This window comes from Dipodomys merriami, unplaced genomic scaffold, assembly GCF_024711535.1.
Source record: "Dipodomys merriami isolate MVZ:Mamm:240054 unplaced genomic scaffold, mDipMer1.0.p SCAF_25, whole genome shotgun sequence".
NCBI lineage: Eukaryota > Metazoa > Chordata > Mammalia > Rodentia > Heteromyidae > Dipodomys > Dipodomys merriami.
The window spans coordinates 24,943,031-25,015,119 of record NW_027203937.1 but is presented as its reverse complement, the minus strand read 5'-3'; the positions used below and the strand labels follow the sequence as shown (position 1 = coordinate 25,015,119).

The window sequence follows — 72,089 nt, the reverse complement described above, 5'->3', positions numbered from 1 at the left end:
AGCCAGGTATCCAACAGCAAAGTAGCTGTGAGACTTTTCAGCATCCAGCACATAGACTCATCTCAGTTCCTCTGGGTTCCCTGTTGGCCCTCTTTGTAACCAGTCAGAAAATAGGGAAAGAGGTTCAGCTGCATAAATATTTGAATGCAGGTCTTAATCTGTTCCCCAAGCTAAACACCCCACTCTTCAGCTCATCTTCAGTGACTATGCCTCCCCTCCCACCTTGATTTTTCTCCATTTCATAAACCCTTGACTGATCTTGTTTCATGAGCCCATCCTGGAGATCATACTACATAAGAAACAGTCAAAGGTACTAGAGGTGTTCCACCTAGAGAAACCTGGGAGGATGTATTAGCCTACCTGGGTGACATAACTAAGTACCATAACTTATGTTGCTTAAAACAACCTAAGTTTATCCTCTCACAGTTCTAGGGGCCAGGCATCTGGTCAAGCTGTTCACAGAGCTGTGCTTCCTGAAAGTCTCTAGGAGGAAGATATTATTTCTTTGTTTGAGGAGACCACAGTATCCCTTAGCTTGTGGCAGTATCATTCTAAAATCTGGCTCCATCTTCACATGGTTTCTCCCTCTGTATGTCTCCTTATAAAGACAACAGGAACATTTCACTAAGGATCCTCCCTGTACCAGTAGGATTTCATTTTAACTAAGTATATCTTATAAAGATCTATTTTCAAAGGCCAGAACCTAACCTACTGGGAATTAAGACTTCAATGTATCTTTTTGGACAACACAACTCAAAGGAGAAGAAAATAATCTTTACGTTTTCAAAGAGCTGATCTATATGGCTCGAAGAACAGTGCTAAGAATAAGGGTTTCAGAGGTACACATTACCAGCACTTATAGAGGAGAATGGTTTTTTTTTTTTTAATAATGCAAGCTGTCTCCCCTAGGATTCCAACCCAGAAGCTACTCGGGAAGCAAGCTGACCCACAGCAGGAGAGTAAGAAGATATTGTTGCCTAGGAAAAGAATAGGATGCATGGCCTTATCACACTCTCAGCTGACATGATTCTCTAGTTCTCTGGCATGAGGGACCCATTTTTTTAAAAATTTTTTATTGTAAAGCTGATGTATACAGGGATTATAGTTACATAAGTCAGGTAATGAGTACATTTCTTTTTGAACCGTGTTACTTCCCTCATTTTCTCTGTTTTTTCCCTTCCAGTTCCTCTCCCCCACAAGTTGTATAGTTCATTTGCAACAAAGCATCTAGTGAGTATTACTGCTGCATTTGTTTAGCCTTTATCCTATCATTTCTGTGCTCTGTTAGCCTCCCCAAATCAGATAAACTTACATACAAAACAAAAGGTACAGAAATCAAAAACAGAGACAAAAGTGGGTAGGGGAGTAAAATAACAAAAAGCCTCTTGTTTCCATTTCTTGGAGTTCATTTTGATAAACATCATTTTATACAATCACATGCACATAACAATTGAGCTTTTGTGATCTTCTGCTCCTTTGTTCTTACTGTGTGAATATCTACAGCCATGTTTAATTTATCATGTCCAAGTATAATTTTTTTGTCATTTACCATCTATTATGTTCACTTGTAGATTTATAGATACATTCCAATTGCTACAATGAGGGAAACCATACAACTTATGTTTCTTTGGGCCTGGCTTACTTAGCTTAATATAATTTTTTCCAAGTGTTTCTATTTTCTTATGAATGGGTAATAGCATTCTTTCTTATGAAAGCATAAAATCCCAATTTTTATATATGACATATTTTCTTGATCCATTCGTCCACTGAGGGGCATTTGGGTTGGTTCCATATTTTGGTTATGGTAAACAATGCTGCAACGACCATGGTTGTGCTGGTAGCCTTAGTATGGCCTGATTCATAGTCAATCATGTAAATGCCCCAGAGTAGAATTGCTGGGTCATAGGAAAGCTCTATGTTTAGTTTTGAGGAACCTCCATACTGCTTTCCAGAGTGGTTGAACAAGTTTACAATCCCACCAACAGTGTAATAGTGTTGAGGGAGCCATTTTTAACCAAGCAGAGATTTAGGCAGCTATTTTCAAGAGCCAATATAAGAAGATGAGCTCCACGATAATGCTGGCTGCTGTGAGAAATGGAGCGTGAATTGCAGGTCCAAGAAATGAATATAAATTCGGAAGCTATTTTAATTTTTAATTAGGAAAAAAGAGCCCATCCCAGCCAGAAAGAATAGGGGAAGAATGTACTTTGCACAGTACTACAGAAGTATTTGTTGGCACTGCCAAGACAAATGGTGTAGTCTTGTTGCTTCTGCCATCCTCACAATTGGGGTAGGAAAGATTTCTATAGAGGCTGCTCCTACTGCCTGCCCCCCTAGATAATAGAGGTCATCGTTTATGGGCACACACTGTTCTGCTCCAGATGCAGTCTCATTGGTATGCACACATGGAAACCCAGCTGCCAGCCCCATGCACTCATCAGATTTGGATATTTAGTAATAATGCATCTACTCTTTCAATCCCTCCCAACTTTCTCAACAGTTTTACACTCAAATAGAGCAGGTAGGAAATAGAAAGAGATCAAGAAAAGAAAACTGGCATTTGTTAGGGTACTTGATTCATTGAATTATTTAGGTCCTGAATTCCATATTGGATGGATAGTACCTGTGCATGTGTATGAACACGCTAGCACATTATGATCTAGAAGATCCAAGAGGGAGAGGGGAGAGGTGCAAGGTGCTCCCAATGGAAAGAGTGGGGACCAAAGGTGCAAAGGAGTCAAGGTTCAGAAGCAGCTTTATGCAGTCAAGAGTCAGGCAGCTTCTCTAAAAAGGGATCAGGGAGGAAAGTTCCTACCTCAGCACATATATCTAAGCTAAACAGTATCCCAGAGTCAGCTCAGAGCAGAGACAGGAGTCACATGAGACCAAAGCTTGAGAAAGGAAGAAAACTGAAGTGCTTCCTTCAACTTTCAAAGATAGAGACGTCAAAGGACCTGAGAGAATGGAAAGCCCTATTGGTCCCCAAAGTCTGATGGATTCAGTTGTGTACTTATGCATCTTCAGGATCCTCAGGATCTGAAGATTTAGCAACTTCAGGAGATAACCACAGCACAGAACTGCCATTTTTTTTATTGTGAAAATACTGTACAGAGGGGTTACAATTACATAGGCAAGATAATGAGTACATTTCTTATCAAGCATTGTAGCCTCCTCCTTTGTTTCCCCTTCCCATCCTTTCCCATCCTCCCCCCGCCCCCCACCCAAACCTCCCCGCCTCCCATCCACCCCCCCCCCCCCGCACCAAAGTTGTAAAGTTCGTTTTCGACATAACAACTTGTACATCTCATTGTTGCAATGGGTCCACCTGTATCCCTATTTAAACGATTTGTTTTTACCCTTCCCCTCCATAAATTATACCGACATCAAATACAGTGAAAGCAGGGGTTATACTGTGGGGGAAGGACATACATAGCAACAAAGAAATAATCTTATAAATGTGTTAGAAACAATCGCATGAAAGAAAAAGAACATTTGAATACATATCTTTGGGTTCATTTCCCTAACATCACCTTATTTGACATTTTCTGCTTGACTCAGACATAATACTAGATATTGCAAATAAGGGAAACTATGGGACCTATGTTTCTTTGGGTCTGGCTTATTTCACTTAATATAATTTTTTCCAAGCCTTTCCATTTCCTAACAAATGGGGCAATGTCATTCTTTCTGAAGGAGGCATAGAATTCCATTGTGTATATATACCACATTTTCTTGATCCATTCATCTATTGAGGGGCATCTGGGTTGGTTCCATATCTTAGCTATAGTAAATAATGCTGCAATAAACATAGTCATGCTGGTAGCTTTAGTAGCTAGCAAGATTAATAGAAAGCGCACGGATTGGGAGAAGATCTTCACTAGCCATACAATGGACAAGGGTCTCATATCTAAAATATACCTGGAACTCAAAAAATTAAATCCCCCAACAACAAATCTTCAAAGAAACAACTGCCCAATAAATAAGTGGGCTAAAGACTTAAAGAGAAACTTCTCTGAAGAGGAAAGAAGGATGGCCAAGAGACACATGAAGAAATGCTCAACTTCCCTAGCCATAAAAGAATGCAAATCAAAACAACATTGAAATACCACCTCACTCCAGTTAGAATGGCTAAAATCAATTAATAACAACAGATGCTGGAGGGGATGTGGACAGAAGGGAACCTTACTGCATTGTTGGTGGGAGTGTAAACTTGTTCAACCACTTTGGAAAGCAGTATGGAGGTTCCTCAAAAAACTCCACATAGAGCTCCCCTATGACCCAGCAATCCCACTTTTGGGCATTTACCCAAATGTTTACAAACAAGAACTGCCATTTTTGCTTCTTTTACCCTTATTGTTTTGCTTGACCTATCCTAAAATTTCAATAAAAGTATCCCCTTTAAGACTCTAGACTAGTAGATGTCAGCCACTAGAATTAAAATGGATCATTGGAGAGCTTGTTCATGAAGCAGAAAGAGCCAAATGCAGTGGGTTAAGCATAAAGCAAGCACCTAGGTGGATGGAGGACCATCTTTGAGGAATGTTACTTTAGGTTACTTGTGACTTTGCCAGAAGAGAAGACACATCTTTTGCAAAGCATAAAGTATCCTTTATGGCTCTGGTGCCAATCCAAAACATGCTACCCCCCAGCTGTTCCAATCACAGACATCTTAGAGATACTTGGTTGTGCCTAAAATCTCACCATAGCTTCAATCTTCAACAGGGTAAAGGAATGTTTAAATCTGTTATTGACTAACACCTGAGCATGAATTACACCACAATCAAACAAATTCTTTCCCATGAAAAGAAAGACACAATAAAAACTAATTTTTTCAATGTGTCCATGGGTGTCTGACACTAAAATTGGTACTACTACTAGGATCATGGACCAATATTTCATTGATACATACAGATGGTATTTTCTGCTTTATGAATGAGAAAGTGAAATTCAGAGGTATGAAGTAAATTGTCCAAAGATACTCATGTGACAATAGTAGCCTCTACGTATAAACTGTAGTCTATCTGCCTCTAAAAGCCATCCTTTCCCTGCCAGACTATTTGAAGGAAGAAGATCTTACTAAGGAGAGTAGGCTTAGGTATGCTTCAAATACAGTGGAAAATGGTGTCCAGAACAGGACATAAGCCTGGAGAGAGAAGATCATAGCATTTAACATAAGGCGACTCTTTATGTCAATGGCAACTTGTACTTTTGATCTGATCCCAACAATCTGAATGAGCATTGTAATTTATCTAGAAATAAAGACAAGAAACATCTATTTTGCTTTTGCATTTTAGTCAGGAGAGAAGGATCTGTAGGTAAAGAGTTGGTCCCATTTCTGGGTGATTCCAAGAACTTGGTATTTCTGGCCATCATCTCTCAGCTAGGCATGAATGGAAGTGAGGAATACACAGCAAATAAGCAAGGGGTCTCTAACAAAATGTAGTTGAGGTAAGGGAGAGGCACACATGAACCATCTTCCAACAGTGATGAGGACTGTTGGCAGAGTACAGTGGGAACCTTGACTTCATGAGCTCATTCTTGGAGTATCTGGAAACAAGATATAGTCTCTCCTGGAAACAATAGCACCTGAGGTTGAACATCATTGCTGCTGAATTCCCTGCCATCTCCTTGCCTACCATCTTACTCAAACTGAGCCCAATCTGCCAATATCAATTACTACTTCTACCTTCACTGATAGTGTCAGAAGCACCAAGATTCTTCAGCATTCAACAGCTCCTGGACAAGCTCTTTATACTTTCCCTTTCCCTCACATCCAGTCACTTAACAGATTCTACCAGTGGCTTCTGTATAATGTCTCCTCACCTCTTTTGTTGGTCCAAGGCCAGGGCCCAATCTGCATGTCCCTTAACTATAGCAACTCCACATTCAAGGCCATCTAGAACCTACCCTCATCCTACTTCATAAGGTAAATTCCTGTTGTCTTATTATTGGGTCCCTTCAAAGTGGCCTACTTTAAGCCAGCCTCCATTGCTTTACTCATGCCATGCCTTCATACAAATTTCCTTCACACACACACACACACACACACACACACACACACACCCCTAGGCATTCAACATGAATGAGTGCATAATCTGTTCTAGGTTCTCTTCTACAGACTGATGATCATGACAAAGTCCTGCTCTGGAAATTCACATTCTCCTGAAATAAAGTAAGCAAAGGGGAAAAAAACAGCATAGCACAGTATGAGTATTTTAGACAGCAATCAGAAAAGACTTCTCAGAGAGTGGGCATTGGATCAGAGACATGAATGAACTAAAAGTTATATAAAACTTAGGGGAAGAACTTCAAAGTCCTCCTTGTCAAAATCAACATAAGCTCTATATAAATCCCAGCACACTTCTGAATTCCTGGAATTACTGCCTATGAAATACACACATCCCTGACACAGAGAAGTTTAAATTGCTTTTTGACATTCATACATTACCAAGTGATAAGTTCTTTGAGGAGACAAGGCTGACACTACTTCATAAAATTCACAGGTGCCATGTTGCATATAAAGATCACCAGGGAAGGCAAAGGAAGGAAGAAGATATTTCACTACACTTCCAAACTGAGAGAGTGAAAGAAGAACTTTCTCCCTGTGGCTTGAGGAAGACTTCTCAGAGCTGCCTCCACTCTATAGAGCTAATTGGAGGTATTCCTAGCTAGAAGTGAGGAAGGTAACAAGGCCATTACAAATAGGATTTGAATCCTATATTTGGAAGGCCAAAAAATGCCACTAAAAGCTCTAAGATGGAAGAACATTCATCAACAAACCGTACAATGGGACTACAATTACATGGGCAAGGTAATGAGTACATTTCTTATCAAGCATTGCTGCCTCCTTTGTTTCCCCTTACCATCCCTTCTCATCTCCCCTCCCGCCCCCCACAACTCCTCTTCCCCCCACCATGCCAAAGTTGCAAAGTTCGTTTTTCGACATATGTCTTGTACATCTCATTGTTGCAATGGGTCCACCTGTATCCTTATTTAAACAATTTTTTCCCTTCCCCTCCACTCTCTTAAAATCATTGCACTGATATTACAGAGAAAATTCTCTTCCAAAAATGCTTTTGAGGGAAAATTATGAAAGGAGTGACATTGATCAATATGCATTGTACTCATAAACTGACGTGCTAAGTCAAAACCTCTTTGTACAACTACTTAAAGATATTAAAAATCTTTTTTAAAAAAAGACACATTTAACCACAAGGTGATTCTCAGATAAATCGGTAAAAGATGTTCTCACAAAGAGAATCAATTATCAGTGTGGATAAGGATCAATTAAAAGGGTACTAAAATGCATCTAGACTTTATCTAATCAACTCTTGTATTCAGTATTACTATTTAAAACTGTAAAAGTAAAGATTGATTTGATGCATTAGATTCTTCAATAGAGTTACATTTTTGCTAATCATCCAGCATCCATTAGCTGAGCATCATACATACAGAACTGTGCATACACTATGGGGTCCAGAGGTGACTGAACAGATATGGCCCTTATCCTCAAAAAACTTGAGGTCTAGCAGAGAAGACAGCTGGTAAATTAGTATCAAGCAATGATTTGTGTTTATAGAGCAGAAAGGAGCAGACTATGTCAGGTTCAGAGAAAAGCTCCCTGAGGAAGTGGCTATTTGAGACAAAGGTTGGCTAATTGTTAGTAATAGAAGATGCTATAGTTTGAACCTGGGTTGTCATCAAAAGGTCTGTGTGTTAAAGACTTGGCACTCAGAGTAATGCTTTTGGTAGGAAGTAGGGTTTAGTGGGAAGTCCTTAGGTCATAGGGATTATGTCCCTGAAGGGGATGTGGGATTCTGGCCTTTTCCTCAATATTTTCCTGGCCATGTGATAGATGAGTTTGCTCTGTCACATGTTCACACCATGTTGTGCTGTCTCACCACAGACCCAAAACAATAAGGACAATTAATCTTGGACTGGAATTTCTAAAGCCATGAGCCAAAAAAACAAAAAAAAAACCCTTTTATTCTTTCAGTTAATGATCTCATGTATTTCATTACAGTGACAGAAAGCCATTCACAAATGGTAATTTAAACAATATTCCAGGCAGAGAAATCTTTGTTAATGAGAAAGATCAAAGTTCTGGAAAGATTAGTAAGTTCCTCAGTGCTAGAATGGGAGGCCCAGGACAAAGATAGGAAGGCAACAAGAGGCACCCACAAAACAGGACTGTGGTGATATTCAGAATTCTGCTGTATCCTGAGAGCTACAGAAAGCATTTCACATTTACATCCCAAGGACGCCTGCTAACTTCTTAGAAAAAGAAGAAATAAAAATATGAGGTGAGAAATGAATCACTTTTTAAGAAGGGAGTCAGTTTTAATTAAAAGGAAACAGAAGGAAATCAGTTGCACAGAGACATACTCTTGCTTATTCTGGCATTATACTGTAAATTGGTTTTCTGGGCTGATAAGAGAAACTGGAGGATAAAGATTATTTACAGCCCAGGTACTTAAAGAATCTATTTGCTTACAAGTCTAATTGAGACAGATCCTCAGGAAAATTAAACTAGATTATGCTGCACTTAAGTGACAAATTTCTCAGCTGCCATTCTACAGAAAGAAATAAGGACTGCCTTCCTGTGGAGTTGTTTGACAGGCCTGGCTTTCTCCATCAGAAAGGTAAACTTTTAACGCTTGTATATAAACACGAAGCATTGTGACACATGTTTTAGATAATCATGGTAGGCCATGAAACATAACGAGTGTTGGAAGCTATAATCACCAGTCATTTGTAATTATCAGTAATTTCAGAGATATAACTAAACATAAAGTCAATTTTTTTTCTTTTTTCTTTTCTTGCCTAAGCCCTTAATAAGATAAAAAACCTAGTTGTTCTATGTTTATTGCAGCATTATGGTAAACATAGCTAAGATATGGAACCAACCCAGATGCCCCTCAGTAGATGAATGGATCAAGAAAATGTGGTATCTATACACAATGGAATTCTATTCCTCCATCAGAAAGAATGACATTGCCCCATTTGTTAGGAAATGAAAAGACTTGGAAAAAATTATATTAAGTGAAGTAAGCCAGGCCCAAAGAAACATAGGTCCCATGGCTTCCCTTATTTGCAATAACTAGTATATGTCTGAGTCAAGCAGAAAAGGTCAGATAAGTTGACGTTAGAGAAATGAACTCTAAGATATGTATTCAAATGTTTTTTATTCTTTCATGCAATTGTTTCTAACGTATTTATAAGGTACCACGTGAATTTTTGTTACTTTGTATGTCCCTCCCCACGTATAACTCCTGTTTTCACTGTATTTGATATTAGTATAACTTCAGGAGGGGAAGGGAACAATGAGATGCAAGATGCTAGGTTTAAAAACAAACTTTACAATTTAGGCGGGACGGGGCAGAGGGGAAGAAGGGGGAATATTGGGGGATATTGCTGAAGAGGTGGGAGAGAAGGGATGGTAGGGGATAAACAAAGGAGGAGGCAACAATGCTTGATAAGAAATGTACTCATGGGACTGGGAAGGTGACTCAGAGGTAGAGCGCTTGCCTTGCATGCCTGAGGCCCTGAGTTTGATTCCTCAGCACCACATAAGAAAAAAGAAAAAAGCCGGAAGTGGCGATGTGGCTCAAGTGGCAGAGCGCTAGCCTTGAGCTGAAGAGCTTGAGGGACAGCGCCCAAGCCCAGAGTTCAGGCCTCACAACCAGACCCCTCCCCAAAAAAAGAAATGTACTCATTACCTTGCTCATGTAACTGTAATCCCTTTGTACAGTATTTTCGCAATAAAAAAACTTAATTTAAAAAAAAACCCTAGTTGTGGATTCCGTGGGATGAGAGGAGTGATATATTAGCTGTCAATCTTTCTTTGAAGCTGTTAGCATGAAAATAGCAGTCTTATTAATGCTTCCTTCACTCCCAGTTACTCTACCTTGAGCTGGCCCAGCTACTTCTCTCCAGACTAGTCTACCCCAGCCTCCTCGTACCTTTGCTTGTGTTATTCTCACTGCTGGAATTCCCTGCTCAACAATGGTTCCCTGCCTGGTGTTTCAGACCACAAGCTTAAGAAGACTCTGCCATTTAGTGACAAAGATATCAGATGGCATATTCATAAACTCCCTAAAAGTTGCAACTTTAAATCCAAGTTACCACCATGTTCTGGTTCCCTTCTTTACATGGGGCCCCAGGAAGGAGCATGCAGACTAAGAGTATGTGGTTAAATAGCATGCCCCATAAATCAAAATGACCCTCACTGACCCTCTCTTAATAAAGCATGTGCTTTCAGCTGCCCCTTGGCTGAAGTGAAAAAGCCAATCTTCCCCTTCTGAGTCTCTCCCTGCCTGCATCATGGCTACATGCTGTCAGTAGTGCAAGTTTTAGCCACATTGGTGGCCAGTGGGAAGTTGTTCGATTCCTGTGGAAAATTTGATTCACTCCTATTTACCTTGGCATCTACTAATATCAGGCTAAGTGCAACAGACAGTTTGCAAATGAGAAAGTTCTAGATTTCTCTTAGTCAATCTGATCATAAAATGCACATAGAATTTAGGATACTATTAAGAATGATAAGTGGCAATGAAAAGGTGGCATGATGAATCTTGACTTGCTAGAAGGTAGAAGTCCAGGAGTGAACAAATGCTGCCTAGGATGTTGTTGAAAGACAAAGATAAAGTGAGTGATCTCCAGGCTACCACTCTGTATTGTCAACTCAGACGTTGTTTCTAATGCTAAAGCCATAAACAATGACTCAGAATTGCATCATAGGGCTCTTGTGTTTAATCTACTGGGACAACCACATCAGCTCTTTCAAAACCAAGATCTCCCAACTTCATTGCTTCAGAAGTCTATACCAGTTGCATTAGCTCAGAATTCGTCCTACAGACACATTCCCCCCAAATTCCACCCATTAGATTTCGCTGCCTTTGTCATTCCAAACCACCACTGTGTGGGGCAGCTGCTCCTCTCAGTCTGTCCTAATTAGCAACATGGCATTCATTAACAGCTGCTGTGCATTCAAATGTTCTCCTCCGCATAGAGCAAGACCTACAAACTTCCCAAAATACATCTTCCTGTTGAAGTGGCGCCTGCCATGGCAGCAGATGTTTGCTGATGATGTTTCTGACAGTGTGCTCTGCTAGTATCCAAGATTCTTACTTCTCCCAGAGGCGGTCAGGAAGAAGCACATGAGAGGCAATAGTACTCTTATACAGACTCCAGGTGCTCAGCTGAGACCTGGCCCTTGGAAGGTACTCTGTCAATGTCAGCTTTCAACAGAGTTGGTACTTAGCTAATGCCCAGCAAGGCGTATAGTGTAGTTATCCAAATGCAGAGTCTCTCCCATACTGGATGACAAATAGCTAATGTGTAGACCCCTGTCAACTCAATATCATAATGTTGGGGTGATGGCCTTTTCCTTGAGATTCCCAGAACCTTCTCACAGGTCAGCATCCATTCTGGTTGGCCAGTGTCAGAGATATCAGTCATTAAATTCAATATGATGCCTATCAGGATAATGAGTTGTCATTATTATTCTTTAGACTGGCACTGGCACAGACGTAATATCCAGAAACTCCACCCCCTCACACACATGCATTCTCTACTTCTCTGACTTCTCCTTCTCCTGCCTGTCCTTTGAAAGTTGAACTCTTTAATGCTTCACAAAACCTTGAACATCATCCATGGCCATGACTTCAGCTGCATCGTATGAGGGCTTGGAGACCTAGTGATGCAGGTCTGAACCTTTTCCTGCTGAGTTCTAGGTTAGCATGAGCCACAGGAGACATTTCTCATAAGCTTTGGGAGGCAGAACCAGAGCAGGGATCATTTCTGTCCTCAGCAGGGCAGCAGGTACTGTTCCTTCATATCCATTGGCACGCCTCACCCATAGGAGGCTGCAGCTAGGAGGCCAGCTCATCCAACTCCTGTAATCTTTTGCTATTCAGAGCCTCTCACAGAGCCAGGTGCACATCAGCAACTTCTTCACAATGACCTCATAGGTCCCAGCTCCTCCTTGAAGGCTCTCTTTTGCTTGCCCTTGTCTCTCTTTCCCTACTGCCTGCTCTGCAGGCACAAAAGTAAATCTGATCTCCATCTCACACTGTAAAATGTTAAATTCTTATGATAAAGCTAGGTATAGACTTATACAGGTAGGCAGGTAGGTAAGTAGGTAGATGACTGTGTTATAGTTTGGATCTCAAATAGCTCCCAAGTTGTCCTTTGTGTGTTCAAGGCTAGGAATTGGAGGTATTGGGAGGTAGTAGAGGCTTAAAGAGATCTGGGGATTTAACTCAGTGATGAAGTGCTTACCTAACATGCTCTGGCTTTTAGTCCTTATCACCGCCAAAAACAAAAAAGAGAAAATAGAAGACAGCCTAGTGGGAGGTCTTAGGTCCTTGGAGGTATGTTCCTAAAGTGGATTGGGGATCTCACTCTCCTCCTCTTCTCCTTTTTTACTATACAGCTTTGTCCCACCACTCCTATCATGATGTCTGCCAAAGGTCAAAGCAAGAGTCAACTGATCATGGGCTGAAATCTCTACAAATGTGAGCCAAAAATAACTTATTTACCTTTGTAAGTTGATGTTTGTTCCAACAACAGAAGGTAAGTAACAGAAAGATAGAGGATGAAGAAGATAGACAAATGATAGATGATGGATGGATAAATGATAGATATACAGTTACAGAAATAGAGATCATTAGATAGATGAGACAAAAGTAAATAGCTAAGCTGACAGAACTCCCAATGGTTCTACTTCTGATTACCTCTGATACAAACATCTACCTAATCCCCTAAGCCATAAGTCTAACAGCATCTCAACTTCTCTCTCTTCACTCCCAATATCCAAGCATTCATCCAAGCCATTCTGCCTTCCAACCTGCTTTATTCTCCAAATACTTGGATGGTGTTAATTTTTTTTAACTTATGCTAGAATCTGACCATCAAACCCATTTGTTTTATAAATAGCAACTGGGATATGTCATGATAGAAGAAGGAGAAGGGCTATTTGGGTGGTTGCCTCGAGGGCTCACCAAAGACTGAGTAATCCTAGGTGCAGGTTGGCCTTCCTTTACATCTCTCACGTCTGTGTGAACATGGGACAAGCAGACGTGATCTTCCAGAAGGACATGGCTTCAGGGAGGATGTCCACATGTGCAGATCAGTGTCATTCAGCTGCACATTTGCTGTCACAATGATGAACACTGTACTCGCTAGCATCTCAGCAATGGCTTAATTATTAAGAACACCTTTTACCAAAAGAGGCCTGTATTTATTTATCACAGAGGCCACAGGAGTTGCTAGGCAAATCCATAGTACAAACAGGAATGATGTTAGACTAGTCAAGAGCAAGGAGCTTAAGTACTGGCCTTTGCATTGACATAATAAATGTGCTCGTTACATATTTTTCTACCTTTTAATAATATTCTGACAAGGATTTCTAACACATCCTCCCTCTGTGGTTTTAGCATTTTTTTCCCTGTGGGTGCTTGATGATAATGAAACTACACTTCCTCACCAATGTTATGTTTTCCCAGCCTATCATTCATCCCACATTAACTCACAAAACATTTATTAAGTGTCTGTGGTTTCCTAGGGCTGGGAATATGATGGCTTGTTAGAATCAGATTTGTATTTGTGGAGTTTTCATTCTAATGGAGGAAAGGGTAACATGAAGTAATTCAATTAAATAACAATTCCTTTCAGTGATAAGTACACCAAAATATGCAGCGCGCGCGCGCACACACACACACACACACACACACACACACACACACACACACACACCTATTTGAGTAAGGAAGTAGTAAGTATGTAAGGATGGTCAGGGAAGGGCTCTTGGAGGGAATGACAACTAAGTAGAGACACAAACAATAAGGTACCAGTTTTATGACCATCTGAGCAAGAGTTTCTCAGTCAGATGTAATACCAAGGTTAATAGTCCTGAGGTTGGAAGGGTTCTGTCAAAGCTTTTATATACACTCTCTTCCTCTCCCTCTCTCTCTCCCTCTCCCTCTCCCCTCTCCCTCTCCTTCTCTCTCTCTCTCTCTGTCTTTCTCTCTCTCTCTCCCCTCTCTCTCTCTCTCTCTCTCTCTCTCTCTCTCTCTCTCTCTCTCTCTCTCTCTCTCTCTCTCTCTCTCTCTCTCTCTCACACACACACACACATACACACACACGACTACTGAACATTCGGCTTTTAGTTTCTGGAACACTCCCAGCTATTTTCTGTCCTGGGCCTTTGAACAGTATTCTATTCTTTTGTCCCAGTACTCACTTGAATGCCTTCTCACTTTTCAAGTGTCATCTCTAAACCTCAGCTCTTTAGTGATGCATTTCTTAACTTTCTAAGGTAATCTAGGTCCTCCTTTTCATTTTCTCCAATAGCCCCTGTTGTACCTTCACACCACATAACTGCTTTCATATGTGCTTGTTTAACACAAAGAAAACACTCAGAATAATTGCTGAAAAGACACCTCATTGAATGGATTGAAACAATTATCTATAAAGCATCCAAATGAGGGAAGCTCAGAACTAGAAGAAGGTAGGATAGAGTACAAAGGAAAGACAGTCCCTGAGAACAACAAGGATTCAAGAAAGAATAGAAGGAGGAAGGGAAAGCTGCTATAAGAAGCCAAGTGGAAAGACAGCGGACAGTCCAGGCAGGATGATACAAAAACCATAGGGCTGGAAGGTGTAGCTCAGAGGTAGAGCACTTGCCTAAAAGATGCAAGATCCCAGGTTCCACCCCCAAATAATAATAACAAGAACAATAATAATAAAGAAAAAAACAACAGTTACACTGAAGACCATACTCCAGGAAAAATTTCAGGGCTTTTCAGAAGGACAAAGCCAGGCATGAACTGTGATGTAAGGCCTGCCTGGGTCACCTACCCCAGAGCTCTCCTCATCCTGGACACTTAATGGCCCTAGTACTCACTTGAAGCTTCATTTATACATCTGACCCTGTATGGAGGAGCTCGGCCTTTCTACCTGATCAGAGCAACCCCAGTCCCTTTGTTATTCTTGGTGGAAGAGAGGCCAAGCCATGCTTCCTGTAGAGCACTCCCATGACCAGATCATTTGCCAGATTCCCCGATGGTACTCAGAGCACCAGATGTGGTAGAAGTCTTATGCCCTGGGACAGCTGCATTTGGAATCATGACAGCATGGCTTTCTGAAGACTTTTGAATCTAACAAACTTACCAGCTGGACAAAGGCCTGAGATGGCTAATTCCTGCCTGCTTTGACAGGAGACGTTGTGGCAGATGCTCTTGTGTTTTATTGTGTAGTGAATGGATGTGATGTGGGAGGAGAAGAAAATAGAACCTGAGAAAGGGCACAAGAGGCGTTCTGGGCTGCCCAACAGATGGGGCCATACGTAAGGAAATAACACAAGCACCAATCTTGAAACAATAAATACAAGGCAGATAAATGCATTGGAGAGGAGCTTGATGATTGACAACCACCACCACCACACACACACCCCTCCCAAAGCTTTGGAGGTTGGGAGCAGCAGATTCTATTTAAAATGCCACTGAAGAGGTGGTAGTTGCCTTGTTACCTGCCTAGGCTGGATTTTAAAAGAAGACCCAAGTATTCTGTGGGCATCTTCTATAGACACAGGGCGCCTGCATCTCTGATTGATGTCATTTTGGACAGCTTTCTCCCTCAAAGCTATTATTTTCTCAATTTTCTTTTGCCAGAAAAATAACTAAAGAGCCCTAGTTCCCCTCCTTCCCTGGGACATATTTTTAAAGTGTATTCATAAAAGTATATCTTTAAAAAATGAGTTGCTCAGCTTTCAACATGTGGATAATTGATTTGTTACAATTCACAAAAGAGCATTTGTCATTTCAAAACAACGAGGACCAACGGGTTTCCTCCTCCTGCGATAAGCAAGGAGTCACTTGACTTATTGCTGCCATTAAACTGAAGTGTTCGGCTGATTATTTGGTATTTCAGAATACCCTGTAAATCACCACCTTATTTTGGTGATTATGATTTTAAGAAGAGACACTTGATTTATAGGCAACATCAGGGTGGAGAAGAGAGCAGGAGGGAGGGGCCAGCAGAAGGCAGCAGAAGCCAGAGGCTCAATAAAGATACAATTGGAAACAGCTGTTTGATATATGGTGTCTCAACAAAATTCCAGCTTGAGAATATGCCTCCACCTGGGAGGTTGTCACTACTGTGGTGTTGACAGGTGAATGGAAACAGAGGGGAGATCTGGAGCTCTGCAGATTGTGCTGTTCCACTCCGGGTTCCACTTGTGTGTGGAAGAGAGCAGAGCCCCAAACTGAAATTCATCCTGTCGCCATGCATGAGCAAGCCATGGGACCTGGTCTGTGTTCACCAAGAAAAAAGTGAGCCAAGCGCTGGCTCCAGCTGGACACAGCTGGATTCTGAGATGCAACAGAGCAGAAAATGACTTCTTAGGTCCCAGCGAGTCCATCAATCAACCACATATATTGACAGCTAAGGAGAGGCGCACCAATGTGTCAGACACTTGGGAAGAACACAAATTATTAGATGCAATGCCTGACCTGGATAGACTTATAGATTAAAGGTGAGGCCCAAGTGGCATGCACATGGTCTCCATCAGAGTAACAAGTTCTAGAAAAGGAATCATGGAGGTGGTCATGTGTAAGTAGCACCTGATTTGTTAGGACACCTAACAAAGCTGGTGTATCTGGAATTCTTTCTTAGGGAACACAGACCACAACTCACACCATGAGAAGTCAGACTTGAATTTCAAATGCCCCTAAAGGGATGTATTGGAAGTCACCCCCTGGTGGGATGTTTAGCACTGTGCTGTTTAAATTGGACATGTGTACAGATGCTGAGGAGTACAGTGTGAGGAGGGGATCAAAAGCCTGGGCTATAGGGAAGATAATAAAGGAAAAGAGAAGCCAGGTGCCAGTGGCTCACACCTGTAATCCTAGCTACTCAGGAAGCTGAGATCTGAGGATCAGGGTTCAAAGCCAGGCTGGGAAGTAGCACTGTGGCTCAAGTGGTAGAGCACTAGCCTTGAGCTGAAGAGCTGAGGGACAGCGTCCAGGCTCAGAGTTCAAGCCCCATGACTGACAAAAAAGAAAAAGAGACATTCCCCCTGGAAAAGGGAAACAATTTATTTTGCAGTTGCCCAGAGAGGAGAGTGAAGATGATGGTGGAAAGTTCCCGAGAGGCAGATTTTAGTTCATCATAACTTAGCAATGAGAACTTTCTGGACACAGAGAAGGGAGTTCCCTGACATGGGAGGGGGTAAAGGACAGTCCAGGTGACCAACAGATAGGAGTCATTATTCAGGGAAAATAAAACTAGATGAAATTCCAGATTACTAGTGAAAGATTATGGGATTCTTTAACTTGAATTCATATACTTAAGGATGAAAGGCTGATAGGTTCATTCCAGAATGCAATCTATAGTAAAATCGGAGAATTTATAAAAAGTCATGGCTATGTTCACAGATCCATCGATGGCACTGATAGGAGAAATGGGCTTTGAAATGGATGAAAATTGTGGGTGTCCTTTCAGTACTGCACTTTCTTTCCTAAAGCTGAAGGGCAGTTACACAGAAGGATTAAGAAGTGTATTTGCATCAGGAGGTGGGTCTGAGTTCTGGCTTTGGCATTTTCTGGTTGTGTGGCCTTGGAAATGTTACTTAATCTTGCTGAGATTCATTTTTCTCCTTGGCCAAATAAAGTTACTAACAGTGCTAGTCTCACAGACATTGTGAGACTCAGTGAGATTACCCACGTAAAGAATTGGGCACACTGCACAATTATTGCCAGTGCATTTTCTTCTTTCTAGCATGCACAATTTTCTTCCTTTAATGTTTCTGAACAATATATGTTCACATTGAATGTGTTATTTCTCTCCCTCCATCAGAGACACAGAGAGAGAGAGAGAGAGAGAGAGAGAGAGAGAGAGAGAGAGAGAGAGAGAGAGAGAGAGAGAGAGAGAGAGAGAGAGAGAGAGAGAGAATATTCCTTCTAAAGGTATAGTACACCTTACAATTCTAAGGCGACAGCCCCTTAAAATCAAAGCTGTACTGTTCCCCAGGCAGCCCTTCATGGTTACCAGCCTGAATTCCTGCTGGAAGAATAAAAAGTGAATTCTGCTACACATGTTTCTTCTATGTACTGTGCAAGGATCCTGTCTAGAATTTTGTGAACAACATGAGCTGTCAGTTATGGGCCCTTCCTGCATGCCTGTTGGTACTAGACACCTGCACACAGATCCTCCTCTTGGCAGTGGGAAATTGGCATTGTTATGGCCATTGTGAAGTGTTGAAGACGCTGGCAGCTGCTGCTACAGCACGTGGCTTGCAAGTGGCACTGGCAGTGTGTGAAGCAGGGCTTCTTTGACTTCATTGTCCATGCTGTCTCCCAGGATAATGTAAGAAAGGCAGGCATTATAGGCTTCGGGTTATTGGCTCCCAGGCTGAGGCCTCATATGTGGCTTTTCCACAGTGATTTCCTGGAGAATGAGAAGAGGCATGTGAGAAAAGTAGTAGTAGAGAATCCAGCTTCCCATTCTACACAGACTTCATGTATTCCACAGGATGTCTGCGTGTGTGTGCACATGTGCACACATATACATGTGCTTATACACACACATCCCAGAGATATACATGATCACTGGCAGGCAGGCATCTGATGGCAAGGCCTAGGAATAGAGTAGTCTCACTAGGGCAAGGCTTTTGGCTGTTACAGTTGGCTCTCAGGACAATCTTCATCCCCTTAGAAAATTCCAGGCTAAAGACTGATCCACAGAGGCCTCAAAAGAAGCAGAAGGCTCAGGAAGTTTCATCGACACCATACTCATAGAGTCAGGGTATCTGAAGCATGATCACTGTGTCCATGTGTAGGCCTGATCAGGCTCTGTGTCCTGTAAGAAATGTCAAGAGGCCGCTGGGTGAGCATGCAATCAGCATACAGTAACCTAGCCTGGCTGTCTTGGGCCAGGGTAAATGCAGTGGCCTCAAGAGAATCAACCTACAGGGGAACACAGAGCTTCCCCTGTAGTCCCCTCATAGGGCTGCTGGGGATGAGAGGCTTCCCTTCTTCTGCCTGGGAGTGCTCCCCAACAACTCCCAGAGGTTACAGCCTCTCTGTCTGGTTGCCTTTCTGAGATAGCTTTGCTGAGCTTTAATTCAATCTATCTGACTTACTTTACAGCTAAGTCCTAAGAGAACACTTGAAGGACTAGAAGAAGAGGTGGGGGAAAAGCAGAAGAAGGAGGAGGAGAAGGTGGAGAAGGAGAAGGAGGAGAAGGAGGAAGGGGAGGAGGAGAAGAAGTAGGAGGAGAAAGAGAAGGAGGAGAAAAAGAAAGAGAAGGAGGAGTAAGAGGAGAAGGAGAAGGAGAAAGAGGAGAAGGAGGAGAAGGAGAAGGAGAAGGAGGAGAAGGAGAAGGAGGAGAAGGAGAAGGGACAGAGGTATTCTTTATCTCTTACCTCTTATGGTTAGAGCCCTGGCACTGTTGTTGCCAAGCCACTCTACGTACCTCACTTCCATACCCACAGAGCAGGTAAAGAGGCCTCAACAACAAGAGTCTTCCAGATGAGGAGGAGATGCTCCAAGGGTATAGGCCTAGTTCACATTGCTGGGTGAATCTGAGTGCATGGCTCCCCCATCCTACTCCACTAGAGGGAGTCTCAGTAATTTTTTAGCCCCCAGCATCTTCACTTTAGAAGACGAGAAAGTGCATGCTATGAGAACAGTTTAGAAGACAAGAAGGTGCATGCTATGAATGCATTCTCAGAACTCTCCAAGCCCAGTTCATGTCCCTTCATCCATAATGCTAGAGGGTTCTCACCCCAATCCGCTGTCTTCCCTGCTGTATACCCTAACCTCCTTCAGGGCCTGAGGTCAACTCTGAGCCCTAGCACTTCCCAAGCTCCTGTTGCTGCTCCTCACAAAGCCCATTCTGCTTCCTAGAACTCCCCCAGTAACTTCCTGTTACTGCCTGATAGCTCTCCAAGAATGAAATTGCAGCTGGTTGATGTCAAGAACAGTACCATTTACATGGCAAGTATGGATCATTTCCTGGGCATCCTGATAAATGCATTAAGTACATTAGATTCTCATTTAACCCTCCAAGTAATCTCAAAAGGTAGATGCCATCTTCATTTCACAGATGAGGAAACCAAGAACCCAAGTGGGGAACACAGGTGTCACACAGGTAACAACCCACAGAAGGACTACAACTTTTTCTGGGTCTATCTGACTTCAGGTCCCATGGCTACAGGCATCCACTAGATCTGTGCCTCAGTGAGGAAGGGAGTGGTGGGAGGATTTGTGTCTTCCATGATTTACTTGTAAGGCCTATGTAGAGAAACTAGCAGAGTTTGGTAGAAAGGAGTAATGGGCATACTATGTAGTTAGGATGATCGGAGTTTCACTGTCAGCCACCCCTTACTTCAATATAGGCTATTAAATGTGTCTAAGTTCTGTATTTATTGCTGTGTAAGAGCAGCTTTGATCTTGTTTCTGCCAAACTATCACCCCTTAAAGCCATTCCACATAGAAATTCTGGAGCCACACTAACCTACCTCCTCCATCCTCATCCCAGGTGAACCTGGACACCTATTTGGCCTGCTAGCAATATCTGTCCTCCCTGGGACCACCTATTGCATCCAGGACAACTTTTGCCAGTATTTGCCTCATATCTTGGCCAGCTGGCCTTTCCCTGGGTCCCCCCGAGCTTCCCAGCTCACAGGATTTAAGGCATTCTGCATCCAGGCTGCCTTTTGCACAACCACCCCATTGTGCATGCAATAAACTCCCTCCCTCCCATGGTTCATTGCATGACATCAAAAAGAGGAGAACTGTAATTTTTTTTAAAGTTTTGGTTTTAAGATTTACTGGCATAATTCAAAAGAAGATTATGTTAAGTATAAGGGGGGATATTTCATCAAAAGAGCAGCATTAGAATTTTCCCCATCATTTAAGCTTATGCAATGATTTAAACCAGTGCATTTCTTAAAGAAATAATAATAATATGAATGGCATTTTGGAAGCACACAAAACATGTTTATACAAAAGCCTTGGAAGCTGCTCCTGATGTCTTTGGGTGGATCTTCCTCCTCCAACAGAACCGGCAGCATAGTTTTCTGAAGAACTAGCACAGAGGGGAACTGTCCAAAAGACCTTGTCCTGGGACAATAAGTGTGCACAGAAGGGAGAGGGAGGGGCCACAATAATATGATTAGTGGATGGCAGATCTGCTTGACCAATGTATTTTGAAGACCTATGCTAGGGATTTATGATGCAGAGATTTAAAAGAAAGGCCTGGTCCCTGACCTCAGGCAGTTGCCATGCCAGTGGGGGGTGTCAGACTAGCAAGCCAGCAACTACTACATTAAAAAAAAGAATGCAGGGCACCTGAAACACCAAGGAAGCAACTCAGAGTTTCACTGACAGCCCATTGGTTAATATGGGAAAGGCAATGGATATCTGTACTTCTCTTTTCCTCATATAGAAAATGAGGATAGGCCAGGCACCAGTGGCTCATGCCTGTTATGGTAGCTACTCAGGAAGCTGAGATATGAAGAGCAAAATTTTAAAGCCAGCCTGGGCAGACAAATCTGAGAGACTCTTGTCTCTAATTAACCAGCAAAACCCAAAAGTGAAGATGTGGTTCAAGTGGTAGTTAGCCTTGAGTGAAAAAGCCAAGAAAGAATGTGAGATCCTGAGTTCAAGCCCCAGGACCAGCACAGAAAAAAAAAAAAAGAAAAAGCATATGAGGATAGTAATAAGAAGCTCAAGTATTAAAAGGGGCCTGACAGAATACTTGCTACATGCTAAAAGAAAAGGCATTCTTGTTATTACTAGAGACAAAATACCCAGCCAGTCCCCATCCACTCATTCACCAACTTCAAAGGCAGAGGAAGGCTTGATAAGCTGTGTCAAGGATGGGGGAATAGGTTCTGGAAAAATTAGGAATCCATGGAACATTCCTCAATACAATAAAGGCTGTATATGACAAACCTACAGCCAGCATTATACTTAATGGTGAAAAACTAAAGCCATTTCCTCTTAACTCAGGAACTAGACAAGGATGCCCACTCTCTCCACTTCTCTTCAATCTAGTATTAGAATGCCTAGCTACAGCAATAAGACAAAATGCAAACAAAAAGGAGATCCAAATAGGGAAAGAAGAAATAAAACTCTCCCTCTTTGCAGATGACATGATCTTATATTTAAAGATTCCCAGAGACTTCACTCCCAAATCACTCAAGCTGATTCAAAACTTTGGCAAAGTAGCAGGGTATAAAATTAACCCGCAAAAATCAATGGCTTTTCTGTATGCCAACAATGAGAAAAGTGTGGCTGAAATTAGGAAAGCAACTCCATTTGTAATAGCCCTCAAAAATAAAATACCTAGGAATTAACTTAACCAAAGAAGTGAAGGACCTCTATGATGAAAATTTTAAAAACTTGAAAAAGGAAATCAAAACAGAACTTAGAAAGTGGCAAAAACTCCCATGCTCCTGGATTGGAAAGATCAACATCATGAAAATGGCAATACTTCCCAAGGCTATCTACAAATTCAATGCGATATCTATCAATATTCCAACCTCATTCTTCATGGAAATAGAAGAGGCAATCCAAAAATTCATATGGAACAATAAAGGACGCCGAATACCAAAAACGATCCTCAACAGAAAAAACAGTGCTGGAGGAATATCAATACCAAATTTCAAACTCTACTACAAAGCCATAGTAATCAAAACAGCTTGGTACTGGCACAAGAACAGACCTCAGGACCAATGGAATAGAATTGAAAACCCAAAAATGACCCTACAGACCTATCGCCATCTAATCTTCTATAAGGGAGCTAAAAAAATAGAATGGAAGAAAGACAGCCTCTTCAGTAAATGGTGCTGGCAAAATTGGTTAACCACTTGTAGAAAACTAAAGCTAGGGGTTGGGAAGGTGGCTCAGTGGTAGAGCGCTTGCCTTGCATGCATGAGGCCCTGGGTTCGATTCCTCAGCACCACATAAGAAAAAAGAAAAAAGCCGGAAGTGGCGCTGTGGCTCAAGTGGTAGAGCGCTAGCCTTGAGCTGAAGAGCTGAGGGACAGTGCCCAGGCCAATAGTTCAGGCCGGACCAAAAAAAAAAAACAAAACAAAACTAAAGCTAGATCCTTATATATCACCCTGCACCAGAATCAACTCCAAATGGATCAAAGACCTCGGAGTCAAAGCAGACACTCTGAAAACATTACAGGATGGAATAGGAGAAACCCTAGGTCTCCTTGGCACAGGCCGAAATTTTCTTAATAGAGACTCAGAAACACAACAAATCAAAGAAAGGTTGGACACATGGGCTTGCATGAAATTGCAGAGCTTCTGCATGGCAAAGGACATAGCTAGCAAGATCAATAGAAAGCCCATGGATTGGGAGAACATCTTCACTAGCCACACAACGGACAAGGGTCTCATATCTAAAATATACCTGGAACTCAAAAAATTAAATCCCCCAACAACAAATCTTCAAAGAAACAACTGCCCAATAAATAAGTGGGCTAAAGACTTAAAGAGAAACTTCTCTGAAGAGGAAAGAAGGATGGCCAAGAGACACATGAAGAAATGCTCAACCTCCCTAGCCATAAAAGAAATGCAAATCAAAACAACATTGAGATACCACCTCACCCCAGTTAGAATGGCAAAAATCAAGAACTCTAATAACAACAGATGCTGGAGGGGATGTGGACAGAAGGGAACCTTACTGCATTGTTGGTGGGAGTGTAAACTTGTTCAACCACTTTGGAAAGCAGTATGGAAGTTCATCAAAAGACTCCACATAGCTCCCCTATGACCCAGCAATCCCACTTTTGGGCATTTACCCAAATGTTTACAAACAAGACCACACTAAAGCTACCAGCACAACTATGCTTACTGCAGCATTATTTACCATAGCTAAGATATGGAACCAACCCAGATGCCCCTCAGTAGATGAATGGATCAAGAAAATGTGATATATATACGCAATGGAATTCTATGCTCCATCAGAAAGAATGACATTGCCCCATTTGTTAGGAAATGGAAAAACTTGGAAAAAATTATATTAAGTGAAGTAAGCCAGGCCCAAAGAAACATAGGCCCCATGGTTTCCCTTATTTGCAATAACTAGTATATGTCTGAGTCAAGCCGAAAAGGTCAGATAAGTTGATGTTAGGGAAATGAACCCTAAGATATGTATTCAAATGTTTTTTTTCTTTCATGCAATTGTTTCTAACACATTTCTAAGATTATTTCTTCATTGCTTTGTATGTCCCTCCCCCAATGTATAACCCCTGCTTTCACTGTATTTGAGGTCGGTATAATTTGTGGAGGAGAAGGGAAAAACAAATCATTTAAATAGGGATACAGGTGGACCCATTGCAACAATGAGATGTACAAGTCGTTATGTCAAAAACAAACTTTACAACTTTGGTGGGGGGGAAGAGGAGGATTGGGTGGGGTTAAGGGGGAGAATGGGAAGGGATAGGAAGGGGAAACAAAGGAAGAGGCTACAATGCTTGATAAGAAATATACTCATTATCTTGCCCATGTAATTGTAACCCCTCTGTACAGTATTTTCACAATAAAAAATTATCTAAAAAAAGAGGATGGGGGAATTAGCCAACTAGAGAAGGCAAGAAGGCAGAAACATCAGATAACACATACCTATATTAAATGATATGTTAAATATATGTATTTGTATTAACTTACACATTATGTGACTGTACACATGACATTATACACAAGAGTCTACACTGAGTGCCATGTTTTATGCATATGTACACTAAATAGCATTCTGTATATATGTCTGTCCACTAAACAGCATACATTAAATGGCATTTCCACTTATACGTGCATTAAATGGCATGCTGTACACATGTAGCTCTATATTAAATGGTACGTGATCTATTGAATGTCATTGGGCTGATGGGTAATGAATGGGTAATGAATGATAAGACAAAGAGGTACAAAGATCACCCTGCAGGGGATTTAGATCATGCTAAGGAGCTTGAGTGCTTTTGTTTGTGTGTTGGAAGCTGCTGAAGGATTTTAAACCAAAGAAGCAACATAATCAGATTTTCAGCCTACGAAACAGCTTTGCAAGGGGAGAGGCTGGAAGAGGCTGGCAGCTCCAGCAGGTGGAAGGCTGATGCAATCGTCCCCTTAGGAAATGATGAGGACACAAAATCGAATCGACCAAGAGCAAAAATCAAAAGACATTTAGGATTTCTGGTTCAACATGGAGGATTGAATACATACTTTTATTTTCATCTCTGCTGCCTCCTGGAAAGCCACTAATGCACTACATTTTATTTAAATTACATGTGTTATAATTCCATAAATCATATGCTAAATTTGTATGTACATACACAGACACACATATTGATAGATACACCAACACATACACACTTACATTCACATATGTACAAAATATATTATGTACATATATGTGTGCTTGTGTTTAGATGTATAAACACACACAGATACACACACACACACACACACACACACACACACAAAGAGAAAGTATGAGGAGTAGATAGAATGTAACATTGCTTCCTCTAGGACTGACTACACATCCTTTAAAATGTCGTGCAAGCTGCACATATAATTTTAAACTTTTTACTATCTACTCTCCACTCTGATGAGATCAATATTTTTAGATTTCACGTGTAAATAAAATTAACTTTAATGGCATTGTCATTTCCATGTGCAATCGGGACTAAAATATCGATGAGCTCTTTGACACTTTCTTTGCAACATATAGTGTGCATCTATACCTGTAGCATATCTCAATGCAGTCACTAAGGTTTCAAAGGAAATACTAGATGTGTGGTTAGCTTTCATAATACCTATAGTTTAAAAAGGAGATCCACATACCCATGCTATTCTAAAATATTAAAAATGTTTCTCAATACTGAATAAAGTATAATTTTAGAGATACAAATTAATTAAAATTAAAATTGTAGGTCCTCAGTAGCACTAGCCACATCTTAAGTGCTCAATAGCAACTTGGCAGTAGAGGCTATTATATTGGACAACACAGGTACAGGATATCTGCAATAAGAATATGGATTTCCAGTTGAAACCAGGGAGTCCATGTCAACAACAAGGGAGATAAAAGGAATGTTTGTCTATATACTGAATATACATAGACAAGCCTTCCCCAAATGCTCTCCAGTGACTGCTGCTAAGCTAGACTCACACTCTCCAGGTGAGAGACTAAGATTCTTCTCCAGAAAATGTGATTAACTCAAGAGAAAGGTCCAAATCTTAAAAAAGGATCTAACTAAATAGTCCAAACTAATACATGCCAATAGATAATAATAGGTAGATAGAAAATTTTTTTCAAGGGTACAAATAAAACACACTAAGGATTTACAGAGATGGTAGAGGAAATAGAAAGGTAGTCAAAAGTGGATTCAAGCTGGCACTGGTGTCTCACGCCTGTAATCCTAGCTACTCAGGAGGCTGAGATCTGAGGATCACGGTTCAAAGCCAGCTCAGGCAGAAAAGTCTGTGAGACTCTGATCTCCAATAAACCACTAGAAAACCAGAAGTGGTGCTGTGGCTCAAGTGGTAGAGCGCTAGCCTTGAGCTGAAGAGCACAGGTACAGCACCCAGGCCCAGAATTCAAGACCAACAACCAACATCAACAACAACAAAAAAAGTGGATTCAAATCTTATCAACATGGACTGTCCCAATAGCAACTCTGAAGTCTAGAAGAAAATGGAGCAATATCTTTAATATGCTAGGGAAAAATAATTGTCAACTCAAGATTCCATATTCTTTCAAAATATCAAGTAAATCTAAATGTTTTGTTTAGCATCATCTTTTTTTCCCAAATTCTTTACTGTGATTAAGTGATGACATAATTTCCCAAATTTCACAGTATTATGGAATAGTGATGCTTAGTTAAAGTCACAAACACATTCTAACTTTCATGGGGCAAATTGACTATGTGGTCTATAACATTTATGAATTCTATGAGCTTTAACAATACAGTTATTTCTCTCATAAAAAAAGAATACTTAGAGTCTTAAAAGTTTTAAACTAAATACTTTCCAACTAGACTCCAGTGGCTCATGCTTCTCAGAAGGCTGAGATCTAAGGATCTCAGTTCAAAGTCAGCCCAAAAAGGAAATTCCATGAGACTCTTATCTCCCATTAACCACCAAAAACCAGAAGTGGGGGGTGTGGCTCAAGTGGTAGAGTATTAGCTTTGAACAAAAACACTTAAAGACAATGCCCAGGCTCTGAATTCAAGAACCAAGACTGGCACAAGTAAATAAATACTTCCCATAAAACCTTTTTCAGAAAGATAAACGAGGGAGTAGATGAAGAAAGTGAACAACATGAGATCCAGGAAACAGGAGGTCTAATATAATGAAAGCAAAAAGGGACTTCTGGGTTGCTGATAATCACTTAGTGTGGTCCTTGTACAGTAGGAAGAGGTCAGAATTGGTTAGAAGTTTTGTAATAACTTCTTAATAAGGCATTGATAAATAATCTTATATATTTGAACACAGTGAAAGCCTATTTAGAAATCTTGAGAAGAGCCGGGCGCTGGTGGCTCACGCCTGTAATCCTAGCTACTCAGGAGGCTGAGATCTGAGGATCCAGGTTCAAAGCCAGCCCGGGCAGGAGAGACCATGAGACTCCTATCTCCAATAAACCACCAGAAAACCGGAAGTGGCGCTATAGCTCAAGTGGTAGAGCGCTCGCCTTGAGCTGAAGGGCTGAGGCACAGCGCCCAGGCCCAGAGTTCAAGCCCCACGGCCAACCAAAAAAAAAAAAAAAAAAGAAATCTTGAGAAGAGTTTTGGGGTTGAATTAGTGATGAATACCAAAAAAAGGAAAAGATTTAATGTTAGATAATTATAAATTCCATTGAGAACAAAAAGTGCAAAAAGGTCAAGTAATGAATGTGCTCCAAATAAAATTTACATAATTATATAAATGTTGAAATTAGCATATGAATATCAATGAAAGAGGGTCAGTTGTGGAGGAGAGGGTATGTGCATATGAGGAAGTAAGAATTCAGTTCTCAGTCCCATTTAGAAGCCAACACAACTAAACACAACTAAAGCCAAACTATTAAGAATTAGCAGTATTGTCTGGCATGGTAGCTTAAACTTGTAATCCTATCTACTTGGAAGGCAGAGATTGGGGTATCAAGGTTCAATAATACATTAGTCTGACCAAGCTGCCATAAAAGATGACCAGAATTGGTGACTTAAACAAGAAGTTATCTTCCACAGTTCTGAAGGCTGAAAACTGCAGGGCAAGAGCAGAGTCAGTTCTGCTGAGGGCTTTTGTCCTGGCATGTATATGGTTATCTTGTCCCTTGTTAAAGCTTGGCCAAACAGAGGGGGACTATCCCAGAACCCCTGTGGCAACACAGACCAGGTGAGCTGAGTTAAGGTTTGGGTGACTGGGTCAGTCCGTGTAAAGGCAAAGAAGTCCTGGGAGGAGAGAGACAAAGGGATAGTAAAAAAAAAGGCATCTTTTAAGTCCAATACTGAGGCGACCTTCACAGGGATTGTGGAAAGCAGCATAAAATAATGGCTGGGCACAACAGGGTGTAAAGGGATAACAGCAGCATTTACAAGGCGAAGGTCCTGCACAAGGCAGAATGAGCCGTTAGGTTTGGCTATTGCTAAGATGGGGTATTTCTAGTAAGTCTTCAACAATAGGCTGCAGTTCCAGAAGACTGCAGCAAGGAAGGGGGCACTGGGGTTGTGCAGGAAAGTGTAGGGGGGCCCTCAGGAAGATGTGAATAGGAGGGTGGTGCCTAGCAATAGAGGGGTTGTGAGTATCCCACACCTTGGAGATCACCTCGGGGAGTGAAAAAGGGAAATTCCAAGGATTTACTAGGTGAGCCTACTAAAGCCATCAACAAGGAGATCGTGGGAGAGGCAGAATCAATATCATATTATGACAATTGGGAAGGGAATAGGATAATAGAGGCTCCAAATCTGGCCCAAAGGTCTTTACCCAGCAGTGGAACTGGACAGTGGGAATAACAAGGAAGGAATGACAAAAGGTCACTCCTGAAAAGACATAAATGACAGGGCCGGTGTTGGGGGGAGATTGTAAGGTTTTCCCTCCACCCTGACTATGGAGGTATCAGCTATGTAAGTCTGGCCATGGAACTCAGTGAGCACCAAATACATAGCACCTGTGTTCACCAAAAGTGAAATTATCTTACCTGCAACCATAATTGTCACCGTGGGTTTCTGTGTGGTGATGGGAGTGGTCAGGGCCAGGAGTCCTGAGCTTCCTCAGTCTTCTCCAGCAGCCTGTCCAGAGAGCCAGGAGGGGGCAATGGGGATTTAGTGGATGTCCACCATCCCTGAGAGGATGATGGACAGACCACGGCCCAGTGCCCTGAGCCATTGCACCTGAGGTATGGCTGGGATGGCTTTCCTGGCTGAGGGCAGGCTGCACCTTTATGGGCTGGCTGACCACACCAGTAGCCTAGCCTATTTAGGGGACAGATTCTCCTCCAGTGACCCCTTCGATCATATCCATAGCAGGACCCAGTTGGACCCCATCAGGAAGGGGTTGGTTGCAAAGCCTGAGGCTGGTACTTGAGCTTTTTGGCCTTTTTCTCCCTGCCATGATACGCCTTAAAGGCTGCCTCCATAGCCTCACTAGTGGGTGTCAGGGAACACCTGCCTAGGTTTTTTAGTTTATCCCAAATGTCTGGAGCAGATTGATTAATAAAATGTCTCAGCCTGGCCCAAAAGGTAGACAAGTTTTCATTTTGTAGTCATTTTGTCATCGTTGATGGCTTTGTGGCCTGCCTGTTTGAGACCCTCAAATATACAGGCTATAAAATGGTTTCACCTTTGGCAATCACCCAGGGAATTGTAGTCCCACTGAGGCTCCTGATGGGGCATTGCCTCAGTCCCAATTGGGTGATGGGGGTAGTATGGTGGGTCTCATCTGCAAAGCCAGTGGGCCTTTTCCCAAACTTCCTGTTGTTCCCCTAGTAGGAGGAAACTCAAGATTACATATACACACACACACACATATATACATATATATGTGTATATATATATATATATATATATATATATATATATATATATATATATATCACACCAGGTTACCTCATAGGATTGGAACACACGTAGCAGCTCCTTGATGTAGGTAGTGGGACTGGTGGAGAGAGACCCCAGGCACATCTCGATCTGGGATAAATCATTCAATGAAAACAGTACATGTACCATAGCTATTCTGTCTGCCCCTATCACCTCACATACAGGGAGAATGCAGGCTAAGGTAGAACTCTGAGCTGCAGCAGGACCTTGAGTCTGGGTCTGGGTAAGGAGGGTCCTCAATGTTTCTGCAAGGTATGTAACAACATCCAGGGTGTCTCTCAGTTGAGAACACTGATTCACAGTGGCCAGGCCAGGTGCACTTTTGTCCTGTGGGGGAATTAGGGAGGCCTGAGGGGGAGGGGGTTGCCAAAGAAAGAGGACTTCAGCCTCAGATGGTGCAAGAGCAGAGAGTGAGGGAACAGGTGACCAGCTGAGGGCAGCCAGAGCAATGGCAGGGGGAGGAAGTTCTGCCTTCAGCAGAAGTCCCTCCTCCTGTGGCAGAAGTCCCTCCTTCTCCAACAGAAGTCCCTCATGTTGGAAATGGTGGTGGCTCATCCATGGTATCTGGGAAAGAGTCTAGGTCTGGGTTATAAGCTGGCTAGGAGGAGTTGGGCAGGAGAATGTGAGGATTTAGGAAGTAGTTTAGTCTGAAGAAAAGAGAGAAAGCATCGACATAGCTAGCCTCCTTTAACCTGCCTGAATGCCTACAGAAGTTGGATAGATCCTGTATAATACTGGGATCCAGTGCCCCGTGAATGGGCCATGTGAACTGATTGTACAGTGAATATTCAGGCCAGAATTCAGTAAGAAGCGTATGAGCTCCTGTGGGTCAATGTCTGATTCACGTTTGAGAGTCTCTAGATTATTTAAGAGACAACCCAAAGGGGAGTCCTGAGGAATATTAGGAATATTAAATTGTGCTCTTCCCCTCCCCCCATGGTAAGTGACCTGGAACCAAAAGTTTGCTGTTGAGTGTACTCGGCAGTGCAGTTTGGTTTAAAAAAAAATAAAAAAATAAAAAAAGGAACTCACAAGTGAGAAAAGTCACCACTTTTTCCTACGGGGTCCTTCGGCCATGGGAGGCCCTTTGAAGTGAGATCCAGGTACTTGGATCCAAGTTTTCCTCTAATGGGGGCTTGGCAGCCCACCAGGCCCAAGTGGCCTTAACATGGCCGAAGCTCAGATCTCTGGTCCACTAGTCACTTGCCCAGGAGTAGGAATAAGTTGGCTGCTATTGGATAGATAGGAGGCGTTTGGTCAGCATTCTTTTGGGTCTGCTTAGGACCATGGGTTAGGTCCCAGGGCTGCTGGTTAGAGGGCCACCCCCTCCCCACCTCCTCACCGGCCTTTGTGGGGAGTGAATCCACCAGGGAACCTATCCCGGGCTTTCAGCACCACTATGAAAGGAAAAGAGACTCAAAAGACCACACAGACAAAAGTCACACAGATGAGAAAGACTCATTGCCAGCGGAACTGACAAGTCCAAGTTCTCACTAGGGCAGGAGAAAATGGCACAAACCTGCTCCTCGGAGGACCCTTTAATACAGTCAGGGGCTGGAGGTGGAAGGTGCCTCTCCTACCCCACAGGTACTGTCATAGAGGGTGGAGATTAGGTCTGTGAAGGGGCATTGGCTGACTTACAGAACCCCTCAGTACATCACCTTTATAATAACAACATATTTACATATGTTTATGTTATAGTGACATGAGTAAGGTAATGAGTACATTTCCTATCCAGCATTGTTACCCCCTCCTTTGTTTTTCCCCTGCCATCCCTTCCCTCCCCACCTCCCCAACTCCTCCCTCCTGCTCCGCCCACAGTTGTAAAGTTCATTTTCAACATAGTGTCTTGTCCATCTCATTGTTACAATGGGTCAGCCTGTATCCTTGTTTCAGCATTTTGTTATTTCCCTTCCCCTCCCCAAATTAGAAAAATGCATATTCAAAATGCAGGGCACCAGAATAAAATACAGTGAAAACAGGGGTTATACCATGGGGGAAGAACATACAAAAGAAACAAGAAAATCACATGGTACATTAAAAACAATAGCAACAAAGATAAAACGTCTTATGCCCTATCTTGGGGTTCATTTCATTTAGCATCATCTTATATGGTCATATTTACATAGATTTTGAGCTTTTCTGCTCATCTGAAAAGATTATCCTAGACATATACTAGTTATTGCAAATAAGGGAAACCATGGGCCTATGTTTCTTTTGTCTTGGCTTACTTCACTTAATATAATTTTTTCCAAGTCTTTCCATTTCCTAACAAATGGGGCAATGTCATTCTTTGTGATGGAGGCATAGAATTCCAGTGTGTGTGTGTGTGTGTGTGTGTGTGTGTGTGTGTGTGTGTGTGTGTGTACACGATTTTCTTGATCCATTCATCTACTGAGGGGCATCTGGGTTGCTTCCATATCTTAGCTACAGTGAATAATATTGTGATAAACATAGTTGTGCTGGTAGCTTTAGTATAGCCTTGTTTGTGATCATTTGGGTAAATGCCCAAAAGTGGGATTGCTGGGCATAGGGGAGCTCTATGTGGAGTCTTTTGAGGAACCTCCATACTGCTTTCCAAAGTGGTCGAACAAGTTTATACTCCCATCAACAATGCAGTAGGGTGCCCTTTTGGCTACATCTCCTCCATCATCTGTTGTTATTAGATTTCTTGATTATAGCCATTCTAACTGGAGTGAGGTAGAATCTCAATGATGTTTTGATTTGTATTTCTTTTATGGCTAGAGAGGTTGAGCATTTCTTCATGTGCCTGTTGGCCATTTTTATTTCCTCTTCCGAGAGGTTTCTTTTTAAGTCTTTAGCCCACTTATTAATCAGACGGTTGTTTCTTTGAGGATTTGTTGTTGGGGGATTTAATTTTTTGAGTTCTAAGTATATTTTCGATATGAGACCCTTGCCTGTTGTATGGCTAGTGAAGATCTTCTCCCAACCTATGGGCTTTCTATTGATCTTGCTAGCTATGTCCTTTGCCATGCAGAAGCTCTGCAATTTCATGCAATCCCATTTGTCCAACCTTTCTTTGATTTGTTGTGTTTCTGGGTCTCTATTAAGAAAATTTTGGCCTGTGCCAAGGAGCCTTAGAGTTTCTTCTATTCCTTCTTGTAATGTTTTCAGGGTGTCTGCTTTTACTTCGAGGTCTTTGACCCATTTGGAGTTGATTCTGGTGCAGGGTGATGTATAAGGATCTAGCTTTAGTTTTCTACAGGTGTTTAACCAATTTTGCCAGTACCATTTACTGAAGAGGCTTTCTATTTTTTTTTTTTTTAGCTCCCTTATCAAAGATTGGGTGGCTATAGGTCTTTGGATTCACTTCTGGGTCTTCAATTCTATTCCCTTGGTCCTCAGGTCTGGTTTTTTTTTTTGTTTGTTTGTTTGTTTGTTTGAACTCTGGGCCTGGGCGCTGTCCCTCAGCTCTTCAGCTCAAGGCTAGCGCTCTACCACTTGAGCCACAGCGCCACTTCCAGCTTTTTTCTTTTTGCTTATGTGGTGCTGAGGAATCAAACCCAGGGCCTCAGGCATGCAAGGCAAGCGCTCTACCACTGAGCCACCTTCCCAGCCTTCTCAGGTCTGTTTTTATGCCAGTACCAAGCTGTTTTGATTATTATGGCTTTGTAGTAGAGTTTGAAATTTAGTATTTTTGTATATATTGTTATTATAAAAATACTGTACAGAGGGGTTACAGTTACATAAGGTAATGAGTACATTTCCTATTGAGTGTTGTTACCTCCTCCTTGATATTCCTCCAGCACTGTTCTTTCTGCTGATTGTTTTTGCTATTTGAGATATTTTATTGTTCCATATGAATTTTTGGATTGTTTCTTGTACTTCAGCAATAAAATATTTTTAATACCACGAAGTGGAAATCATTTTGAGAGATGGTCAAGTGGCGGCACAGAATGGGCGGGGGAGTTTAAGAAAATGTAATCGATGTAGTTAGTACATTATGTAAAAATTGTACAATGGGACTTCAGTGTAAGGACAGGAAGATGAAAATAGGGGAGAATGATAGAAGAAGTGACATTAACAAAGAAGCATTATTTCATAACCTGACTAATGTAATTGTAACTGATTTTAAATCTCCTTAATAACAATAAGAGTGGTAGTAATAATAATAACCTCTGACCCGAGTGCCACTGGTACATACTGTACTCCTTGCTATTGAGGAGGTTAAGATCTAGATCACAGTTAAAACCCAACCTAGGCAGGAAAGGCCATGACAATTTTGTCTCCAATTAACCCCCCAAAGAGCTGGAAGTGAAGCTCTGGACAAAGTGGTACAGCACTAGTTTTTTTTTTTTCCCAAAAAAATTTCCTTTTCTTCTCTTGGAGAACCTCTGCTGCTGTGACCACCTTCCCCCTGAACTCTGGACTTCACATGACTACTTCAGGGACAGAAGAGGAACCACATACTAATTTCATCCATTGACCTGATTACGGTTTGACCTGATCACTAATGCTGAATTGTGATGTTTTTTGTCAGTGGTGGGGCCTGAACTCAGCCTGGGTGCTATCCCTGAGCTCAAGGCTAGCACTCTACCACTTGAGCCATCTTCCCAGCCCTTTACCAGCATTCTTTTCCAGCCATAATTGGGTGGGTGGATTGTCTCCTACTGTAAATGTTAAACTTCTCAATAAATTTGAATTGGTTGAAAAAAAAATTTCCTTTTCTTTTTATTCTCACTCTATGACCATAAACACAAACACGAACATTTGTCCCAACATTAGCTACTTAATAGTGATCCTTCTGTCGCTGTTCCTGCCTATGTCTTATCCATTTTCTATTTTTTTTGGGGGGGGGGGGGTGGTGTCCGGTCATGGGGCCTGAACTCTGGGCCTGGGCGCTGTCCCTCAGCTCTTCAGCTCAAGGCTAGCGCTCTACCACTAGAACCACAGCGCCACTTCCAGCTTTTTTCTTTTTGCTTATGTGGTGCTGAGGAATCGAACCCAGGCCCTCAGGCATGCAAGGCAAGCACTCTACCACTGAGTCACTTTCCCAGCCCCTTATCCATTTTCTTTGTAAACTTATGACCTCCTGAATGCAAGACAATCCATCAAGGCACAGATAGTGAGAGGTGGACAAAAGAAGTTTATTTACACTATTTACACCAGAAAAGGGTCCTGAGACCATCTTGTCCTGGGCTAGATACCCAGAACCAAGAGCAGCCTCAACCACCAAACCTCCAAGCCTCCAATGGGCAGCCTTGACTCCCTGACCTTTATTAGTTGGTCTGCAAACCACCCATTAGTCTGTCTGCAAACCTCCAAACCTCTGATCTCCAACCCTCCAAAGGGGAAGGCTTTCCCTTTCTTCCCTTCCTCCTTCCCTGCAGGCCTCTCCACAGGCCTGCCCTGCTCTGCATCTCTCCACAGGCTTCTCCAGAGGAGGCCCCAAATGACCTCCGGGGGAGGCCCCGAATGACCTTCAAAGGAGGCCCAAATGGCCTCTCAAGAAGCCCCGAATGACCTCCAGCCCCAAATGGCCTCTCGAGGCTTTCCCTGCTCCAGCAGGCTTTTCCCTCCTGCTGACTCTCCTTCCACTCCTCCCCTTCCTTGTGCTAACTCACTAACGTTTTTTTCTCCTAAGGGTTCTTGCCCTGATGATTTCCCTTAATGGTGTTCCAACAGCCATTCATGCTCCTCCCCCAAGCTACCCACTGTCCAATCACTTCCTGACAGATCACCATGTGGGGCTCGATGCTCCACCCCTCCAGTAGCATGCCCCGCCCCTTCAGTGGCATGCCCCACCCCTTTCAGCGGAGCCCCTCCATTGGCACGCCCCGTGGGGCGGTGACGTCAGCCTCTCAATGCCCTGCTCTGTCAGGTGGTCCTGTCCCGGGAGCAGAGGCTCGCCTCTTGATACCCCGCCCCCTCCAGCAGGCCGGGCCACGAGGCCACTGACTATTGGACCCCACGGGTTATTACAGTAGGAACCAGAGTGAATCTAACCATGACTTCCTATACATACCCATCTCTCCTACAGATGACGACCTTACTGTAGCTTCTGTTGTCTCTATCGTAGATCATTGTTCCCATTGTTTGCCTCTTCTCCTGCCAACATCTTTAGCCTCCTTTCAGACCTCGTTTTCCCCCACTCAGGGCTAGTACAACGTTTGCTGCCCAATTTTCAGTAAATGAAACTGGAGCTCTAGTTTAATTAAGTTTTAAATTAAGAATTCTATGAAATGGAACGTGATGATTTGCAAGTCAAGATACGAACCTGTCATGGTGGATGATTGGTGAAGATAATTAGGGCTCTCCACCCCAAGCCCTGCCACAGCCTCCCTGGACCCTGAGGGGCCCAGCTCCCGCCTCCCACATCCACGGCCAATGATGACCTCCAAAGTGCGCAACAATCCTTAGAGGCACGGTTAAAGTGACAAAAATTAAAATTACTTACACTATTTACACCAGAAAGGGGGCCTGCAACTACCTTGTCCTGAGCTAGATACCCAGAACCAAGAGCAGCCTCGACCACCAAACCTCCAAGCCCCCAAGGACAGCCCAACCTTTATACGTTGCTCTGCACCAGTAGGCACCTTCCACAGGCCTGCCCTGCTCTGCTCCGGCAGGCTTTCCCCGTCCTGCTGTCTCTCTCTTCGCTCCCCCATTGCTTGCAACACTCCAACTGGTCTCCTGCATAATGGTTTCCAACCACCATTCATGCCCCGCCCCCAAGCTGCGCACTGTCCAATCACTTCTTGACAGCTGACAGCTCTGGACTACTTTTGACAGCTGGCTCGACGCCCTGCCCCCTGCAGCAGTCCGGTCCATGGAGTGCTCAGGCTCAATGCCCTGCCCCCTCCAGTGGGCGGGGCCTCGCCCTCGGTAGGATCCGGCAGGGTGCCCCGCCCCCCGCGAGGACCCACCCAGTGCTTGGCAGGCTATCGCTTCCGGGGAGGCGGAGTGGGCACAGCAGAGGCCCCCTCCCCCCAGCGGCCTCCCCCCTTCCCCTCCCCTCCACTGCCCACTTCCGGCGGCTGTGACGAAGCCCGACGCGGGCTTCCTCCACACGTGCCGAGCCCCGCGCCCTGCGCCGCGTGCCACAGCCGCCATGCCCTTGACCAGACAAAGGGGCTCCAGGGGCGGCCGCCGCGCCAGGAGCAACCACGGGAAGCAGCACCCGCACACCCGGGCGCGTGGCCACCATGGAAGCCTGCGCCAGCTGGGCGGGACACTCCACCTGCTGGTCTACCTGGCCCTGGCGGCGGCCGCCATCTTCCTGGGCTGTTGGCCCTCCCTCTGCGTCCGGGAGGAGCCCCAGCGCGCTGCGGCCCGCCCCGCCAACCTCTCCCGGCAGGGCGGCCCCCCGACCCAGGTGAGGTTCGGGAAGGCCCCCTCGACTTTCCTTTCTTTAACCCACAAAGCTAAGGTTGGTGACTGGAAAGCACACTTTTCCTTTCCTGATCAGCGAGGACACGTTGGGGAAGAGAAGGCCTGACGTTTGAGGCTCATCCTCCACCTGAGGTTCCATTTCTGACTGAGACGTGGCCGCTTTCAGAGTCATGGCGGAAGCCTTCACTTTGCATGGCCACAAGCAAAAACACACCGGTTGCGTGTGGCCACTGGTGCCCAAGGGGTTGCAGATGGTAATTTCCGCTAGCGTGTCTTAGCAGGGTCGGTCTGGCCAGGCTGGGCTGGACCAGACCTGGCAAAACTTCGGCTCATCTGTATCATTTTCATTCTGACCCAGTAGAATTTTGAGTAACGAAAGCCCAAGAAGTAGTCCTTGCATTGGTTAGGGACATTTGATTTGTCTCCCATCTTGATTTTCTGACATTGCGGGCCAAGGCACATTACTATATTTTTATCAGTGCAAAACAACCAGACAAAAGACATTAAGGTGGGTGGCAGGGGCAGTCATGCTTAGATAGGGAAGAAAGAATATGGGGGTAGCTTCGTGGTTATGATGATCCAGTCCTTTGGAATCTTAGAAGGCTCCTCTGGGCATAACAGTGCCACCATTTCAGCCTCTGAGACACCCCTGCCCCACCCCCATTGCTCCCCACACACAGTCCTTTGAAAGGACAGTGTAGAGCACTAGCTTTGAAAACAAAATTCCAGAGATGGTGCTCAGGCCCTGACTTCAAGCCCCAGCACCAGCATATAAAAAATAAATTCAACTCTAAAGACATTTAAATAAGCTTGATATACATGATGAGAATAGTCAATTATACAATATGAAAAATTATAAACATTTGTATTATGCATATAACTATCACCGCTGTTGTGCATAGAGCATGGATATTCAAAAGCCAGGCTACTGCTCTATTACTGATCTACATACCGATACTATCATGATATACAGGTTGAAGTCTTTCATATCCTAGATCATGTGGGACAGAAACATAAGAAGTTCTAAAACATAGAATTGTAGATGAAATGTATGTGTGAACTTGCAGGTATATGTAAATGGAAAGAAGGAAGCTGAAGAGGGAGAAAAAGGTAAAATAACAAAAATTAATGAGATTAAGAACAGGAAGTAGCAATACGTGGAGAATGAGATTATGGGATTCAGGGGGCTTAACAACTTGTAAAGATTTCTCTATCATTTGGAATAAAACTATACTAATGAAGGTTTTTCTGCTATGATGAACACAGAACAAGTGCAGTCAGGCCAGGGTGCACTTTGGATGGCTAAGGCCCAGAGATGCACTTTAATAGTGAGTTACAAGGACCCAAAAGGAAGCTAAAACTACTTGATATTTCTCCTTAAGGTTAAAATTGGCAATTAAAGGACAGAACAGCAATTACTTGAAGGAAGGTAGAATAAATGACACAGGAAGAGCAAGGCAGATATGGGTGTGAAAATAGGATAGATGCCAAGAAACACTTCAGTGTAGGATCATGACTGAGATGGCTCTGGTCTATGATTTGCTTCCAGCATATGTACAGAAAATCACACGGGTTGACTACAATCTTCATGAAGCTCACTTGATCACAAGCTTTCAATGAGCTTTTGTCATCTCTTGAATTTCAGAACAAGTGGATTCTGTTGTTTTATTTAATTTTATTGTCAAGGTGAAGTACAAGTACACACATAAGGTAGTGAGTACATTTCTTCTCAAATATTGTTACTCCCTCCCTCACTTTTCTCCCATTTTTCCTTTGCCCCATCCCCCCCAAGTTATAAAGTTCATTTCCAACATATTATCTTGTGAGTATAACTGTTGCATTGGTTTGCCCTTTGTCCTTTCTCTCACCATTTTGATGCTGATGGGGATGTGACCACAAGGGAACCCTCCTACACTGTTGGTGGGAGTGTAAACTTATTCAACCACTTTGGAAACCAATATGGAGGTTCCTCAAAAGAGTAAAACATAGAGCTTCCCTATGACACAGCAATCCCACTTCTGGCATCTACCCAAATGACCCCAAACAAAGCCATACTAAAGCTACCAGTACAACCATGTTCACTGCAGCATTATTTACTATAGCTAAGATATGGAATCAACCCAGATGCCCCTCAGTAGATGAATGGATCACGATGTATATATACACAATGGAATTCTGTGCCTCCATCAGAAAGAATGACACTGCCCTATTGGTTAGGAAATGGAACAACATGGAAAAAAATTCACATTAAATGAAGTAAGCCAGAGTCAAAGAAACATAGACTCCATGGTTGCCTTCATTTGTAATAATTGGTATATGTCTAGGATAGGCCTAGAAGAGGATCACAATAGCTCAATAGCTATGTATATATGACCATATAAGATAATGCTCTGTGAAATGAACTCCAAGCTATGGAAACAAGAGGTTTTTCTTCATTGTTGGGTTGATTGCTTTTTGTTGTTGTTGTTGTTTGTTTTCTTTTGTCGCTGGTGGGGCTTGAACTCTGGGTCTGGGCATTGTCCCTGCGCTCTTCAGCTCAAGGCAAGTGCTCTACCACCTCAGCCACAGTGCCACTACCAGTTTTCTGGTAGTTAATTGGAGATAAGAGTCTCACAGTCTTTCCTTCCCCTGGCTGGCTTTGAACCACAATCCTCAGATCTCAGCCTCCTGAGTAGCTAGGATTATAGGCATGAACCACCAGCACCTGGCTCATTGTTATTTTTAATGTACTATGTGAAGTTATTTCTTTTCTCTTTCATTCTTTTTTTCCCTATGGTTTGTCCCCTGTTGTCACTGTATTTGATTTTGGTAACCTGTGTATTGTATATATGTTTAACTGAATTAGGGAAGGGAATCAGTCTCTGTTATTGCTCAGTCTGAGAAAGGCTCTTTCTCTCACAACAGGTCACATCTGCAAGTCTGAACAGGAAAATGGAAGAAAGGTAAGGATTTATTCCAAGAACATCCAGATATCCAGTTATGATATTTGCTCTGAGTTCATGTCCCTGTGTTTCCAGTATCAGGTGCTTTATTCCAAGGCTTATGGGAAAAGCCAGAAACAGAAGCTTCCTTCTGAAAACTAACAGCTGGTAGCTCCTACTCTGGAAATTTAAAATAATGTTAACCCAATTTTCCTGGTTTCTAGTCAAAATGTCCTTATTTACCCTTTTATTTCCATTCATGTTGCCATGAATAGAATGCTGACTCCTAATGTTCATTTCAAAGGAAATATGTATCATATGACACATGTTGTATTGATTCTCAAAATATACCACATTGTATCTCTCATGGATCCTAACATAAAAGAAACAAATGATTCAATTTGGAATAATTGAAGAGTCCTTCAGGAGGAGATTATCTGTCATGTAAGGTAGAATCCAGGGCAAAATGGAGATCGCATGGTGAATCCACTGATGGAAGAAAACAGTGAAGCAGAATTTCTGCAATAGCTTTTAGGGAGTAAGGGATGGCCCTGATGTCAGAAAGAGATGGTCACTATAGCTTTATCTGTCATAGTATAAATTTATTACCTAGCAGCTTTAAAAATGTATCTATCACCAAATCACACATTAGTTAAAGGGAGCTAGAGGATGTACAGAAAAATTCCTCCTCCTCTGTCCTTCAATGTACCAATGATGCTGTCCAATGGCTCCATTAAAACCCATACAGAAAAAGAAAGGATTTGGGGCTGGGAAGGGGGCTCAGAGGTAGAGTGCTTGCCTTACATGCATGAGGCCCTGGGTTCGATTCCTCAGCACCACATAAGCAGAAAAAGCTGAACGTGGTGTTGTGGCTCAAGGGGTAGAGCGCTAGCCTTGAGCTGAAGAGCTGAAGGACAGCACCCAGGTCCAGAGTTCAGACCCCATGACCGACCAAAAAAACAAAACAAAACCAAAAAAAAAAAGAAAGAAAGAAAGGATTCTATTGATGGAGTTCATACAAACCAAACTCTTGGGAAGCAAAAGCCAGCAGGGAAGTTTGCAAGCATTTTTTTCATGGAGTATGAGAATAGTCTTTACCTCTTTTATGTCTTCCTATTCTGTGAGATCTAAATATAATTGAAGTGTTTCTCATCTCATTTCCATCATAACTACTATTTCTGATTTGCATCTTTTCTTTTGTCACTTCTATAGAGCTTTCACCATCTTTACAAAAAGTACTTCAAAATGGGAATGTATCTGGCAAATGCAAAATGTACTTCTTCCTTAATAGAGAACAAACATGTCTGCTTACATACTGGACCATTACATAAGGACCTCAACAAAAGGATTGTATAGTCTAGAAACTCCATAGCACAGAAAACAAGGGCCCTATTGTTCCTATTCCCCAATCATGAAGGATGTTGTCAACATCATATGATGAACATGACTTTGGGCCATCTCAGCACACCAGCCTAGAGAAGAGAAAGATGTGAATAAAGTGTATACTCCTTCTGTTTATCGCATGACCTTGAAGTGCTGTATCACTACTCACCTGCCATTAAAATGAAGATGCAATGGAAAATGAAAAATCATATCAATTAAGTAACAAAAAAATCCCCTGGACAGAAAAAAAGAGTTGCTATGGGGGGGGGGGGTGGAGGGGGGAGGGGGGACTCTAGCAGACATGAAAGCCCTTGATATTCTCTCGAGTTCTAGGGTCATAGAATAACATTTGGGAAATTTTGGTGAAATAAGAAGCAAGGCAAAGAACAGAAAGAAAGCTTCACACAGGGCACAAGTAGACCAGCCAAGGGTATGGAGTCTGTTCTTGATGATGTAATCCCTGAAAAATTATCTCCTGTGCTTTAGATGGAGTTCCTTCCAGTGTAGTTGAAATATAAAAATGCATGGTCTATGCTAAATGTGAAAGAATATCAATGAAATAGACATGACTTCTTCCTTCTAGAACTTCACTTTTTGTGAGGAAAACAAATATACCAAATTTAACAGAGAGATTCCTATGGTTAAGTGCTTTGTGCAGGGTCAGTAGAACTTCACTTTTTCCAGTTCAAACCACTAAATCATGAAAGCTCATCTCTCTAAGAGAGTTCATGGTGGATTCATTCACTGAATCCACTCTTTCCACTTGAAGGTCTTTGTGTACACTTTCAGGACAGGAAAGAGGCCCTGGATTCTGCCAACTATTCCCAACAGAAGATCACCCACATATCTTTTAGTCTCTATCATGGAAGTTTTTGTATACTATATTTTCTTTCATTCAAAATTTTGACTAACATATTACTTACAGCTTGGGAATGTCTCCCATGTCATCCACCTGCAATCACTTGGAATTATTGGTCCTTATGTTCAAAGAACTGGTAAAATGGTTGTCCGGAAGCAACCTTGCTAGTTGCACTTCCATGCTTTGAGAGAAGCAGGATAAATTCCTAATATTCTTTCTATTCCAGCTCAATCTAGTCTAAGAGATAAAAAGAAGTTTTTTTAAATTTTATTTGATTTTGTTATTAAGGTGATGTTGTATAGAGGGTTTACAGTTACATAAGTAAGGTAATGAGTACATTTGTTGTCCAGCAGTGTTAACCCTCTCAATTTCTCCCACTTCCTCCTCCCCCCACCGCCGCAAGTTGTAAAGTTCATTTCTAACATAGTATCTTATGAGGATCACTGTTCCATTGGTTCACAATTTGTCCTTGTCTCACCATTTTGTTATTCTCCTTCCCTTCACCAAATCAGATAAACGTATATACAAGACACAGGGTGCTAAAAAAAAAATGACAACAGGGATAAATCAAAGCAGGGAAAATCAAAAGAGTACATTAAAAACAAATTCTTATTTTAATATAGTCATACGTACATAGCTATTGAACTATTGTGACCCTCTGCTAGGACTTACCTAGACATATACTAATTAATTATTGAAAATGAGGGAAACCATGGAGACTATTTTGAAAAGAATGATATTTTTGGGGGGGGGGTCAGGTTGTGGGGCCTGAACTCTGGGCCTGGGTGCTGTCCCTCAGCTCTTCAGCTCAAGGCTAGCGCTCTACCACTTGAGTCACAGTGCCACTTCCGGCTTTTTTCTTTTTGCTTATGTGGTGCTGAGGAATTGAACCAAGGGCCTCATGCATGCAAGGCAAGCGCTCTACCACTGAGCCACCTTCCCAGCCCCTGAAAAGAATAATTTTTAACCAACAGACTCTTGAGATTGAGTCAATGCCTGCTAACCTCTAAGTCTAATGGAAATTTCCACCCATTGTCAATTGATTCTTTTACCCCAGTTGAAATCTGCAAAAGTATCTCTCTTGACATTTCACAACCTGCATTTTCCTTATTTCCCTTCACCCACTCTTCTCATCACAGACAACACTCCATTTAAGACCTGGGCATGGATTTGAAATAGGGTTTACAGTGCACACATCAGTGCACTACTCAGTGCTCCTCTGGAAGATATTCCCATTCTTTATATAATTCTTTTAAATACTTAATAGAAATATGTAGTATCATTTAGCGACCTGTCGGTAATCAACATCAGATATTTAGGCACGAGTATACCTTGAATATACACTGAGTTTGTACAAAATAAATTAGGATGAATGAATTTTTCCATCACATTATATGGATCTGTTCTAGTGTTTTCAATCTTATTTTCATTTTATTTTCCCTTTAACTCATATAATGTGACATGGAAAAGTTGTGCATCACTCATTCATTCAGCAAATAAATTGTGAGTGTAGGGACCTCACACAAAGCTGGCATGTTGATCTTTATGTCTTTCTAAATTCCTACACATGAGAGAAAATTTTCCCTCTGGCCTAAAATAGTACTAGCACTCTGAATGAGGTGTTTGGATCATAGTATATTTCTGTGATATTTGACATCTATGTACAGGACAGAGAACTCATGTATTGCTGAAAAGTAATGGATTTGCTTCTGTACTCCAGAAAGTCCTCAACTCTTGACATATTACTTAATCTCTCAGGTATTCTATATTCTCCCTCTTTACAATAAAATAATGATTCCACATTGCATGGAAAAACTGAGAAGTAAAAATTACATAAGAGTTTCTGAAGCTTGGTTTTTGTTTTCAGGGGCACCGATGGAGTGATTCTGAGCTTGGAACCATCACCACCATCCTTGATGACAGAAGTGACAGGAAGCTATGACTATAACTACACCTATCATGGACATTGGGTCATGGAGAGTATAATTCTCAGGTGGTTGGAAGTCATCACTGATGTGATTGGACTGACAGGAAATGCAGCTGTGATTTGGCTCCTGGACTTCCAGATTCGAAGAAATGCTATCTCAGTTTACATTCTAAACCTGGCTGTGGCTGACTTCCTCTACCTCTGCTTTCATCTTATTTTTTCCCAGGACAGTTTTACCTTACATTTCCTTTCAAGCAAGAAGTATCTCTTAGAATCCTCCGATTTTGTGTTTTACTATTCGTATGCAGTAGGCCTGAGCTTCCTCAGTGTTATTAGCCTGGAGCGCTGCCTGTCTGTCCTGTGTCCCATCTTGGTACCAGTGCCACCATCCAGGACATGCATGATCCTTCATGTGTGTGCTGGTCTTGGTATTATCACTGCCATTTCCCTTTTTGCGAATTTATTACTGTTCATATACCTTGAGTTGGTATCAGTTAAGTAAACTTTCTACTGCTGGATACTTGCTCTTTTTATCCGTGATTCTCTCAGGGTCCAGCCTGGCTCTGACAGTTAAAATGTTCTGTGGCTCTCGACAGATGCCAGTGACCAGGTTGTATGTGACCGCCCAGCTCACAGTGCTGGTCTCCATCTTCTGTGGCCTGCCCTTTGGCATTATCGATTTTCTAATAAAATTGTTTCATATTAATTTGAGAGATTACCTCTGCTACTTTTTTCACCTTCTGCTTTTCCTACCGGTGTTAACAGCTGTGCAATCCCATCATTTACTTCTTTGTTGCTCCTTTAGGCGACGGCAGAGGAGATTCTCAAGCAGGTTCAGCAGAGCGCTCTGCAGGCACTCCTGAAGACATGAACGTGGAGGTAGCCGTTCTCAGGGGACACTGGAGATGTCGGGAAGCAGAGTGAATCAATGATCAACTACTTCTGCCCTGATTTTTAGAGATGGCTTTGTGAGAAAACCTGGCCATGATTATTGTCTGCTCTTGTCTCAATCTATATCCCGGAAATGTAGTCTAATTCCTTAGGATCGTTAAATGGATGCACTTTACCTGGTCTCTCCCAGATTTTGTCAGAGATAGCATTAGTATGAAAGTAGAATGTCTATACCATTCTGTATGACGAAAGTTCTTACATTACTATCTCTAAATATTTTCCCATTTAGCACTTTGTAGTTTTAATTTCACTTCACTTATACATCTTAAAAATCTTATAAATCCTGTATAATTAATTGTCTTACACATTATAAGTTTTAAAAGATTATTTCTTTTCTCTGTGTTCCTACCCAACTAATATTTTATACTGTGTTTAGGACATTGCTGCATGTAGACAGCTGAATTGTGAGAAAATGAGTCCATACATTGTATAAGACCACGTGGACTTTTAATATGATGTCTTTGAAAAACTATCTTGTCTGAAAATAAAAAGTCCAATGGATTAATAACAAGACCACTGAACATATTTGTCATTTCCATGTTAACATGATTCTGGTAATAAAAGGCATAGCCTTTAACATTGAAACAAACTGCTAAATGCCACTTTAGTTCTTTTATTGGGGGGGAGGGTAGGTCATGGGGCCTGAACTCAGCCTGGGCACTGTCCCTCAGCTCTTCAGCTCAGGGCTAGCACCCTACCACTTGAGCCACAGTGCCACTTCCAGCTTTTTCTGCTTATTTGGTGCTGAGGAATCGAACTCAGGGCCTCATGCATACAAAGTAAGCACTCTACCACTAAGCAACCTTCCCAGCCCCTACTTTAGTTCTTTTTCATTTAAGTTTTACTGTAAAGATGATGTACAGAAGGGTTACAGTTATATAAGTGAGGTAATAAGGGCATTTATTTTTGAACAATGTTATGACCTCCTTGTTTTTCTCCCACTTTTTCCCTTCTCAACTATCTGCCCCCCCCAGTAGTAAAGTTCCTTTCCAGCATAGTGTCTAGTGAGTATCACTGTTGTATTGGGTCATCTTTGTCTCACCATTTCTTTGGTTCTCCTTCCCTTCTTCAAATCAGATAAACTGATATACAAGACAAAGGGCACAGAAATAAAAAACAGTGACCAAAGAGAATAAACCAAAGGAGAAAGAAAGAAAAATGAAATAATTGCAAATAGTACAATACAAAAACACATTTCCATTTCTTTAAGTTCATTTGAACAAGCATCATGTTATATGGTCATATGTACATTGCTATTGATCCATTGTGATCCTCTCCAAAGAACATCCTGCTTTGTTCTCACTGTGTGATTGTTTTGAATATTCTTTAATCATACCCAAGTGTAATTATTTGTGTTTTCCTGTCCATCAGATTAACTTGTAGATTTATAGACATATTCTAGTTATTACAAATGAGGGAAATAATGCAGCTTGTATTTCCTGGAGCCTAGCTTACTTTGTTTAATATAATTGTTTCCAAGTCTTTGCAAGTCTTTCCCTTTCCTTACAAATGGGCAGTGTCATTCTGTCTGATGGAAACATCAAATTCCATTGTGTATCACCCCAGTTAGAATGGCCATTATCAAGGAGACTAATAATAACAGATGCAGATGGGGATGTGGTCAAAAGGAACCCTACTACACTGTTAGTGAGAATGTTTGTTCAACCCCTCTGGAAAGCATCATGGAGGTGCCTCAAAATGAACTTCACATTTGATGAGGAACATAAATTCATTAAATGTAAAATAAAGATTCCAATGGTGAAATGCCTGTGTATGATCAATAAAACTTCTGTTTTTCCACTTTAAGCCACTAAAAAACACATAATCTGATCTATCTACCAGAGTTCATGGTGGGTTTCCTCCCTGCATGCCACTCATTCCACTTGAAGGACTCCAGCCATTTTCAGGACAGGAAAGGACCCCTTGATTCAGCTAACTATTGCTAATTTTATTTCACTCACAATTTTCAGTGGCACATTGGTTCCAACTTGGAAATTTCTCCTATATTTTTTCATCATCCACTCTTAATCCACTTGGAATCATTGGTAGTTATATTCAAAGGGCATAGTAAAAGGGCAGCTCTGCTGGTTTCATTTCCATGTTTTGACAGAATCATGATTAATTACTCATACTCTTTCTATTCCAGTTCTATCTAATGTAAAGTTGAGAAAACAATTTTTAACCCATAGACCTTTGAAAAGAATGAGTCAATACCTGCTAAGAATCAATGCCTATCAATCTATGGGAACTTTTGACCCATTGTTAGCTGATCCTTTTTCTCCACTTGAATTCTACCTAAGCATTTCTCTTGATATTTTACAACGTGCACTTTTTCTACTTCACTGATTCCTCTCATCACAGAGAACACTCTATTAAAGACCTGGGAGAGGGTGTGAAACAGGTTATAATACACACTCAGAGCACTCCACTTACTGCCCCTCAAATAGATAAACTCATACTTCATATAATTCTTCTAGATGCTTAGCAAAACTATATCGTGTCCTTCGAAGACCTGTCAGTGATCACCCTCAGATGACTAGACATACAAAATACTTCTAAATATACCCTGAATTTGTGCAAAATGACTTAAGATGTATGATGTTTTTCCATCACATTTTATGGGTTTGTTCTAATGGTTTTTATTCTATTTTCATTTTATTTTCCACATCATTCATATAATGTGACATGGGAAAATTGTATCATGTACTCATTCCGTGAATAAATTGTGAGTATAGGGTCACACAAAGCTGGCCTGGTGATCTTTGTGTCTCTACACAGGAGAGAAAAATTACTGACCTAGAGTAATGCTGGAGCTACAGCAGTAGCCCTCTGAGTATGCTGTTTAGATCATACTATGTTTTTCTGATACTTAAAGGTTTTGATATAGAAAGCAGAATCCTCAGACTCTGTTGATGACTACTACTGGATTTGCTTCTATACTCCAGAAAATCCTCAACTCTTGACATATTAATCTCTGAGGTATTGTATTTTCTCCTTCTTTACAATGGAAAAAATAATTACCACACTGCAGGATAAAGATGAGAAACAGAAATTACATAAGAGTTTCTGAAGCTTGGTTTTGGCTTTCAGGGGCACCGATGGAGTGATTCTGAGCTTGGAACCAACCACACCATCCTTGATGACAGAAGTGACAGGAAGCTATGACTATAACTACACCTATCATGGACATTGGGTCATGGAGAGTACAATTCTCGGGTGGTTGGAAGTCATCAATGATTGGACTGGCAGGAAATGCAGCTGTGATTTTACTCCTAGACTTCTGGATTTGAAGAAATGCTATCTCAGTTTACATTCTAAACCTGGCTGTGGTTAACTTCCTCTACTTCTGTTTTAACTTTATTGCAGCCTTGCAGCTACTCCTCATTTTTTCCCTTCGTAGCAAGGAAATCTATGTCCTTTATGTCTTCAGCTTTGTGTTTCTCTGTTGGTACATAGCAGGCCTGAGCTTCCTCAGTGTTTTTAGCCTGGAACACTGCCTGTCTGTCCTGTGTCCTGTCTGGTACCGGTGCCACTGCCCAAGACATGCATAATCCTTCATGTATGTGTTAGAATGGATACTATCACTGCTGCTTCCCTTTTTACTACCTTGTTACTGTACACCTCTGTACGATCAGAAATGGTGTCTGTTACTTAGCCTTTCTAATGCTGGATACTTTCTATTTTCATTTGTGATTCTGTCAGGGTCCAAACTGGCTCTGACTGTAAGAATGTTCTGTAACTCTCAAAGGAAGTCACTGACCAGGTGGTATGTGACTGTCCTGCTCACGATGCTGGTCTTCATCTTCTGTGGCCTGCCCTCCGGCATCAATTATTCCTAATAGATGGGATTCTTAGTGGTGTCTATAACTTCCCCTGCTACCTTTTAAGGCATTTAATTTTACTAACCTCTGTTAACAGCTGTGCCAACACCATTATTCTTTGTTGGTTCCTTCCCACAGCAGCAGAGGCAGACCCATAAGCAGGTTCGGCAGAGGGCTCTGCAGGATGCTCCAGAAGACAATGAATGTGGAAGCAGACTTTCTCAGGGGACCCTGGAGATGTCTGGAAGCAGAGTAGAGCAATGATAACAACTTCTGCCCTCCTCTTTTGTTGTTGTTGGTGGTGGTGGTCATGGGGCTTGAACTCTGGGCCTGAGCACTCTCCCTCAGCTCTTCAGCTCAAGGCAAGTGCTCTACCACTTTAGCCACAGCACCACTTCCAGTTTTCTGGTGGTTTATTGGAGATAAGTTTCACAGACTTTCCTGCCCAGGCTGGCTTTGAACCTCAATCCTCAGATCTCAGCCTCCTGAATGGCTTCTGCCCTCCTCTTTAGATGTGGCTTTGTGAATGAATCTGGCCATAACACAATTGAGAGTTGTCTCCTCTTGGTTCAGTCCATGTTTCTGAAATAGTTCAGTAATCCCTTAGTATATTCAAGTGAATGCACTTATCTCAATTTTTCCAGCTCTTCTCAGAGATGGCATTACTATGAAAGAATATTTATATCATTCTATATAAAAAAGTTCTGACATTTCATAATATTTTCTTATTCAGAACTTTTTAGTTTTTGTTTCACATCAATAGAGAGAATTCTCCTATACACCACAAAATCCAGTTTATAATTTTCTTATCCACACTAAATTTTAAACTCTTTTAATTTTCTGCCTTCCTATGGAAATCATAATCTTATTATGTTCAAAGCATTCCTCTCTCCATTTTAAGTTTACATGTTTCCTTAGGGGGGAGGATCGGGTAGGGGGGGTGGGGAGGGGTAAATGGGAAGGGGAAACAAAGGAGGAGGCAACAATGCTTGATAAGAAATGTACTCGTTATCTTGCCCATGTAATTATAACCCATCTGTACGGTATTTTCACAAATAAATAAATAAAAATAATAAAATGAATTTTATATGCAGCATTTACTTGGGTCTTGGGTTTACTTGGGTTTTTGTTTATTTCATTTTTTGTTTTCTGAGGCTGGTACTGGGGCTTGAACCCAGGACCTTGTGCTTTTGCTGAGCTCATTGCCTTACTCTGCCACTTGGGACCTGCTTCCAGTCCTACTCTTTAGATTTTTGTTAGACATTTTAATTAAATCATATTCATCATAATTACTGGTTATAAATATAGGCATAGGTTGCTTTATTGTACTTTATATCTTCATAACTGGATCAAGAAATTGTGGAACATATATAATAGAATTTTACTTGTGGATGAAAAAGAATAATATTGTATTATTTGCAGGGAATGGATGGAACTAGAACAAATCCTGTTAACTAAGGTTGGCCAGGCTTAGAGAGAAAAATGGCATATGTTTTCTCTCATATACAGAAGCTAGATTTAGAATACACCAGGACATGATCAATTTTACAGGATTCTAGGCATTTACACACAGTGAAACCAAAAGATACTCCTAGGGGAGGGACCCAAAGGCAAAATGCCTACATGCTTCTGATCATATTTTTTTTAATTTATTGAAATGAACTCCAGGAAATTGAAACAAGAGGTTTTGTCTTTGTTGCTGTTTTTGTTTTTATTTTTTTGTTTTGTTTCTTGGCCTTATTCTTCATTTACATGTCCTTGGAAGGGTAAGTAGAGGCACAGAAATGAAGGAGCAAAGGTTAAACAAATTTATCCCTAGTCGGGCTGGGAAGGTGGCTCAGTGGTAGAATGCTTGCCTTGCATGCCTGAGGCCCTGGGTTCAATTCCTCAGTACTACATAAGCAAAAAGAAAAAAGCCAGAAGTGGTGCTGTGGCTCAAGTTGTAGAGCGCTAGCCTTGAGCTGAAGAGCTGAGGGACAGTGCCCAGGCCCAGAGTTCATGCCCACCACTGGACCCTAATATATATATATATATCCCTAGTACTCAATAGACACTATTGAAAATCAACTGTGTAACTTGTGGATGAGAACAGGAGGGAAAACCTGGAAGAGAGTGAGGAAGGCTAGGACATTGTCCAGAAGAAATGTTCTCCTTTCCTGACTTGTGTAACTACAACCTGAAAGGAAAAGAGACCCAAAAGACCACATGGATAAAAGGCACATAGAGGAGAAAGATTCATTGCCAGTGGAGCTGACAAGTCCAAGTTCTCACTAGGGAGAGGGGAAAATGGTGCCTACCGGCTCCTCAGAGGAGGAGGCTGGAGGTGGGAGGTGTCTCACCCACCCTGCAGGCGCTGCCACTGAGGGTGAAGATTGGGTCTGTGAGGGGGCATTTGCTGACTTACATTTCCCCCCTTTTTGTTTAATATATACAGTACTGGGCAGGGACTATGGGCTAAGGTCTTTTCTTCCAGAGCTACTTCCTGCAGAGAGGGGGTGAGGTGGTCAATGGGGGAGGGGCAGGTACTGTACACAAATTTGACCAAGGTCATGATGGTTATGAAGATGGTACTTGTCCAGAACGGGGTCTGCTGGTTCCTTAATGATTGGAGGAAGACCGGGTCCAATCTTTTTTATCCGTAGAGACAGGAGTCCGCTTGGCTCGGAGGTGTATGAAGGTTCATCAGGCAGATGGCATTTAACGTGGCAGAGATGAATCCAGTATGTACAGCTGTGAACCTGCACAGCTGTGGGAGTAGAGAGAATTCATGAATAGGGTCCTTCCCACTTAGCAGAAATCTTGGTTATTTTTTTTTTAATAACCGTGGCAGGTAATTGTTTGGAAATGTACACTAGCCCCCCCCCCTTGATGGAGGGCCTGGAGGACAATGTGGAGGGCTTTGGACTATATTGATCCACATATTTCCAGAGAAAAGTGTGCAGGTGCTGAAGGAGAGAGCATTAGAGAAGGTAAAGGAGATTCCGAAGCCTGAAATAGGGGAGGCAAAGGTGGGCGGCCATACATGACTTCAAAAGGACTTAATATTAAAGGCTTTTTTGGCAAGACCCTTAAGTGGAAAAGAGCCAACGGTAAAAGCTTTAGCCAATCGATGCAGTTCAAGGGACAGTTTGGTCAGAGTTTGATTATGGGATCAGTTGCTACATTCCACCTTCCCTGAGGACTGGGAGTGATAAGGAATATGGAAAGATCAAGAGATATTTAGAGATTTAGCCAATTGCTGGGTCACTGAGGAGACGATTTCCGGGCCGTTTTCCGTCTGGATGGAAGCAGGCAGGCCAAAGCCAGGAATTATTTCCTTTAAGAGATGCTGAGACACAGAGGAGTCTCTATTGTTGGTGGTGGGAAACACCTCTATCCATCCTGTGAAGATGTCTACAAGCATCAGCAGGTACTTGTATTTGTGGATGGTTGGCATATGGGTAAAATCAATTTGCCAATCCACTCCTGGGAGGTTACCTGGAGCCTGATAGGTTGGAAAGAGAGGGGGCCACACATTGGTATTTGGATTTTCCCGTTGGCATACTTTTCAGGTCTGTGACAGCTGTGCAAGAAATTGTGTATCAGCCAGGGTTAGGGGAAGGCTCTGTTTTAGGAAGCCCCTTAAACTCCCCTATCTGGGGGTGGAAAAAATGGTGGAGGTATTTAAGGACATCTTGCCTAGAGGGAAGGGCAGAATCCTCTGTTATTGGTGGTGTTCATGCCCGTTGTTTTGAGAACATCGCAGCCTGTTTGGCAGTTTCATCAGCCAGGTTGTTTCTTCTAGTTATAACTGAGTCATCTAACCTGTGGCCCCTGCAATGAATGATGCCAATGGCTGAGGGGAGAAAAGAGGCTTTTAAGAGCTCAGGAACATATGAACCATTTATTACTGAGGTCCCCTTGGTTGTTAACAGGCCTTGTTCCTTCCAAATAGCTGCATGAGACAGGACACTATAGACAGCATATTTAGAGTCTGTGTATACCATGAGGGAATGTCCTGAGGCCAGGTGGAAGGCCCGTGTTAAGGCTACTAACTGAGCTTGTAATCAGGCCCATTGGAGCCTCCTAAAGGGAGAAATGAGAGAGGACAGGGTTAAAAGGGGTTCCTCAGGTGACCTCTAGCTGCTTCATATAAGAGGCAGGTTAGGAGGGAATAGTTGGGGATTCAGGACCTGAGGTAGCCAGCTAGACCCTAAAAGGAGAGAAGCTCAGACTTAGTGAAGATGGTAAGGTAGTTAGTAATCAGGTGTTTTCTGGGGATAGTAATAGCCTTGTCCTTGAGAGTGAGTTGAACACCCAGACAAGTCACGCGCTGAATCACGTGTACCTTATTGGGTGAGACTCTGTATCTCCAGGAGGCCAGAAAGTTAAGGAGTGTTACCACATGGTTGTAACATAGTAGCTTGGTGGGACTGCAGAGGAGAATATCATCCACTTATTGGATATTGGTGGATGGTTTTAAATTTAGGTATCTTAAGTGGAATGACAGAGAAAGAGAACGAGACAGAGACTGAGAAACAAAGTTTCCTCTTCTTAGGAGCCATGATACTATTAGATTAGGTCTTCATTAATCTTAACTTTAATTACCTTCGGTAGACTGTATCTCCAGTTAGGTCAGTTTAGCAGCACTTGAATAGAGCTGTCTGGCTGATGATCGTACATACAAAATATGAACAAGGTCCTGATCAGAACTAGCAATGGTAAATACAGGCAGTAGTTAAAACTATAGATTCTCTAGATATGGAGCGAGTTAAGGGGGAAAAAAAAAAACAAAATGTTAAGCTTCCAAACATCTCTAAGACTTAAAAGTCAATGAGTTTTAGGAAGAGACAACTCCAAGAAAACTGGGGGAAGGATCCATACTTAAATGGTCCAGGGAGGTCCAAGGAGACAAGGAATGAAAATTGTGTACTTGACATGATGATGAGGAAACCTGTAGTACTGCCCAGAGCAGGCTGGGTGAAGCCGAGGAGAAAGAGCCTCACCTCAACAAATTGAGGTGTAATAGGAAATGAGTAGATGGAACATGGGTAGGCAACAGAGCCCTTTCCTGGATGCTTGGCTGTGAAGGAAAAGAAACAGACAGTACGAAGGTATAACTTATATCCTGGAGGGACTTATTATCTGTCCCTTCCATGTCCACGGGAAGTGAAGACATGGAAGGGACAGGTAATAAGTGAGAGAGAGATGCCCAGTGGACATGAGTCGGAAGGATAAGTCATGGGAGAGTAAGAGAAAAGGGTGAATAAAAGGAAAGAGTAGGAGGAAAAAAGATAATCTATAAGAAAACTCAGACTCAGTTTCTCCTACTGTACCTTCACAATTTAGATAACCTCTGACATCACATGTGTGGTCATTCCTACCCACACACCAACTAGGTAATGAACTCTTCAGCAGACATCAGCTGAGTATCTTCTGATTCATCTCTAATACTCCCTACATAGAGGGAGAACATAGACCATGACCCCAGGTTGAGGGTATGGTCCCAAAGAATTTCCCCATCCCGCTTTAAATGCTAATCACAAAGCCCCAGTTTGTTTACCAATGCTGCTGACTGGCCAGCTAAAAAATCCACATTCTCAAAATGCCCATCTTGAATTTGCTTTAATCTGGCTGAGTGGCTCACAGAACTCAGGGAAACGCTTCCTTCAGTGGCTTGTTATAAAGCATATTACTTAGGACACCAAAGGAGAGGTACAGAAGGTAGGTAGGAAAGGGCATGGCACTTTCATGCCCTCTCAAAGTGTGCAATCATCCAAGAACCTCCATGTGCCCAGCTATCAAAAACTTCTCCAAACTTTCCTTTGGTTCTTCTTTATGGGGCTTCCTTATATAGACATGATTGGCTAAACCACTGTCCATTGGTGATTAGGCTAACCTTCAGCCCTTCATACCTACCCAAGATTGGAGTATGGGCTAAAAAACTCAGTTCTCTAATCCTGTGAACAGCCCCATCCTGAGCCACCAGTCAGTTCAGTCAACTCATTAGTACACAAACAGTATTCACTTCACAATATCACATGAAGGCTGCATCAGCCCCATAGTTTAATGTCTTTCAAGTTCTCCTCAGAGGAATTAGTAAGAATACTTCAGGCATCACTTTATAGTTTTGCTCCTATCTTAGCTATCCTTTCCTGCTCCAGATTCTCTCTACTCTACTCACCTATTCTAGCCCTCTTTTTCTTTATTCTTACCATGCTTACCTCACATCTTGGACTAGCCTCATGGCATAGATTGAGCACAAAAGCTACTTGGGATGCTAGGAAGGTATTCAGATCCAAGCATACAACAACACTCAGCTGCTGGGCCTTCTGCAGGTTGTAGAGTAAGACAACTGGTGTCATAGTCAACCCATAGATGTCCTTTAAAGAGTTGCCTTTCCGATAGGAAGGTAGTAACATCACCTTCCTCAACATCTATTTAGTAGGTTGAAGAAATGAAGGAGTGAGGACAGGAAAGTCATCTCACCAAGATGCAAATCTTCCCCAGATCCTCCAAATGAAATACAAAAAAAAAACACCTAGGGCTTACAACCATGTGCAATGTATAGTTTTATTACTCATAAAGAAAGACTTGTGAATCTACTGCTTGCTTTAAATATTTTCTTTTTTACAAGAGTATCTATACACATTTGAAATGTGACTACATAATTTTAAAATACATCTGCCTGCTGTCTAAGCAATGTTTGCTAAGTATATAGATTCACAAAATTTATTTAAAAATCGTTGTTTCACAGATTATCAGGGCCAAAATCCAACTTTTGGAAAAGATCAGTCAAGACTGATCAGGGAAAATTGGCACCCTCATGAGTTCAGCCTAGTCATTGGCCAAATAGGGACTGGAAATCTTGCAAGAATCAGATGGGGAAAACCCAAGGTATGATGTGAACTACACACATCAGTGTGTTCCACCTACATCGAGGGTACTACACAGGTCTGAAGATCCAGAGGGAAACATCTAAATGAACTCGCTGCTTAGTATTTCTGTATGGCAAGAAAACAAGCCACAGTTTGATAGGTCGAATTGGGAGCCTTTATTGGACAGCTGATGACCTGCTGATGGACTCTTGTCACAAAGATCTGCAGCCCAGTGAATACATTGTACACTGTGAGAAAGCTGAGCCATGAGAGTTGGAGAGGAAAGAAAGAGAAGAAATACAATGCCAACAAACCAGATCAACTCCAATAGGGAGCTGAAGTGGAATGCCATGTTGACCCGGAGGAGTGACAGGAGACATGGAGACAGGAGACAGGAGGCATGGCATAAAATGGCACCTGGTATGGTCTGGGCCCAAGTAGGGTAAGGTCAGGGGTCAGGGTCACAGGAAGCTTAAGAGTTCACAACCCAAGACTGGCAGGTTCAGTAACCTATTATCCAAGTCCCTGCCTTTGCCTCTAGGTGTTTAGGTACACCAATTACCTGGGAGATGGGACTTCCCTGCCTCCACCATGAAGACAAGATGGCACCAGTTAAACCCAATACCCTATCATCAACTATGTGGCCAAAATGGGGCCAGCATCATAATAATTATCCATCCCAGTCAGTAACAACTCAGCAATCCAATGTGCACCAAGCTAGCCACCACATACCACATATATATAGCCACCACATACTTCCAATATACCATCTTCTGTTGTCGAATCCTTATACCAATCTCAAAGAGCAGGTTTTATTATCTGTATTTTATAGCTATGAAAACTGAGGATCAGAAAGAGGTAAACTGCTTTGCCCAAGGTCACACAGCCAAGAAATGATGAAGTGAGGATCCAATGCAGATTGTAGAACAAATTCTCTTTTTGCCACAGCACATTGCCTTTTTCTCTTCTGAAATATAGAATTGCTGTTGAGAGACAGGATGGAGGTAAGGGGTGGGTGGTAGTCAATTTTTAAGCTGGTTCCAGGCAGAAGAAACTCCTCCTAATGGCATTTCCATAATTAGAATGCATTTTTTTCTGATAGTTATAATTTAGGCAATTGCAGTGACATTCAGCAGAAACCTGGCATACAAGATGTTCATTTCTCTTAAAAGTTCACTTTTAATTGGCCCTAGTTCTTTCCAAGCCTGGAAGAAGTACAGAATGTGTACTTCTGATGTTTCCAATGTTGATATCTTGTGACACAAGTACTCAGTTCCTGAAGTTTATTCTAAATTTTCTGATAAGAAGGAAGAGGGACTAGGTAGAAAATGAAGACAGAAAGAGAAGGAGGGGCCCTGTCACAAAAGAGGGTGCTTCTACAGAGTGTACAATTCCCAAAAGAACTCTGAAATTGTTAGTGTATTCTGTGTGCCATACAGAGTAGGAAAATGTCCAGGAAACAAAATAACACTCCCCCTACTCCATAGATCTCCAGAGACATGACTGTAGCCATGATGTCTCGTTTATCAGTTTGGTTAGCGGTCTTCTGCCTTAATAAAACTGAATGCCCTCCAAAGAAGCTAGACTATGTGTGGTCAAGTGCCAGAATAAATGTAAGACACCTCCTGAAATCTCGATGCCCTTCTGAGCTTTAGGAATAACAAATCCTTCACAAGACAGTATGTTGGAAATGAACTGTACAACTTGGAGGGGGGCGTTGGAGGTAAGGAAGGTGGAAGAAAAATGAGGGAAGGGGTAACAAGTTTGGCAGTTACTATGTAACTGTAGCCCCCTCTTTACATCACCTTGACAATGAATTTTTTTTAAAAATGAATGATAAATCCTGAAGATTCTTGGATTTTTGCATTAAATAAAAATAGAAAAGTCAAAGAAGGAAAGTGATTGGTATGATGGGAAGAACAGAAAATCAAGTAAAGCCAAAGGTATAGAAGGAAGTCCTAAAACCTTGCTCTGCCACTTGATATCCATCCATATCACTTCGTTGAATCTGCATTTCCTAGACCAGAAGATTACGTTCATAATTCCAAAGATATTCTAAGCCAAGTGGTATTCCACGTAGTCTAGCTCAAACTACTATTTCTGGTACTGTAACAAGCTGAATGTTCTGATAAACCCACCCACCTATCATCTATAGAAATAAATAAGAAGGAAGTAAAGGTTTCTCAGAGGCTAAAAGCAACTGAAAACCTAGAGGACTACTGAAACCAATTTCCTCAAGGATATTTATCAAACCCAGGTGACCTTCACCTTCATTCCAAGCAGCTGATAGAACACCACCAACAAAGACTTCAGCCCATTTTAAATGGGGAGTTTGGAAGGAAGACTATCACCTCTACAGAAAACTTATAACTTGAAAGGCTATACTGTCAATGTTAGAGTAAAGTAGGGCCAATAAAGAGAATTGTTCTCAAAATTTGTCTTCAGGGACAAATATTTCTGAGAATGGTAACTACAAACCCAGAATATAATAGAAATTTGAAGCTCAAATTGATAGGAGCTGGATTTTCCACAAAGTCTCAAACATAAAAAGCATAATGCTGCAACTAGGCACCTGCTAGCAGCAAACATATCTTTAAACCAAAAGTAAAATGATTTCTACTAAGTTCCAAAAAGCACAACACACAAGCAAGCACAACACCATGAGCAAAAGCAGGCAGAACAAACACCACCCCTATCACACATCTCAGCCATCGAAATTATCTTACACAAATATAGAATAAAAATAAAAGTGACTCAGACAATGAGAGTAGGGCTAGCTATAAACATAACCAGAGGGGCTGGGAAGGTGGCTCAGTGGTAGAGTGCTTGCCTTGCATGCATGAGGCCCTGGGTTCGATTCCTCAGCACCACATAAGCAGAAAAAAGCCAGAAGTGGTGCTGTGGCTCAAGTGGTAGAGCGCTAGCCTTGAGCTGAAGAGCTGAGGAACAGCACCCAGACCCAGAGTTCAGGCCCCATGACTGGCAAAAAAAAAAAAATAAATAAAATAAAAAATAAACATAACCAGATTTGTAAAGCAGAAATATACCATCTACCCAAAAAAACCTTTAAAATGATCATTAGGTATAACATTACTATATATACCTGAGAGATTTTTTTCATTAACTCTAAGACAAATTTGGAAAAAAAATACCAAAATCTATCATGCAAGTATGAAGAAAAATAAAAATAAAAAGGACAAAACATGGAGGTTAAAGTGAGAAGATCTAACCAAATTTCAAAAAAAGGAGAGATAAAAAGAAGACAAACATTATTTGAAAGGTAATAGTAGAGAGTTTTCAAAGACTAAAAAGACTAATTTTCATATTCAGCAAATTCGAAAATAACTAAAAATCTGTTCTCAAACAAGCAAGAATGTCTAAAAAACATCAAAGTCAAAGTAACAATCTTTAGGGAAAAAAGACAACAATCAACTGACAATGTAATAATATCTTCACGTACTAAGAAAAAAAATAAGTTATATACACAGAAATTGTCCTCTGAGAATCAGGATCAAATTTTCAGACAAATTGAGAAAGATGTCATCAGAAGCCCCTCACTGGAGAAATATTCCTTTATAGATCACTGTTATAGGTCACTTATTTTTATAAATAAAGTTTACTTTGAACAACAAAAAGAAGCTCCTCGCTGTACCAGTTATCCCTTTATTGTGTCTCAGCTCCAAATTGAAACTTCTGTTGTACAAAACTGGAGATGGGCTCTCTAAATGGTTTTCCTCTGTCCTCTGGTATCATGTTATTATCAATAGAAGACAAAGGAATTTTCCTTCCCAGGTCCAGTTCTCCATCTATCCGAATGCTCTAGGAGTGCACTCAGCTTCTCTAGCACCCGGGTCCTACAACAGAGTCAGCAGCACCTAGAAGCAAACGATTTCTCTGGACAACATCCCTCAAAATACATCCCAATAGCTTTCTCTTGTAAGCTCCGTAAGTTCAGCACTTCAGCAACTTTTCTCCCATTCCCTGAGCCACAGCCATACTCTCTCCATCACAGTCTGGATCTCAGCCACAGGAGTGGTATTGCTCTCTCTATGTGCTATTCCTGTACTCTTTAAAGCTCTCTTTAGTACCTACTAGCTAAATTTTATTACTTGACTCCCTATTCTTAACTATTCTCTGTTAAAATCTTGCCTGCTCAAATCAATGCGTTTTTTCCTCTCCTGAATGGACCCAGGATATCCTTCACACAGAAGAAAAATGATCATAAGTGGAAGGGTCTGAAATGCAAGAGGGAATAATGACTAAAGAAAGGGATTTAAAAAAAAAGAGCAACCTAAAGTATATATGAAAATTTCTCCTTTTAGTCTTCTTAATCCTGATTCCTGCAAGATAAATCTCCAAGACATTGCCCTTTAGGTCCTCTCTTGCCAACAGAACCAGAATGAATGGAAATAGGATAAAACTGTAAGTTTTGGAGTCAGGCAAAAATGCATAAATCAAAGCTCTACTACTTGATATCGGTGGGCAGAGAAATTTAATATCTTTAAGCCTGTTTCCTTACTTGAAAACTAAGATAACTAAGATAACAATGACGAACTGATTTGCCATGAGACTTAGCTGAAGTGGCCTGCGTGAAAGTACCTGGAGCGTAGAATGTTGTCTATATCTGAAGAAAGCATCTTGAAGAGATTCATGCCCCCCTCCCACATCCCCCTCCCGCACCACCCCCACCCCCATCCGTAAGTCCCTTTTCTACTCAGAAAGAGCTCTTATTTTCCTCCAGAAGACTGCCATGCTCTTTACAGGCTTCTTCAATGTTCTTTTCCTAATGAATTTATTTAATTAGCTAATGTCTGCACATAGCTCGGGGGAAAGTGCTGAGCCAGTTTTTTTCTAATACCTGGTTTCTCTTCTTTTCCTAATGGTCTTCTAAATCTTTATATCTGAGCCTTGGGTATCTACCTGACCCATGGGCGATAAGGAGATCCAAGAGAGACCAGCTTTCCTGAGCTAAGGATGAAGTGGTGAGGCAAGGTGAATGCTTATATACTCCCTAGGGATATTTTCTATGCTGTGAGTTTTAAGTCAGCATTATGTAATATGTGGGGTAAGGAGTTGGCCTCAAGACTGTTCCTCAAATCTACAGTCAACTCTTCTTACCTAGCCACATGTGTCTGAGTCTAGCTGTTCTGAATGAATACCTGCTAAACCCCAGGCCACCTCAGCCATCCAGCCACTCAGTCATCACACTGAAAGTGACACATGCAGTGGGCAAACTCAAAAAAATGGAAATAAGCAAGTGAAAAGTTTTTCAATTTTTTATCATTCATAAAAACAAAATTTTATTTGTACTTCATTAGTGTAGAAAGACAATGTTTCTCAGCACAAGACTCAGGATGCACCATTATTATAGTACCTACTTCCTTATTTATCTTGACTAAACAAAATAGTACCGTTTGATGTAAAAGATATACTAAAAAGAGAGTTCACAAATTCATTAGCTGACCAAATAGTTTTGTAATCTTAATTACAGAAATTCTTCAAGCCAGGCGCCAGTGGCTCACACCTGTAATCCTAGCTACTCAGGAGGCTGAGATCTGAGGATCATGATTCAAAGCTAGCCCAGGCAAGAAAGTCCCTGAGACTCTTATCTCCAATTAACCACAGAAAACCAGAAGTGGTGCTGTGGCTCAAGTTGGTAGAGTGCTAGCCTTGAGCTGAAGAGCTGAGGAACAGTGCCATGACCGACAAAAATAAAGGAAGGAAGGAAGGAAGGAAGGAAGGAAGGAAGAAAGAAAGAAAGAAAGAAAGAAAGAAAGAAAGAAAGAAAGAAAGAAAGAAAGAAAGAAAGAAAGAAAGAAAGAAAAAGAAAGAAAGAAATCCTACAGAAGTCTCCCCTCATTCCTACTCTAGAACATTTATCCTCTACTTGGATGTTTCCAAGGATGGGGAATTTACATTTTCTAGAAGGATTCTCTCATGGAGAAACATCTGAGCAAGTTCTGTCCTTACAGCTGAAAATTTTTCTGTGTGCATAAAAGTACATACAAGTCCAATTGCTCAAATAAGCAGAGGGGCCAGTAACTGGCCTACAAATATGAAAGGTGATTGTAATGTCCCAAGACAGATGTCATAGGAGAAAATTCAGTGAGTGTTTTGTGGTAGAGGTGACCTGTATTCACTTGAGTTGGGACCTTCCAATGCTGGCTTCTAAATACAAAAGTCTCTCCAAAGAAGGGGCTCTCTTCTTCTGGAAAGATGGAATCAAGATATTTTCCCCTATTCTTCTTCCTATGTGTAACTAAAACTCTTTGCATTAAAGAACTTGGAACAAAAAAAAAATGACACAGTGATGTTTCTACTCTGTCTAGCCAAAAGTCAGAAAAACAATAATCTAATAGAGAAAAATTTTAGACAATAACCATCCTATTTTATCCAAACTCCATATTAAAAAAGACAAAAAGACTGTGAACCCATTACCACTCCTGCCAGCAAATGTTGATAGAGTAACTGATAGTTCATTAACAATAAGCTATAATGAATTAAATGTACTCCAAATTCTCCAGGATTCTCTTATTTATCAATAATATTAAAACATAAACACATATGTATTTGTTAAGAAAAGTAGTCCATGCAATTATGGAAGCTGCGGGGTTCCACACTCTGCAATCTATAAACTGGAGAATCAGGAAAAACAATGATGTAGATTAGTATGAGTTTAAAGGCCTAGCCAGGTGCCAGTGGCTCATGCCTATAATCCTAGCTACTCAGGAGGCTGAGATCTGAGGATCACAGTTCAAAGCCAGCCCAGCAGAAAAGTCCCTTGAAACTCTTATCTCCAAAAAAAAACCACTAGAAAACCGGAAGTGGTGCTGTGGCTCAAGTGGTAGAGTGCTCACCTTGAGCTGAAGAGCTGAGGGACAGTGCCCAGACCCAGAGTTCAAGCCCATGACCAAAAAAATAAAAAATAAAAAATAAAAAAATTAAAGGCCTAAGAATCCTAGATACTCAGGAGGCTGAGATCTGAGGATTGCTGTTCAAAGCCAACCCTGGCACGAAAGTCTGTGAGACTCTTATCTCCAACAAAACACTCAGAAAAACTGGAAGTGGTACTGTGGCTCAAGTGGTAGAGCACTAGTCTTGAGCTGAAGAGCTGAGAGACAGCACCCAGGCCCAGAGTTCCCCACGACAAAAAGAAGAAGAAGAAGAAGAAGAAGAAGAGAGGAGGAGGAGGGGGGGGAGGAGGGGGAGGGGAGGGGGAGGAGGAGGAGGAGGAGGGGAGGAGGGGGAGGAGGGGGGGAGGAGGGGGAGGGGAGGAGGAGGAGGAGGCGGAGGAGGAGGCGGAGGAGGAGGCGGAGGCGGAGGCGGCCAGACCATCATCGTCATCCATAACTCAAGTAAAAGTCTCAAAAAATGTAAGAGGACATTCAACTAAAATAAAATTAAAACAAAACATGCTAAACCTTGTAGGTCCAATACCTGCTCTACTGAAGAGAAAAACTCTCAAAGCAATCAGCTAAACTATTATCTTAAAAGTCTAGGGAAAGAAAAGCAAAATAAACCCAAAGCAAGAAGGAAGAAGGAAATAATGAAGATAAGATCAGAAATGACTTTTTCAAAAGGGAAAACAATAGGAAAAATCAATGGAATATAAAACTGGTTCTTGGAATTACTAATAAAAGTGACAAATTTCAAGACTGACAAAGAAAAATAAAAGGAGGACATCTGCCAATAGTGGGAATTAAATAAATATAGGATAACACTGTAGACGCTGTAGGTATCACTGTGTAATAATACAACTCCATACACATAAATTTGATGAATTAGACAAAATAGCTCAAATCTTTGAAATACAGAAGCTATTGTAGTTTCCTTAATATGAGGAGATAATTTAAATAACATTATAACTATTAAGGAAATGTAATTCATAATTTAACAAATAAAAATGTAACAGCATAAATCTCCAAATTCAGACAGTTCTACTTAATGGAGAATGAACTCTAATTTCACACAATCTCTTCCAGAACGTTAGCCTCATACTAACACCAGGAGAGAAAAGAAAAAAAAAATTCCCAATTTGCAAATGACATGATTATCTATGTACAAATTCCCAAGTGTCTACCAAAAACCACTAGAACTGGGGCTGGGAAAGTGGCTTAGTGGTGGAGTGCTTGCCTTGCATTCATGAGACCCTGGGTTGGAGTCCTCAGCACCACATAAGCAGAAAAAGCCAGAAGTGGGGCTGAGGCTCAAGTGGTAGAGTGCTAGCCTTGAGTTGAAGAGCTGAGGGACAGCACCTAGTCCCAGAGTTCAGGCCCACACCAACCAAAAAAAAAAAAAAACACTAGAACTAACAAGTGACCACAGCAACATTATAAAATACACAATGAATTTTAAAAAACAAAAACCCATCATATTTATAAATGGGCACATGGGCACCAAAATTAAAAATCATTAAAAGTTTAAATATTTAGATAAAAATCTAACAAAATATGTTCAGGACTTAAATGTTTAAAAAATACTGTTGAAAGAAACCAAAGAAGGATTAAATAAATGGAAAAACATTTTCACATTTGTATAGTAGAAGAATCAACATAGTAAAGATGTCATATCTCAAATTGTTATACAATTTACAGGCAATTTTCAACAAATCCCAACAAGATTTCTTTGTAGATGTAAACAAAACTTTATTGAAATTTACACGGAAAAGTAAAAGAACCAGAACTGCTTAAAAACGAGGAAAGAACAAAGTGAGGGGAATTGATCTATCCAATTTAAGATTTATTGCCTTCCTGCACTAATCAACATTCTAAAAGATACACAGTGATGAAGGAAACAGAATAAGGAATCCAGAAATAGCCCCACACAAAATATCCAATTGATTTTTGACAATAGTGCAAAAGCAATTTAATGTTGGGAAGATTGCCTTCTGGACAAATGGTCCTGGAATAAAACATTGCCGGGCAGAAAATAAATAATTAAATAAATACTTTGACCGAAGTCTTACATATTCTACAAAATTTAACACAAAATTAGTCATGGATATTAATTTAAAATATAAAAATAAAAGTTTTAGGGAATAGCTACACAGGAGGCTGAGATCTGAGGATCATGGTTCAAAGACAGCCCAGGCACAAAAGTCCGTAAGACTCTTATCTCCAATATACCACCAGAAAACTGGAAGTGGTGCTGTAGCTCAATGGTAGAGAGCTAACCTTGAGCTGAAGAGCTGAGGGACAACACCCAGGCCAAGGGTTCAAGCCCCACAACTGACAAGAAAAAGAAAAAGGTTTAGGGAAAAAAATAGCTCACAAGCTTGGGAACCTATCCCTAGACACAGTGAGTTCTTGACACCAAAAGTATTATCCATGCAAAGAAAACTTGATTAGGGGAACTTCAATAAAATTTTTAAAAGTGTTCATTGAAACCCATTTTATGAAGATAAAAAACAAAAGCCAGGAGAAAAAAATGTTCCAGGAATATATTTAACTAAAGAATATATACAGATGATAGAAGGAACTCTGAAAACTTGACAGGATTAAAAACAAACAATTAATTTGGGAAATTATGTAACCACTTAATCACAATAAAACATTTGAAAAAAAATTACTAAAACTTAAAAAAAACAATTATCAAAAGACATCAAATGGTAAGTTGTATTTAAACCATCAAAACCCACTCGATATAGTAGTTCTTATAATTCTAGATACACTGGAGGCAGAAATCAGAACTATAGCTTGAAGGCAGGTAGGCAAAGAGCAAGACCCAGTCTCAACAAAACAAGCCAGGCATGGTGGTACACAGCTGTAATCCCAGCTACAAACCATAGGGAGGAGGCTCATGATCTGAGGCCAGCCCTCCCCTCTCCCAGAGGGGGGGCAAGATCCTATATTAAAAAAAAAAAAAACCTAAAAGCAAAGGAGTGAGAAATTTGGCTGAATCCAAACCTTACTACTGCAAAAAGAAAATAAAGAAAGAAAAAGAAAAAAGAAAAGATCTATTTGTTGAAAAGATCTGACTATTTGTTGTCTACAAAAAACTCATTTGACTGACAAAGATCAAAGATAAACTTTATTTTGTGTTGAAAAGAGGGAGAAAGGTTTTCCAAGCAAATATATCCTGAATGCAGGCAGTAGTAGTTTTACTGGACAAAAATGACTTCAAAAAATTAGTCCAAAATGAGACAAAATTAGTCAGAAGAAGCAAAGAAGTCACTGCATATTAATAAAGAGAACATCAACCAAGAACATATAGCAATTGTAAAACCAAATTTTGGCACAATAATTTTATAAAATAAACGGTACTAAGCCAGACCCAGGTGGCTCACACCTGTAATCCTAGCTACTCAGGAAGCTGAGATCTGAGGATCACAGTTCAAAGCCAGCCTGGGCAGGAAGGTCTGTGAGACTCTTATCTCCAATTAACTACCAGAAAACTGGAAGTGGCACTGTGGCTCAAAGCAGTAGCCTTGAGCAAAAAGAGCTCAGGAACATGGCTCAGGCCCTGAATTCAAGCCCCAAGACCAACAAAAATAAATAAACACTTAGACATAAAAATAGATCCAGACTCCCCAACACAACAGTAGTAGGTAATTTCAATCCCCCTCTTACCAATAGATATGTCATCCTGACCAAAAACATCAACAAAGGAACTTCAGAATCAAATGATACTATAGAACAAGCAGACTTAACACTCATCTACAGAATATTCCATCCAATAGTTACATTCTTCTCAGCAGCTCATAGAACTTTCTCCAAAAGAGGTCGTAGTGTAGGCCACAAAGCTAGTCTTACCAAATACAAGAAAACTGAAGTTGCCACCTGTAATCTATCAAACCACAATGGAATCAAACTCAAAATCAACAGCAAATGAACCTATATAAGATAGTCACATAAACAGAGACTGGATTAGGGAAAAATGAAATAGTTCTTAGACTCTAATGAAAATGAACTCACCAAAACATCTGGAATATAGTAAAGGCAGTGCTAGAAAAATAAAAAAAATCTAAAAAAGCTTAGAGCTATAAGTAGGTACATAAAAAAGAGTGATCCCAAATAAATAACCTAATGATGCAACTCAAGCTCTCAAGATACCCTCATAGCCAGAAGAATTCTAAATAAGAGCAATGCTAGAGGTATCACAATACCTGGCTTCAAACTATACTACAGAGCTGTAGTAACAAAACTGTATGGCACTGGTACAAAAATAGACATGTACAACAATGGAAGAAAATAGACGGCCCAGAAATAATCTCGTATAGCTACAGCCATCTGATTCTTGACAAAGGAGAAAAAAAAACATACATTGTACCCTGGAATCAGTGGCTCATGTCTACAATTCTCACTCCTCAGGAGGCTGAAATCTAAGGATTGCAGTTTGAAGCCAGACCAAGGACAAATCTGAGAGATTCTTATCTCCAGTTAACTTGCAAAAAAAGCCAGAAGTGGAGGTGTGGTTCAAGTGGTAGAACACCATCCTTGATAGAAAGAGCTAAGCAAGAGCTTAACTTGAGGCCTTGAGTTCAAGCCAGAATATCAGCACACACCAAAAAAGCTGGGGGGAAAGAAAAAGACAGGGCTGGGGAAATGACATTTACATGCAGAAAACTGAGAATGGAAAACTCCCTCATGTCCACCTCTCTCTCTGTAACAATTCAAAATGGTTCAAAGATCTTAATGTAAGACTGTAACTTTGAAACTTCTACAAGGCGGCTGGGAAGGTGGCTCAGTGGTAGAGCGCTTGCCTTGCATGCCTGAGGCCCTGGGTTCAATTCCTCAGCACCACATAAGCAAAAAGAAAAAAGCCGGAAGTGGCGCTGTGGCTCAAGTGGTAGAGCACTAGCATTGAGCTGAAGAGCTGAAGGACAGCGCCCAGGCCCAGAGTACAGGCCCCACAACCGGACCCAAAAAAAAAAAAAAAAAAAAAAAAAGAAACTTCTACAAGGAAATATAAGAAAAATGGGCTGGGAAGGTGGCTCAGTGATAGAGCACTTGCCTTGCATGTATGAGGCCCTGGGTTCAATAAGCAGAAAAAGCCAGAAGTGGTGCTGTGGCTCAAGTGGTAGGGTGCTAGCCTTGAGCTGAAGAGCTGAGGGACAGCACCCAGGCTCAGAGTTCAGGCCACATAGCCACCAGCAAGAGAGAGAGAGAGAGAGAGAGAGAGAGAGAGAGAGAGAGAGACATAGGCAATGACTTTCTGAATAGAACATCAATTGCTCAGGAAATAAGAGCAATAATTAACAATGATTCTACACATCCAGGGAATTAACTAGCAGAATGAATAGACAACCTGCACAATGGGAAAATGCTTTGCAAGCTACTCATCAGATAAAGGATTTATATCCCTAATATATAAAGAGATAAAAAAGTTAAACAGCAAAAGAACAAACAATCCAATTTATAAACAAGCAAATGAATCAAACCATTCTCAAAAGAAGTACAGATAGCCAGTAACTATATGAAGAAATGTTCAACATTAGTGGTCAAAGAAATGCAAATCAAAATGACATTGAAATTTCATTTTACCCCAGTCAGTATAATAACCATCAAGGAAATAACATGTAAGACAGGGAGAGGAAATCTTGAATCATTTTGGAAGAAATAAATATTGGGGTAGCCACTATGGAAATTAGTATGAGGTTCCCTTAGAAAGTAAAAAGCAGAACTATCTTTTCTTCTTGTTTTTTGTTTTTTGTTTTTTTGTTTGGTTTTTTTTGTCGGTCGTGGGGCTTGAACTCTGGGCCTGGGCGCTGTCCCTCAGCTCTTCAGCTCAAAGCGAGCACTCTACCACTTGAGCTACAGTGCCACTTCCAGTTTTGTGGTAGTTTATTGGAGATAGGAGTCTCACGCTCTCCTGCCCAGGCTGGCTTTGAACCGCGATCCTCAGATCTCAGCCTCCTGAGTAGCTAGGATTACAGGCGTGAGCCACCAGCGCCCAGCTTCTTCTTGTTTTGTTTTTTTTTTTTTAATTATTGCAAAGGTGATATACAGAGGGATTACAGTTACATAAGTAAGGTCATGAGCATATTTCTTTTTCAACAGTGTTAGCACCTCCCTCATTTTCTCCAATTATCCCCCCCAATCTTCCCTCCCCAAGTTGTAAAGTTCATTTCCAACAGTGTCTAGTGAGTATCACTGTTGAATTGGTTCATCCTTTCTCCCACCATTTCTATGATTTCCCCTTTCCTTCCTCAACTTATATGAACTTATATGCAAGACAAGGGGTACAAAAATCAAAAACCGTGACAATGGGGATAAATCAAAGGAAAGAAAAGAAGAAAAAAGGAAAGGAAAGGAAGAAGGAAGGAAGGAAAGAAGGGAGAAAGAAAAAAAGAAAGGGGGGGGACTGCAAACAGGAATTCTATGTTCCATTGCCCAATTTGTAAGAAAATGGAAAGACTTGGAAAAAATTATATTAAGAGAAGCAAGCCAGACCCAAAGAAACATAGGCTGCATGGTTTCCCTCATTTGCAATAACTAGAATATGTCTAGGATGTTCTTAGCAGAGGATCACAATAGCTCAATAGCTGTGCACATATGACTATATAAAATTATGTTCATTGAAATGAACTCCAAAAAATGGAAACAAGGAAGCTTTTTATTCTTCTTTTTTTTGTAAGTACTGCTTGCAGAACTATCTTTTGACTCTGTTTTCAGCATATTTCCAAGGAGGTAAGCCAACTTACAACTTACCTGCACACCATATTTATTGCAGCACTATTGACAATAAGCAAGCTATGGAATCAGCCTAGGTGCCCAACAACTGATATATTGATAAAGAAAACATACCCAGTGGAGTGTAATTCAGCCAGAAGAAAAGAGGAAATCATGTCATTTGCAAAAAAAAAATGAATAGAACTAGGGGTAGCATATGGAGCAAGATAAAACAAGCTCAAAAAGACAAATATCACATTTCACTCAAATGCAGCATTATAATAATAAATAAATAAAAACAGGTGAGTATAAAGGGAGGGTTGTTTGATGGGAAACACAGGAGGGAGGGAAGGAAAGAAGGGAGTAAAAAGAATGTGATCAAGTACATTACATATACATATGAAAAAAAGCACAGTAAAACCCACAAAAAGAAATGCTCAAGGTATGGAAGGAAGGAGGGGTTTACGGAGTAATCTACAATCCCAGCTACTCAGGAACCTAAGATCTGGAGCACCAGGGCTCAAACTTATCCTGGACAAAAAAGTCTGAAAAAGCATTTCCAAAATAAGTAGCAGAAAAACCAAGCTGGAGGTGTGGCTCAAGTGGTACAGTACTAGTGGAGCAAGAAAAGTCAAGTAAGCAGGGAGCCCTGAATTATCTTGTATTAGCAAAAACGAAAGAGGGGGGATTGAATTTGATCAAAACATATTATGTATGTGGGTGTACAAAAAAAGATCCTTACAAAATTCTATTGCACAATTAATTCACACTAATAGAAAATATAAAAATAAAACAATCTGTGGTGTATCTGTTCCATTGTAGAACAGATGTGTAAGACACATCTGTTGTGTGCTGTGGCATGCTGTCCTCATTTTTCTACTCAGTGTTAAAAATTAATAAACTGTTGATACCCACCAACCTAAATTCATTTCCACAGAATTATACTGAATGGGGGCTGGGGGTGGGGTGGGGTTGAGAGGTTTATAAAATCAAAAGGGACATATTATGTGATTTCACTTACATAACATTCATGAATGACAAAATCATGGGAATGGAGGCTGGATGAGCAGTTTCCATAGTTACAGAGAGGCAGGGAAAGGAGGGAAAATAGCAAGGCTGTGAAAGGACAACAGGTAGTAATGGAAATGGTCCGAGTACTGACAATGTCAATGTCAAGATTCTGTTTTGGATATTGGATTGCAGCTTTGCAATGTGCGTTCACTGACAGAAATGAATGAAGAATCTACACAATTTGTAAGTGTTTAGTATTAAGAAGCAACAAAGCCTACTCTTCCCCCTTTTCAGTACTGCCTGGATTCATCACTGCTCAGTCTTTCACACCACAGGCAGATTTCTGGAACCCAGACCCAAACCCACTTTCTCATCCTTTCCTCTATGCTAATGATGAGGTCAAAAGGCAGTCTGTCAGTTTCAGGCTTACCAAAAAAAAAAAAAAAAAACTTACATTTCAAAGTCAGGATTAGGGAAGAAAGCCAGTCTGGCAAACCATTTGGAGCAGCAGATCCTTCATACTAATCATTTCCCAGTGCTCACCAGGTCACCAGGTCCTTGGAGTCATAAGACAACACACACCTCCTGGTCCTCAAACTTCGTTCCAATAGTTGAATGCAAAGTGAGTCTTGACCCTGGGTCAGTTTTTTGAGGATGTTCAAGGTGTCAGAACACCTCTAGATGACCCATTTCTATGCTAGCCACCAGAGGGTAAGATGCACAACAACACCCCTTCCTCCAAGGTCAAAATTTGGGGTGATCTGATCACACACAGATGTGGCCTAATTCTATTTTCCAACATCAGATCCTCATCAAATTCTTAGGGGTGCTGGACATTATGCCCAGCATAATATATCTTCCTGATATATTTCATCAGAAAGAAGTCCAATCTGGGTTTCAAGGTAGGGACCAAAAGAATGAATCCTTGCAGGTCATGGCTGCTGGTTTCCAGACCTCCTTCTCATCCTGACGCCAACTCTTGGTAGTATGCTGTCCTCATTTAACAGACAAGGGAAGAGAGGTTCCAAGTGGCATTGATAATGTGACACAGAATGTGACAGGATATGGATCAGGATTCAGAGCTGTTGGGCCTTCCTCTGGGGCCAGGACCCTATTCACAGCACAACAGGACCTTCCTAGGAAAAACATCCAAGAAAACAGGAGTGGAAGTAGTCTCAGAAGCAGAAATGAGGCAAGCAGTATAAGACCAGACAAGACTCCTCTCAGAGGCTACTGCCTTTGGTGTTAACAAGAAAGGCAAGAGGCAGAAGTGTGGTGTACCCAAGACAATTTTGCAAGCAGGACC

At 41.5% G+C, this 72,089-nt stretch overlaps 1 protein-coding gene across 1 annotated transcript; it reads left to right on the top strand.

Moving 5' to 3' along the window:
* The first annotated feature begins 37,162 nt into the window (after positions 1–37,162).
* Positions 37,163–45,128, top strand: LOC138836317 (mas-related G-protein coupled receptor member X3-like). The gene is made up of 3 exons (XM_070034804.1): positions 37,163–37,426; positions 40,348–40,385; positions 44,474–45,128. Exons 1-3 carry the CDS (start codon positions 37,163–37,165, stop codon positions 45,033–45,035), a joined length of 864 nt encoding a protein of 287 aa, XP_069890905.1. The 3' UTR covers positions 45,036–45,128.
* Positions 45,129–72,089: the final 26,961 nt, after the last annotated feature.

Coding starts and splice junctions, on each gene's coding strand:
- LOC138836317 (XM_070034804.1), top strand. CDS start 37,163: ATGCCCTTGACCAGACAAAGGGGCTCCAGGGGCGGCCGCCGCGCCAGG. Junction 37,427..40,347: donor AGGGCGGCCCCCCGACCCAG/GTGAGGTTCGGG, acceptor CTCTCACAACAG/GTCACATCTGCAAGTCTGAA. Junction 40,386..44,473: donor AACAGGAAAATGGAAGAAAG/GTAAGGATTTAT, acceptor TTTTGTTTTCAG/GGGCACCGATGGAGTGATTC.